General features: G+C 44.0%; 2 protein-coding genes across 10 annotated transcripts; one reads left to right on the top strand and one right to left on the bottom strand.

Annotated features, from left to right (window-relative positions):
• Positions 1-24,566: 24,566 nt before the first annotated feature.
• ZIC1 (Zic family member 1) lies at positions 24,567-30,031 on the bottom strand. The gene is made up of 3 exons (XM_053310448.1): positions 28,109-30,031; positions 26,794-26,957; positions 24,567-25,868 (listed from the first exon to the last, which is right to left on the bottom strand). The coding sequence occupies exons 1-3, from the start codon at positions 29,103-29,105 to the stop codon at positions 25,671-25,673; spliced, it is 1,359 nt and encodes a 452-aa protein (XP_053166423.1). The 5' UTR covers positions 29,106-30,031; the 3' UTR covers positions 24,567-25,670.
• Positions 30,032-30,143: 112 nt separating this feature from the next.
• Positions 30,144-56,288, top strand: ZIC4 (Zic family member 4). 9 transcript variants are annotated; one of them, XR_008319629.1, is made up of 6 exons: positions 32,046-32,725; positions 36,386-36,470; positions 44,642-45,283; positions 49,928-50,249; positions 52,652-52,777; positions 55,579-56,288. XR_008319629.1 is itself a non-coding variant. In XM_053310450.1 (4 exons), exons 2-4 carry the CDS (start codon positions 36,425-36,427, stop codon positions 50,362-50,364), a joined length of 1,125 nt encoding a protein of 374 aa, XP_053166425.1. In that variant the 5' UTR covers positions 30,144-30,256; positions 36,386-36,424; the 3' UTR covers positions 50,365-51,568. The 9 variants fall into 9 exon arrangements, 7 of the variants coding, with proteins under 7 accessions (XP_053166425.1, XP_053166426.1, XP_053166424.1 ...); XR_008319628.1 differs by having other exon boundaries at positions 54,717-56,288; XM_053310450.1 differs by lacking the exons at positions 32,046-32,725; positions 52,652-52,777; positions 55,579-56,288 and adding an exon at positions 30,144-30,256 and having other exon boundaries at positions 49,928-51,568.
• Positions 56,289-71,391: the final 15,103 nt, after the last annotated feature.

The following is a 71,391-nucleotide window of genomic DNA, read 5'->3' as shown; positions in this document are numbered from 1 at the left end:
CTTTGTTCACTGATGTGTTTGGGCCAAACTAGATGTGACATGGGAGATCCCATGTCACTGAATATGAGATCACTGAATATGATCTCCTCTGTTTTTTTGTTTTAAAAAGATCAACATAGCTGTGGAAGGGAGGTCAGCAATTCAAACTGAAACTTCATAACTAGGGGAGGAGAGCTTAACCCCTTTCCCCATGCTGAAATCACTTCTACCCAAAAATTACTATATGCACCATGGAGCACAATGGTGGCCTGAGGAATTGTAGCACCTGAGGTGAGGGGCTAAATGCCCCTTTCCCCTAAATCTTTTCAAATTTTGAAAATGGTATAGAGGAAGAAAGTTTGCCAGCAGCTTTCTGTCCTCTCCTCTCCTCTCCTGGTGTTTCTTGCAAAGCTTGCAAGGGTTGGATTGGTCCTGAAGAACTGCCCCAAAAGAAGCAGCAGGAGCCTTTACTTTAATAAAGAATTAATTCGCTATGGACTAATAGTGCCCCTCCTAGAAAATTACCCTGACTGCCTGGATGAATTCTATGCTAGCTATCTTTTCTCTGAGTTACTTAGTTACTTATGCAGTTGCTAAGTTCTGCCTCATTGCTATTAGAATTTGATGTAAGAGTGTATCTGTATAGCTGAACTCCATAAGGTCTACAAATATCTGGATTTGCTATTGTTATTGTTTGGGTTGTATGTATATATTTCTCTGGTCCGCGACCGTAAATGAACTAAACTGAACTGAACTGAATTAATTTAATAAAGAAGCAGCAGTTACTTTCATTCCTCAAATAAACTGCAAGATATCCTGTTCAAAGATCTCCTGCAATGCATCTAGTTTGGCTCTTAGTTTCCTGTTTTAAGGTTCATTGGGAAATCAGTTGTATGGCTACCACCCACCTTGATAGAATAATTTTATTCTGTTTTAGAATAAATAGAATTTATTTAGAATAAATAGAATTTTATTCTATTTTATTTATTTTAGAATAAATAAAATTCTAGATTTTATTCAAGTTTCAACAATCACATGAATCACAATTCATGTGATTGTTTTCTAAAAAAAAGAATCCAGTATAATGGTTCACTAAACCAAGATGAAGCCCCAAATTTAAGGGGGGGGGATCCAACACGCCTGAATCTAATGGTACTTAAGCCCAGATGGTTGTGTATAGGGTTGCATATTTATTTTGATTCTTTTCCCCATCAAAATCAATAGATCGGCTTTCAAGTAAATATGCTTAAGCTTTAAGTATCAGTTGGTTTATTAAAGATATAATGTAAATACCAGATATATGTGTCTTGTACTGCTTTAAAGAATTGATCTTTTCTAGATTCATGAAGGATTCGTTCAACTGCAAAATGATGAACCAACCCCGGACATGTAAGTGATGCTATTGTATCATAGCCTATCCTGAAATATCAACATAGCTATTTAATTATATTTTACTATAGCAGTAAATAAAAGTTAAATGCCCTTTCACTGAATATCAAGAGGCATGTATATGTCTGCTTAAATAAAATGTCATTTCCAATTTATTTTCATGTAATAGGGTTGCAAGTGTCCAATTTGTAGGCTCAGTGCACAACAGCAATAAGGTCAGAACCTGAAGAATTCTGATCGTATTAGCCCTGTTTCCATACAACCTTGTAAAAATGTCTTTTAACTCAACACATGCTCTATCATGCAAGAAGAATAGCCTGCCAAATGATTTAGCTCTTTTGAGGTTTGTGTAGAAATGATTCACTGGTGGCATCTGAAATGTTAGCAATCATTGTCTTTTCCTCTCTATCTACTATTGCAGTTTAAAAAAAAATCAAGCCATGTTTGTTTATAAAATTATTATTAAAATATACATAGAAAAGTTTTATGCTTTCTGTGGAATGTCTGACCATAGCTGTGTGTGTACCTGCTATAACCAGCCATGGAGAACAGGAATAACTCTTCAAAAGTACAGTATTGTATAATCCTGAGGCATATTAACTGGTAACTTTTTATTGTAGCAACTAAGTTGGAATTTTTATGCAAGTTTTCCAGCCATTCATCAGGCTGAAAATTTGAGCAGCAGCTTAAATACAAATATGAAAAATATAGTATTTGAACACTTGCTAAGTCAGGGGTAAAAAACCTTGGCTCTCTAGATGTTGATGAACTACAACTCCAATAATCATTTTTGCAGCTGGGGATGATGGGAGGTGTAGTTCAGCAACAGCTGGAGAGCCAAGATTGCCTATCCCAGCAGCTAAGTGATAATAGCACTTGAGCCGCCAACATGGAGCTAGGTACGTGGTGCAGTGGGGAAATGACTTGCCTAGCAAGCATGAGGTTGCCGGTTCGAATCCCCACTGGTATGTTTCCTATATCGGGCAGCAGCGATATAGGAAGATGTTCATCTCATACTTCACGGGAGATGGCAATGGTAAACCAGGAGTCGAAACCAACTCAATGGCACACTTTTACTTTATAGATTTAAACACACCTGTTGGATTTTGACTGACATGCTTGGCAATTATCTAGTACTAATCAATACGGTACTTTGGCTAGAATGTTCGGCTTAAAAACATAAGAACAGCCCTACTGGATCAGGCCCAAGGCCCATCTAGTACAGCATCCTGTTTCATACAGTGGCCCACCAAATGCCTCTGAGAAGCCCACAGGCAAGAGGTGAGGGCATGCCCACTCCCCCGCTGCTGCTCCCCTGCAGCTGGTATTGAGCGGCATCTTGTTTCTGAGGCTGGAGGTGGCTTATCACCCTCAGATCCATAGCCATTGATAGACTTGTCCTCCATGAATTTATGGACTTCTGAAAGCCATCCAGGCTGGTGGCTGTCACCACATCTTGTTGCAGAAAATTCCATAGATTAATTATGGAATTAATTAAGCTTCTTCATAAGAAACCAAATTAAAATTCCTACACAGCTATAAAGCTTGCATTGTAGTCTTGGGCAGGGCCAGACTGGGGGCACTGAGAGGGTGGTGGAATGCATGTGGGGAGGGTGCTGGGTTTTGAGCAGAATGAGTAATTAAGGGTGGGAGTCAGGGCGCAGGGGTGCCTCATGGGTGGGGCACTCCGGGAATATGCCCTGTTGCCCTGTGGGCAAGTCCGAGCCTGGTCTTGGGCAAGTCTAGTCTAACCTTCTTCACATGGTTTTTGTGAGATCAAAACATGGCTCTGAGCACCTTGTACAAAAGCGAGGATAAATATACAAGATATACCAGGATGTATTGAAGGACAAGAAATAAGTGTACCAGTAGTGTTCTCAAAGAGCTATAGGATGCAGAGCGAACATCCATCATTTGTACTTTAGTCAACTCAAGAACTAGTTTTATTTTAAAGATTATTGTCACTGACTATTATTTTGTATATTTTAATTAATATCACAACTATAATACTGAATTTGGTGGCCCCATGCCTGTCAGTGAACAAGAAGCTTCCCACAAATAAGATACAGGTTTCTGGGACTTTCCATGAATGCAGAAATATATTTACCAATACTTCCAATAAGAAGAAGCCTGATGGAATATGCTCAGTAGCTTTCTATGAGGTTCACAACTGAGAACCTCATGGAACGTTGAGGTTCTCAGTTGTGAGGGAGGGGAGAAGGAAGATCCAACTGAGGACATATGTGGTTTCTTGAGGTAGGGATTAAAGTCTGGGGAGTGTATATCATGAAGTTAAAAAGCTCACGTCCCTGGAATATACAGAGGAGCTTCAAGAGTGGGGGAAGGGAGTATACCCTTCACCTTTCCCATTTTCTAGAATCCTCCAACCCTCAATGTGTCACAACATCGTCCCCTTTATGTAGTGGAAGGGAGAAGATTTCATGAAGGTGATTAAGAAAAATAGTGTCCTTTCCCCTTTTTCCCTTTTGAAATGTCCCCTAAATAGTGCTCCAGGGCCCTCATTACAGGGCCCTTGTTATATTCCTGAAAAGGAATACTGGCTGTACATTTTAGCATAATTTGTGAGATCCCATATCTGTTCTACCTGTTTAGAAGCTGTTACATAAATTAAGTGCAGGGTAGGGTAAGATACAAATTTAAATAAATAAATGTGACCTTGTAATCTCAAATATATTTGGAAGTATGCCAATGGCTCACATCTTGAATAACATTGCACACATTCAATTATATTTTGTTCAGTCAAAGAGGAAGGGTGATTTTCTCCTATCCCCCTTTCGCCTCTGGTGCTCCCCCAAAAAACCCTGGGGATGGGGAACCTTTCAGGACATATTTTTGGGGCAGAAGAAAAAAGAGGGAATTGGCAAAAACTGCACCCCCTCCCCATTCCTGGGAAGAATGTACTTCTACAAGTACAACATTATTCAAGATGTAAGTCAGTGATTTTAGTGTAAAGTACTTGCAAAAATATTCTTAGATATTCAGTATAAATTAATTGTTTGTCATGAGAAAAGTCAGTATTATTCATCCCCAGTTTTTCCACCCCTGTCCCTAAAACTAGAATAATAATGACCTACTTTACAAGGTTGCTGGAGGATGATTGAGTTAAGGATCATAAAACACTTTTAATATCAAGTAGCACTATAAAATGGATAATAAAACAATACTCCCTCTTCTCCTGCCTGCCTTCCTAAGACTCACATCAGCATAAGATGTTAGGAAAATTTGAAAGGGTTCAGAATCAGCACAAGTTTTAATGCAGAAGCGAATCCTAGGAAAGCATAATGATCCATAGCAACACAGGCTACCAGATCTATTATGGCCAACACATTCTTGCTGGTATGGTTGGAGTAACCTTTAAGACTGTTCTCATATAACTTACTTTATGCCCATGTACAGTCATTTGTGGGATACGTTAAACTGGTTTGCCTTCTTTGATTCTGCCCATACATCCATGCACACATACATACTCAAGTACCTGTTTCAAGTACACAGGAAGTACACATACTTCAAGTACATGATTCAGATATTCAATGTTAAAATAAATGTATCCTAGTAAAAGTAGTTTAATTCCAAACAAACAATTCCCTTTAGATATCCTTTAAACATGCAGCATTACTTAGTTGGAGATTGTTTCATTTAATGCTCCGTTATCAATCTAAAATTAAAAGGACCACATAATCATAGTCTCGAAACTGCTTTTCATTCTAAATATCTCTTAATATCCCCTGGCATATATTTTTTGAAAATTACAGTGTGATTATTTGTTTTATGAAATAAATATAATATGTAAAATAATAATATATAACAATGAAAACACTATGGAATAAAATCCACTAGATTAAGAGCTCAATCATACAATTACTGTGCATACAGAACACTCTGTACGTCATTAGTATTTTCATGTGTGCAGCTGTCAAAAAAAATCAACTATTTGCTTGTTATATGTCTTAAAGAGATCAAACACTTTGTTTTAGTGAGGTGGCTTCATTAATTTCTATGGTGTTTCTATATAATGAGAATTTTATGTAAGCATTCTGATTGTTCATGCTTCATATTTTTATATAAGGTTTAAAAGTTCAGTGGGAGGAACATACATTGTCAGAAATAAAAAGAGAAGTCAAAGGGGAACATACACAGCCTTTGCGATACATTTGCTCAATGCTACCGTTATTCTAATCAACTCGGAGCTGATTCACACACTGCATTATTCTTACACAAAAAGCATTTCCATCTACAAAATCATGTGTGACAATTGTACTTGCATGTATTTCACTGCATGTACATACACAAAAAGCCCTGATTGGTTAAGCTGAGGATTAAACCTGTTCAATGTGGAAAATATGCAGCTGCCACTTTGGACTTATGCAGCAACAGTATATTGTATATCTTTAAACTTAGTAGGGGTGGGGAAGGATAAATCTTTGCGGTTTTTTAACTCAATAGTACAATGCACACATTTATTTAAGAAAACTTCTAGTGTTAAAATTAATTATCCTATAGGATTCAATTCAGGAGAAGCTGAATGGTTAAGAAAGAAGGGATGTTTTAGAACCATGGAAATCAATGAAGATTCAAAACACAAATACAACTGCTTACATCCTAGTAATGGTTGTAGGCTTTAAGGTTCCTTCACTTGCTTGGAAGTGTGTTCGTAGAATTTAGTAAGGCTCAGGTCATTTCCATGGACTTCTGTGGACAAATCTTCCATCACACAATCACTAACTCATTATAGGATCACATTCTTTCTCTTATCTCTGAGGTGAAAGAATAATTTCAGGCACACATGGGCACATTTCCTACTCACTTCAGTGTATCAGTGTTCTATCTTTCCATCTTCAGATTCACAGCACCACCCTGAGTTCATGGGAACAGAGTGGGTTAAAAAGCTTAACAAATTTTAAAATACATATATGACAACCATTTTAAAATGTGATCAGCAACCCTATTAAAATGGTCCTTTTATTTAAGATGAATTGATCTCACTAAAGTAAACTAAATTGTGGCTTGAGCTAGAGCTGTCCATAAATAAGCTGCTTGTACATAAAATTAAACTTAGAATTATTAATTATTAGTATTATTATTACATTTATATCCCACTCTTCCTCCAAGGAGCCCAGAGCAGTGTACTACATACCTGAGTTTCTCTTTCACAACAACCTGTGAAGTAGGTTAGGCTGAGAGAGAAGTGACTGGCCCAGAGTCACCCAGCTAGTTTCATGGCTGAATGGGGATTTGAACTCGGGTCTCCCCAGTCCTAGTCCAGCACTCTAACCACTACACCATGCTGGCTCTCATTGAATTGAATTGAATTGAATTGAATTAAAGCTATCAAATTCCGTACTTGCAAAGGTTTTGTGTATGCTTGTGAATAATTATAACATTTCAGGGTTACCCTGTAGGCCATATCTATACTGCTGGTAATCTCCCCTCTTTACCAAACAGTGCTGGGTTTATAACGTATATTTATAAGGTACTCCGCTCTTCCTATTGCTCCTGAATTAAGGGCATCCTGTGTCTGCATGTAGAACAACTGGACTATCCTTAGACATGTATGGGAGTGGTTTGATCCTCCTAGGTCTTTTGCCAATTTTTATTATGTATTATTATTTGCTACATTTTTATGCTGCCATTCCTCCAAGAAGCTCAAGGTACTAAAACAGAGTTCTCCCCTCCCATTCTATCCTCACAACAACCCTGTGGGGTAGGTTAGGCTGAAAAAGAATGACTGGCCTATGGTCATATACTAGGAAGCTTCATGGTTGAATAGGTAAGGATTGCACAATTGTGCATTCATGTGACAAGATGGCACCTATTTATAAATAAGAATTACTTTTCATATGTTCTATGTTTCCTGTTGCAGAGACAGATGTGGGCATATCTACTGAATTTGAGCAATTGCTCAAAATATTATCATGAAAAAAGCTGAAATCCATGAGGTGTTTGGCCTATAGCCTTCATTTGCCGTGGAGTTGGAGGATCTGAGAAAGCTTGTTGCTGCATAAGGTGTGCCAAGATTAAACTTGGAGAGAATGTCTAGCACCTATCTCTGTAACAGCTCTGGAGTCACAAAGAAGAAAGTCGCCCAGCTTCTCCCCATTCCCTTCTTCCATCCTCTTCTTTCACTCTTCCTCTGTGGGCTAGCAAGTAGCAAGGCAGGGGAGTATAAGACCTCAGAAGGGACAGGGAAAGGAGTGGGGCAGAAGAACACACTCTAAACAGGTGTGTGGAATCCTTGGATTATATCCTAACAACCCTTTGCAAGACCAGTATAATTTCATCAATCAATCAATCAATCCAGTCATTATTTTGCTTACACCAGTTCCCTCTTGTTTTCAGTGCAGAACTTACAGCTGATCAAATACATGTTGTGTATACCTTAGATCATCACTGACCCCATAGTAAACTCTAATGCAGGCAGGCCTAAATCACCTGTTGAGCATGTTGCAGGTGGGATTGGGCGGGGGTCCGTTTCATTGTTTGCTGTAGAAGAAATGCACGTTCTATCACACAGTCCAAAAAGCACTGTCGACTTCTCTTTTAAAACCAGTAGAAACAATGTAGTGTGGAGACACTACAGAGAGCATGCTGCAAAAAGCATTTCAGCCAGCCCCTAGACACAGCTCCCCTTGAAGTCACATGAAATATTGTTTTCAGAGTTCAGAGAAATGCAGGATTGGAGCTTTAGCATTCATTTTAGGGCAAACTAATAATAAGGGTGCTAGAAAAGCTCTATGGGACATTCCCAAACTTGTTTGTGTGCAATCAGTGATTGTCAGTGAGGTGCTGAGAAACTAGTTCATCAAATCAGACCATAAAATGGTGTCACACACGGCTGCGCAACATGTTGTCCCTGCCTCTTTGTAAATCTTCAGAGATTTACAGCACCATACGCTGGAGCAATGGTATCTAATATTTATATTCTTTCATTATTTTGTTTTCCTTGGAACAAAACCTACAGACTTATCTAAAATCCAGCATGGTGTGTTAGAAATAACAGTGCTCACTTGCAGGATTTACAGTCATATACAAAGCATAGACCCAATACCACAGTAATTGCAAACTACCCAACAGCTGCATGCATTTACTTCATGCACTTACTACACTTGTTGGGAGGAATTTCAAACTGCCTAGTTTGAATGGGGATGGCAAAAACAAATGGATCCTGTTTCCCCATAAAATACAAGAATATAAACAAAAACACTTTGTTATCCAGATTGTGATCTTCCCTTTTTCTCTCCAGCATCTCAGCAAAATCTGGTATCTAAATTTGGTGCCTGAATTTGCATTGGTGCATTTAGAACTGGCATTCCAGAGAATCTCTGTTTTCATTTTCTTTTCTTTTTTTAAAAAAAAAAAGTTTCTAGCCCTCATTGTCTATAACGTGATGCTTCAGTGGTTACCTGGCTTTCACTTTCTCCTACACATATACCCCACTTCTCCTACACATATACCCCACATATACTACACATGTATTTCCGCTTTTCTTCACACAACTCTTTGCCAAAAAAATAATAATCCACATTCAAAAACACAACGCTTACAAAAGAAAGCAAACTCAATTGCTGAGTCAAGAATTTAAAAAATGCATAGTACACTTGTACATAATAGATACAGTACATGCATTATGTATACCTTTTTAATAAAGCAGATAGTAAGCATTTTTAACATAAAATTAAGACCCATAGTTATGAAGTGTTTGCTCTCAGGCAAGTATACAATTGACATATAACTATATTACTTAGTCTGAATAAGAATCTTAAAATACCTGTATTTTCTGTGTGCTGAAAACATAATTTTTTAAAACTGTGTATCAATAGATACCCAAAAGAGAATAGGTAATCAAAAACTCCAGTTTCTGTACCCTCCCCTGAAGGGACCCGATCCTCAACACATTTACTCAGAAACAAGTAAATTTGACATTAATGTTGGTGTAACTTCTCCCCCCTCCACTTTTTGTCTTCCAAGAAAACTGTAAATAGGAGTAGGAAGTTTATTAATGTATGGTACCATTTATTTAAAAGAATCTTCTTAGGAAGGTGAAAACTCACTGGTCTGAGGATTGAAGCGTATTCATTTTGCTTTCTGGCATTACCTCTCAACTTTCCAAGGTAATCAGTTTAATTCCTGCATTTATTTTGTACACTATGGTACATTTTGTAATGCTGCATGATAACTTGTTGATCAAAATCCAGCCCAGAGTTACAAATGCTTAAACACACTATGGGTAATAACTGCAACCTAAATCTGTGGCTCCTGTGTGGAAAGTCAATGCCAGTTGCTTATAAAAACATTCAGTAATGACTTTATGTATTTTTTAAGGAGGCTCAGAGGTTGGTGAGTATTTTAAAGGCATCAATATGATTTTGAAATTTTAAAAAGCCCTACAAATATTGACATATATGTAGACAAACCAAAATCAAAACAAGACCTAGCTTTATTGATAAAATAAAAGGATATACAGAAAACAAACACTTCAGATGGTTGCCAGATAGATTTCAGAACTTTCTGAGGGTTGGTTTTTTGTTTTTAATTATTCCTGCACTTCTGGGTTTTCTAGAAAAATAGTCTTGTAATGGTATGTATGTCTTTTGATGAGAAATTCTCTACTTGCAGTTTTGTTCAAAGAAAATATTGTTGATGTCACTGAGAATTTTGTGACAACAAGAAATAATTTGGCCCCGTATGACAACTGAAAGCCCTTTATAATACTGTAGAATGTATTTTGAAATGTTTGACCTTGTAGTACACAAGAGCTCCTACTTAAAAAGAAGCTCACATAATGAAAGTTTTAAATGTGAAAAGGGTTTAATCATAAATGCAGTCATCACGGTTTAGATAAGCCTCTGTTTTTAGAAAACCTTTTTATGTTATAATGTTCGTATTCAAAAGGGAAGAGGGCTAATTAAACTGATTTCATCATATATGTTGAATATTACATCATAGTATTTAAAATGATGCTGTTAGGTAATTTGCCATCTTAAGTGTTGCCTTAACTCTAACAGGAATTATGTTAACCCAATTTTTTACAGTAATCAACCACAAATTTCAAAGTTGCTATGAAAGTGTGTGCTTTGAGAGAACTTTTATAATGCTAAAATTTGGGGCAATTATTAAAGTTCTCCTCTGGTCTATAAAACTCTAAACTCATTAAAGCACCCATATTTAATTTGTTCAAGTTCTGCCTTAAAGCTGCAAAGCTAAATTCAGTGAAAAGGAATTAAGGCAATCTACTGTTCTGTGTATGTTGTACCTTACATTACTCTCACTGCCTTTTGGGGAATCAAATATATTTATTGGGATGGGGGAAAATGTTAGTGACTTCAGGAAAATAACTGGTGTCATAAGGTGCATTAAGTCTCCAATACAAATAATAATCAAAAGCAGTTCTGCACCTGTGAGATCATTTGTACTGGCACCTGCACATTAAGGTCTGATCCAGTTCCCAATAAAGCAACAGGAATCTCCCAACTGATTCAGAAGAAAGATGGATGAATGAGGCCCACGGATCACACCTCATGACTATTAGCATATTAATGCCTTGAAAACATTTTCTGCCTCTTGGTGCTAATGGGCAGCCCAATCCATAAGCCAGCTGAAATGGGATACATGGATAGATTTAAAATGGGGACCTCTTCTTCTAGTCAGTGCAGTGGCATACATTTAATCATTCTGGCTTAAATAACTTGTGGGTTGCAGGCAGGATAGCATTTTAACCATGGACGATAGTGTGTAGTGTGGGAGGGGGTGTAACAATTATATCAGAAAGGTGTGAATTCAGAACGTTGTGGACAGCCTTATCCACCTCGTGGCTATGTATACATCGCAGCAGACTAGTTATGTAATGAAACAACTTATTCCTTTTAGTTTCAAGAGACATTAAATGGAATTATTTAACTTCAGGGCAAGAAGTGACTGCCTCCAGCAAGCTGGCTTCTCCAAAGAAAAAAGGAGGCAGGCGTAGCTAATAAACAGGAAGGTGTCCTGGAGTCTGCCGATAAGCAGACAGCTCTGCGCCCCGATCCTAGTTTAATTATAGGAGAGAAAATCGTATTGAAATCAACGGGACTGACTTACAAGTGCAGGGTCCGGGCGCTGGCTGACAATATTTCCGTCCTCGAAGCGTTCAGCAGAAAAACTTGACTAACTTTAGGGGAAGGGACTGCCCTCTTTCCCTACTTGGCCATCCTTTATTATCCCAGCTCTAAAAGTATATTTTTGATATTAACCGAGACACATAGGTGTGTGTCGTAGTTCTGCCTCGCGACCGGCATGCTAAAACAGAGATAACAGCAGTAGACAGTAAACAGTCGTCAAAAGCTGATGCTTACGCCGAGCCATTTCTCTCTCCCCAAACTGCGGCTTCCAGACAAGAAAAGGAAATGCAAGCATGATTAATTAACTAAATGTTCTGGAGATACAAAGAACGTTCTAAAAATGACAGACTGCAGGATGCAGATAGTATAGAGAGTGTTTGCAAACTGCTTTTATGTGGTGCCTTGCAATAAAAACTGGATTGAAACAGAACTGATAGCAATTCTAATTTATTTTCAGCATACGCCTGGTCGTAGGGTATTGTCAGACGAGCACGCGTTCTGATGAGAAGTTGTTCTGCTACGACTATTTTTAAACCTGCCATGATTTTCCATTCTGAAATTTCAGCGTGTTCCAGCCTTCTTTCTCATCACTGGCACGCTGAGAGATGCTATCCTAAAGTGAGAACTTAACTGCAGTGGTCGTGGATGGGTGTGCGTGTGTGCAATCCATCTAGAATCGAAGCGTCGGATAACACTCACGTTTCTTTTAAAGGTCTCCGAACTGTTCTCCAAGAGTCCAGAACTCGACTTGAAAGGAAATGGGTAAGGGGAATAAACTAAGTAGGGCTGAATTGGCGCGTCTACCTGCTGAAACTGGACTCCCGACGTCCATAACATCAAGAATGTACTCCGATATCTGTGGCTCGTTCCTAATACAGTTGCACTGACTTAAACCGGAATCCTAACCACTGGGCCCAATGCCACCAGCACAAAAGGGCTTCAATGAGAAATCAAGTCTCATTTATTTCAGTAGGATTGAAATGCTTTCGGGCTAGGTGCCCGACTATGGGGCGACGAACTGCAGTCCTCAATGGACTCTTCTGAATCTAAGCCCTCCCCCCACCCTAATCAATAGCAGTCATTCCCAAAAAGACAACGTCGGGCTGCCATTCTCATAGACGTCGCATTTGTTTTAGCCCGTTCGCCTTAACTAGGTTGTGTGAATTGAACTCAACCAGGAAGACTTTTCCACATTGCGATCTGAAGTTCACTCTTCTTCCCCAAACACCTCAATCCTCGACTCATTTACTTAGAAACAAGTCCGTCCGACTGACTGGGGGTCGAAGGGGAAGTGCCATAGCTAGACTTCTCAGCACGAAAGTCTCTCTCCAGACCTGCTCCAGAGACTGCTGCGACTAGAGCGAACCTACAGCGGACAAGACTTACGCCCGTCTCTCATATCCCCTTGGATTTCATTGGGATTTGCTTTCAAGTAAATGCATTTAGCTGGCATGCCGATCTCCCAGACAGCTTGTCCTGACCTTTTAGGTAGAGTTTATAATGGGATAACTGGGAGGCAATAAAGAAGGCGTTTCCGTGCTTTTATAGGACTCATATAATTCATGGTAGATTCTAAGGAAAAGCCAACTTCCTACCCAAGGGCTGAGCCCACTGTCTTAGCAAAATGGGATTGGTCGACTTTTGATTCTGAAATACAGGAGTACGTCGGGGAGTGGGGGAGTGTGGTATCACTTCGGTCATCCATGTAAGTTCGCACTTCCCTACAGCTAATTTTCGATCTTTGAATTTACTAGGAAAAAGTTCTAGTCCTCCAGACATTTAGTTGGTGGAGTTAAGTCCCATTGGTCTCCCGCAACAGTCAAATACTTCTTATTGGGAAATAAAGGGAAGCAGCTCAAAGCAGCTAGGCAAGCCTGAGTGACTTCAGCTGGAGCAAAATCTGCTGGTCATAATTAATTGATGGAGAGGGCTGTTTTTAAAAGAGTCAGCTGTACCATTCAAACCCATCCACCCCCACAGCTATCGTCGGTACACAGTTTGCACGTCCAGGCAAAAGAGAATCGTGTGCTCCATCTTCTTACCTACGCAATGTATTTTGTTCCTAAGTCAAAGAAACAGCAGCTCTGAGCTGCTACGATCTGATGCAAAACTGCCTGGAAATGAATTTCACTGCTTTGTGCTTGGGATGGAAAGTTGAACTCGTCGAAGTGTTTGAAAACACGGAGTTTGGTGATCTTGCCCTTCTGGGTACCAGGTGGGTATCATCCTTGCTAGGTGGGCAAGGCAAGAAAACTATTACGTGATGCTGTTCCCCTTAACATACTGTTTGTTTAAGCACATACACACACACACCCCTTTTGATGCAAGCAAATGACAGAGTAGTCCGTCGCAAAAAGCTGACAGTGCTTCGCAAGACTTCACTGGGTAATCTCTGACAAGTTAACAGAGCAGGGACAGGTGTGCGAAGGGGAAAGAAGGGGCTCTTCTGTAGCTCTGTTGACATATCCCAGTACTACACCCTACCCAGTCTTGGCCCTTCAGACAGTGGGAAGTCTCATATGACTGGATCAAATCAAACAGCTTGCGGCGGCGGCCCCAAACTCTTTTAATACAAGGCTAATATTGCAATATTGCATGCCATCCCCTACAGAAATATAAGAGGATCTTATGCGACAGAGTTTAATCATATGCAAACAGACAGATTTTCAAGGGTCAGGGTATCTCGAGTTACTCTAAATGGGGAAGTTTTATTTTAAGGAGTGAGGGCAGGAGAAAGAGAAGAAGAAAAAAGTTATGAGCTGTTTGTTTGTTTGTTTGTTTGTTTGTTTACGTGTGTGTGCGTCCTGCAAGCAAGCGTCGTCATCGCGGCGATCAATTTTAGCCCACGAACAATCTTCTTGTGTTTTTTTCCAGAGCTCGGTTTTTTTTTTTTTTTAATTATATCCCTTTTTTAAAAAAAGGATGCTGTTTTTCAGGAATGCAAGACGTTCACACTCTTAGAGCTAAGAAAATCACGTTCCTTGGTAGCGCACTCGTTAGTACACGCTTGCACACGCTGGCTCGGTCTGGGTTTTCTAAGAACGGAAACCACCGTGCCACGCCAGCGTTATCGCAACTGGCACAGGAAAGTGAGAACAAAGCCAAAGCTTTCGAGCAGCCGAAAGTGCCGTGAACTTGAAGGTGGCGCCGCCACCGCCGCCGCCGCTGCTACTGGCTGCTTTTAAACCTGAGGGAACCGTCGTCTCTCCATTGTGATTTCCAGGGCGCTCTAGAGAGGGTGCTCCGGCTCCCTTGAACTTTGCTAAACTTTCCGTCCTCCAGGGCTCACTATGACGCTGACTAATTTCAACGGGCTTAGCGCTGGGCATCACCTTAACTCGTCTAACTTTAGCATCTAATTTATCCAGCCCTCATTTGCAAACCGTCTCTTACCACGACGTGTCAAAGAAAGGTCAACTCTACGCAGCGATTATGTTCACTTTCTTCTGTTTTCCCTCTTTTTTTAAAAAAAAAAAAAAAGGAAAAGAGGAAGGACCCAAGGAGGAATCCAAATCCAGCCTAATCTAAATACCTGTGAATTCACTCAGTCACTCAGAGTTGCGATTTAAGATAATGGGTGCATAAGAAGCTATTTGTAACAATAGTTTAAATTCATGTGAAATCATACCTGGGGGGAGGAGGAGCATTGGGGAAACCTGTGGAGATAGTTTTTAGGCTGCAAAACGTTGGCTTGGGTGCAGGTTTCTAACACTACTGTTACTATACTGGTTATACCAGGAAGTAGTGTTGTTGTTGTTGTTGTTGTTGTTGTTGTTAGGAAAATAAATAAATCACCCCAAATCCTAACACCCAAGTCAAACTGTATTTCTATATATAATTATGGTCTGGTACAAGATAAGACGAAACATGGCCTCGCTCTCTCTAAAACAGCAGCAGCAGCAAAAGTTGTTGGGCAGCCTGACCTCATTGTGAGTGCCAGAAAGTCTGTCTGAGCCAACACATAGTTTAAGTCTGTGTTGCTTGATGCGAAACTCCTGGGGTTGGGCAACGCTGCTCGAAAACAAAACACAACAAGAAGGAAGGAAGAAAACACTTGCACGTTTAGCGCGCGCGCGCACACACACACACACACACACACAACCCCCAAGCGATCCGAGGCCGAGCAGTGCCATTTTGCAATGGAGCAACGCATCACTTACCAAGCCTGGAGTGTAGATTTTCGGCCAATGCTACCAGTTCGTCTGAGAAGTGAATAACTGGAGGAAAAGTTGGAAGGTTTTTTTTTGTTTTTTTTTAGGAAGCCAGAGGGAAGCGAGAGCACAGCGCTCTCTTGCTCTTTCTGGCCGCCACCACCGAAACAAAGATCTGGGAATTAAGAGAGCAAGACCGTGCCAGATCTATACAGAAAGAGAGCGAGAGAGAGAGTTGAGCGAGCAAGAGAGAAGAGGGAGAGAGACGGGGGGATTATAGTCAGGGCCAAATCTTAGTTCCTCCAGCAGCTAGCGAAAAGGGTTAACGCTCCGGAGGTAAGACGCAGAGGGGGGAGGACATCCCCTGCCAATAAATATTATTTTGTAAACAAAACAGCTTTCAGACAAAGCTCCAGGCGGGTATTGGGTTTTGGTAGCGGGGGGAGGTGGGTTGGCAAAGAACATTAAAGACACGAATATTAAACTAAATTAGATTGTTGGAGGAATAAAGGTCTAAACAATGCACGAGACATTGCTATTTATCTGCGTTGGGCGTTACTATTACTTCCTGTTCTTCTTTGCCTGTCGCCTTAGCCTTTTATTATTTAGTTCTTAGGCGGAGAAAATGCATCTCTAAGAGTCTTGCGTCCCAAAGAGGAAACTGGGAAGATGGGATATATGTAAGGTCATTTTAGTGTGCTTGGACGAAGTGAATCTGCAAATTTAAAAAAATGTATGAGTCTTGACTAAGAACGAAGAAGAATATGTTCAACAGTTTCTCCACCCACCTTTTGAATGAACGGAACCCATCTGTTTACATTTAGACTGACCGATCACGTGATTAAGGTGCGTGCGTGCATCTTCCTCTGGTTCAATCCTATTTTAACACACACACACACACACACCAAGAAATCCTCTCATCCCTTCTCATGCCAGCTAAAAATGTACGCCATGGCGCTAGGTTGTTGGGCCGTAACAAACTTGCTTTGAGGCATTTGATGCAGGGGGCGGGCGGGGGGATGAAAACATGTTTGATGCTTTTTAAATTCCAGCTTCTTATGCAGACCCGTTTGAGTAAAGATCTTTAGTCTTATTTTCAGACTAAATTTTACCTAAGTTTTAAGTTTTATTCTAAATTGTCGGATAGGTGTTTGAGATCTGAATTTGAATGCTAATTATCTGACGGCTTTTTAAAAAAGTGAAATAATCTATATAATGTTAGATTATTGACCATGGGGCGGGGGGGGGAGTCGAGGAGGAGGAAGGAGGAGGAGGAGGAGGAGGAGGAGGAACTGTCCACAAATTAGATGTGGCCGAATGCTGCTTAAGCAATCTTTTTGCTCCACCCGTAATGGCCCTTGTGCTAACTTTGAAAATGAGTCACTGAGTTGAATCAGATGACCACTGAGCCAGTTTCAGGAAAGCTGGACAAGAGGAAATTGTCATCGAAAATTTAGGAGCGAAAATTAAAGAAAAAAGGAGAGCCGATTCCGAGTACGGTTTCTGCACTGTGTGAAATATTTCCTGTTCACACATCTAGTCCAATCTGCAACTCAGATAAGCTTAAATACTGCTAAGCATGAAGTCCGTGCCCTTTTATTGACTTTAGGGAGACGCTGTAGGCTGAAATCCAAGCGCTTCCTTTGACCGAGTTGTGAGGCTGGCTAAACATAGTTTACCCACTGCTGCTAACCTGATGCGTGATCTCCTCCTTACTAAATAAAAATAAAAATGGCTGGAAAACAATCAATTGTAATCATGATATATAGACCAATTGATAATTGCTATTATAAGGCCCATAGCTCCACAGGACAGCTAGCTAGCTAGCTAGCTAGCTAGCTTCCTTCCTTCCTTCCTTTCTTTCTTTCTTTCTTTCTTTCTTTCTTTCTTTCTTTCTTTCTTTCTTTCTTTCTTTCTTTCTCCTGTCCTCTGAATAATTACTACAACCAAAGTAACGCTGTGATTTTAAGCACGTTTCACTCGAAGTAAATTCCACTGAAATTAATCTGCTTCCAAATTGGAGAGTCTCCTACTCGTATGTCACCAAGTTGTTTATCTTTTGACTCCGCCGAGGAGGGTAAGATCTGCAAATAAATTACGACCTGGTGAGGTGGAGAGAGTAGTATCGAGACACTGCGAACAGAATGGAGCCAAGTCACCCCAGTTACAGCCCGATGTATTTGGTGGCTGGTGCCCCCCCACCCCATTCCCCACCTAATACAGTAGGAAGCAATAAGTGGGCTAAGCGGACATCTTATCTGAAAATTATTAGTAGGGAAAGAGCCGGCTAAAGGCTCCGTCCAAGGGGAGGGTTAGGGCATGAGTGCAGTGTGTGTGTGGCGGGGGGGGGGGTGTATGGGGACAAACCTGGGGGTCCTGACAGCCAAGCCAGGGCGAATCGCTGCAGATAGAGTTGTAGCAGCGAGAAGACATCCAATCCCTCCACTGGGGCCTGAGGAAAGATTTACTCAAGGCACATTACTGGGTCCGCCTAAGCTGGAGTAAAATGAATTCGATAACATGATTAGCAACAAAAGAGGACGTGAATCTTTGGGAGGGGGGCGGGGGGAGAGAAAGAAGCCGTGGGGATCAGCAATTAATATGTAGCCAACTTGCGGGCTTCCGGGCCCAACCGGAGTGGGATGACGGTTCGCCGGCGTGTCTGCACCCACAGAACGCTTCGGGAGAGCCGCGCTCCGCTGCTCGGGCTGTTTGCTCCCTACCCTGCGGAGCGTCTCGCCTCCTTTTGCTACATTGTTTCATGTTGATCCGTCAAGGTTGACGAACCTCCGTCCTGCGCCTTGTTGTATTAAGGGCCTGACTTAAACCGGCGTCTGAAAACAAACACGTGCATATTCCCCTACCAAACTATTTTGGGAGCCAAGCCAGCGGTTTCCAGATTATTTAGGCTCTGTGTGGTTACCTTCTCTAGACAGTTTAGGAAGTGCTGAGAGTTATAAATATTCAACAGCACGTGGAGGCTGTGCCCAACCGCGAGGAAGGCGCATGCGCGGCCAGTGTGCCTCTAACGCCAAGCACTGTGTGTGTGCTTAAAGAGAGCAGCCTGTTTCATGTGTGGCATTGGAAAGTCTTTCAGAGAGCCCTGGCAGTCCTGATGCAGCCAGCAGGCACAGCGAGGCTTCTAAAAATGCGGTCTTTTCTTGTTTTCCAGGAACTCTCCTTACGAAGAACAGGCGGGGAGTAAAGTAACACACGTTACCTATCTCCAAATTCGCAGATTCTGTTTCGTGAAAGAGGCAGTATCGAAAAGAAAACACATGGTCTTGCCGGGTATACACACAGAGAGAGAGAGAGAGAGAGAGGAGATTTATTTATTTATTTATTTTTCTCTCGCTTTCCCTATGCTTGTCTTTTGCCTCGTTGATGTTGTTGTTATTTTTTTAAGCGCACCCACACACAAGGGGATTATTTGTAATACAAATCGTCACGTTTCCCTCCCCAGCCCCAACAAAAAAATAATAGGAGAAAGACATAATGCAAAGAGAAACAAACTCAGATATATGTGTGTGTATTTCTGTGCTGGGTAATATACGCTAAGAAAATTTTTATTACGTTATGACAACATCAAGCACGTGTAAGATCCTTTGATTTCAGAAGAAATGGTGTAAGCTTAACACTCCCATTGTAATAAACGACTTCGAAGTGCTTAACTTTGCTGCATCCTGACCTAGAAATTATCTCTTTCCTGCTTTTTAAAAAAAATACATGTGCACGTTTCAGAAATATAAAGCTACAACATACACACACACACAATTAAAATTTTAACATGATCTTTGGGGCAGTCAGCTTGATTGTATATATGTTTATAGGATAGTTAATCTGATTTATTATTCTTCACAAACTCTGTCTCCAATAGGGACGTCATCTGGAAACTTTTTATATCATCATTCTAAAGCTGAAATAAATGTTACCAATTGATGACAGCTTCCAGCTGCACGGTAAAAATAGCCCTCTGGTTTCACATGATCGTGTTTCTTGTTAATCGGGGATGAAGCAGGCCTGACTTATAGAGCCTAGAAGTGGAGGACGGGACTTAAGTTTAATTTTGTCACGTTTAAAGGTTGCAGTAGGCTATAAACGGAGTTATATAGCACAAAAATATATACATATGCATTCTGGTTTTTGTCCCAAATTAATACAAAGGTAACTATTACATTGTTCTGGTTTATTTATTATCATTTTGTCTCTTCATAATCGTATATGCACCTAAGTTAACAATGGGTTCGACCCAAGCAGAATAGGAGACAAATATCAAAACTGGAGAAATCTGAGGAGTGTGTGTGTGTGTGTGTGTGTGTGTGTGTGTGTGTGTGTGTGAGAGAGAGAGAGAGAGAGAGAGAGAGAGAGAAGGAGGAGGGGGAGGGGGAGGGGAGGGGGAGGGGGAGGGGAGGGGGAGGGGTGACTGATGGGGCAGAGAGGGACAGAGAGACTGTGTACTCAGGTAAGAGCTTGTTTCACAAAAACTACAAAATAAAACCAAGTAAATAAGGCCTTTAAAATCAAGTCGCAGGCAAAATATGTAGCATGGATATGTAATCTGAACCAGCAAATATCTGTCTGGTGTATTTGTATATTATAAATCTAGGTTCAAGTACAGAAGCGCAATTTATACACCGGAAAACAAAAATGTCACCGATTAGAAAATCCATGTCAAGGAATGGATTTCCCGTAGCAGGGACAAAAATGGTATGCCACGATTTCTGAAAGAGGAATAATGCAACTTCTACTTACTGAAACTAACTAACCAACCAACACAAGTCTCTTCCCCATTGCTGAGTAGGTTCTTTGTCTGCAATTGGTCGTCAAAGCCACCTTAGGAAGCCTGTCGGGTTTATCGCTCCATCCCATAGCCTCATGGTCTTATCTTTTTTGCCTTCTTGAACATGCTATAATATTCTCTTTAAGAAGAAGCCTCCTTAACTGTTGGCGATTGGTGAATGGATAGCTCAGGATCTCGAATTCGGACATCACTCGCGCAGCGGATCCTGTCTCCATGTGCGTCTAAAGGCAAGATATACGCGCGACCAGAGACACATATACAAATACAGAGAGAAGAGTACAGTAATGTGGGCATAAGGTGACGATATAGATAGGGGCACACATATAAAAGGTGGAAGTGACGTAGAAGTGTTGTGGTTCTCTCGCTCTGGATTAATCTGTTTCCTTCTTCTGTCAAAAAACACCAAATACCGTTCCACTCCCAGATATCCCATACGGATTTTAGGTTTTTGCCATTCTGGCATCTAAGACATTGATGCTTAAGGTGTATTTCAGCTATTCCTTGCCTTCTTCTACCGTTCTTTTCACTCCTCACACTGCAAACCAGCAGGCCTTCTTATTAGCCCCTTCCTCATTCTTCCCTATACCCCAGGTCTAAACAGTTTCTTGAAAGCAAGCTCTGTTGAATTTCAATGGGAATTTCAGTGGGATTTCCGTGGAAAAAAAATAATTCAGAATGGAATTTCATTTTCTGATCGCTCCAATAGAATGTCAACGGGAAATTAGTAGTTCACATTGTTTACACCTGGGGTATAAATATACACGCAAGCAAAACAAGCTTTTTTAAAACAAAAAACAAAAAACATCATTATAGTAAAAAATTATATATAAAAATTTTAAAAACATGAAGAAGAGGCCTGGACATTCCCAACTGCGAACAACGTCTATGTTTTACGAATATCCAGATAACCTTTGTCACATATACCTCTTTATTTCAAATATGTCTCATATGACTGTGAAAGGCTAAATTTGCATACTGATTCCCAGCCTTGTTTACTCAAAAGTCAGTCCTACGAATTTCAGTGATTCTTATTTCCAAATAAGTAGACTTAAAATTGCATCCTGGGTCTCACAAGTAATGATTCCCCACTTCTTTAAAAAAAAGTGGAGTGGGCGAATTATGCCTTTGGAGGAACTGATGCTTACAATGCAATTGTTTTAAATGAAACCCTCAATATACAGTCCGTTGCTTTAAATATCACAAAAGACCAAGAGAGGTAAGTACGACCTGTGAATGGATGCACAACCCGCAAACACAGCTATTTCCAAATATTTTGGACAGAGTTCCTGAGTGGTCTTCGACGGCTCCATATTGGCCTAAACAAATTTCTGTCCCTTGCAAGATGATGGAATTTCTGGGAATAAAGTAACAGCACCCTGATCTGAGACAGAGGCTACGACATCAGTAATCCAGCCGCACGGCTCTTCTCGCCCTATAACCCCGCTTCGGCATTCTCTCGAGTTTCTGCTAAATAGGCTCTAACCATTCATATTTCTCAGCCAGCGTTTACGTCTTTCCAAACCTAATAGCCCATGAAGAAAAGTATGAAAAATACATCTCACGAAGCAGACATTAAAAGTGCTCACACATTGACAGGGCTCTGCTGAAGTTTAGAAGGCCATTTAATGCAACTTCTTAATAGCCTCCTTGTCGAGATTTGGTTTTTAAAATAATAATGATGATGATCTTTGCCCAGGTATTGATTTTTACAGTAAAGGAAGAGTTAGGGTTAATTAAGCATTCTTGCAAGAAACCACAATCTTTCCCTCTTAAACAAATAATAAAATAAAATAAAATAAAACCTTCATCTACGAATCTAAAAACCAGTCCAGATGTAGACGGACAAAAGAATCGTAATGACATTAACCAATTTTATTTCTTCCGTAGAGATTCCGGTAATCTCTGATGGCGCATGGGCTTATTTTGGTTTTGATCTGTTGTTGTTTTCCCCTCAGGAAGACAATTTTTTGGTGGAAGTTTCTAAACAGCACAACTTCTAACATACATAGAACTTAGTGTTAAAGATGCTGAAACTCGACTCTTCGTAGAAGCTCTCGAAATGTTCTGTAACCAAGTGCTTCTCCAGATACAGATAAAACAGGTTTTCCTCTTAAGCCAACACAAGCGACTTAAAAATGCACAGTCAAAGAAGCGACAACATTTCTCTTCTTAGATACCTCTAGATCTCCGAAAATAAGCCAATGCTTCTTTTAATGTGCTTGGGGGAGGACGAGGGGACGAGGGGATGGAGAGAGAGAAAATACACTCCCTACGATTTCCCCTGCATTGGTCCTTCAGTTTCGGCGCCACTACAAAAGGACTGAGATCGCCCCATTGTACCTAAGGCTAGCGATTGGGAGACTCCTAGACTTTGCCAGGCTCTTGCATTTCTTTCGGATTAAGTTAGTAGCCATTTCCTTCGGCTGCAGGGACTTTTGCTTATAAGGCTCTCCAACTTCTTTCAGTGTCTGCAGACCCTGCAAGGTGGCGCTCTTTGCAATGACGGAGCCGAGAACCGAGCTTCCCAGCAGAACAACATTTTCTCGAAAGTGAAGTTTAAAAAAAAAAAGCAAAAACAGTTCCACCATTTCTTACTAGTCTTTTGCAAAGGAAGAAGTCAATAACCAAGAGTATATATATATATCTATCTCTCTGTCTCAGTCCCCTCTTCTTCAGGTCGAGGCAGACATACGTAGATCAAAACCCACACGCAAAAGATTAAAACACAGCCCCAGCCCCACCCCCGCCAGCATCCCCATCCCCACCAAGCCTCTGTTTACAAAAATCCAACAAATAATAATGGCCATGTATCCGCACAGTAATACACTGTAAGCAGTACGCAGAGAAATGCTTTCAAGAAACGGGCAGTACCGGACCGTTTTCCCATCGCCAAATTGTCATCGCCCTGAATGTGGGGACTGGCTTGCAGAACATTTAAATGTCTGTATATATATCTCTCTTAAAAAAAAAAAAAGGAGCTGTTAAAGTGCTATCTTGGTCTCTGAGAAGGTCAGCAGGTGCAATTCACTCTGTGACATAATATCCCAAACACACAGATCTTTAGCCAAGCTCATGATCTGTGCTGTCTGTTGATATGTTGTCTGCTTAATGGGGCGATCATGCAAGCTACACCAAGGAACAAAGCCGAGCCGTTCCTACAAGCGTCGCTAAGTTAACGGAAGCACCACAGCTTGCAAATCTATCAAACTAAACTGCAAGAAAGACAATCTGATTTAGAGAAAAAGGCGTTCTGCCACAGTCATTAAGCACAAGTAATTTAGATTTTTTAATATATATTGTCTTCTCATTTACAAATTTACTGTATTACTGCCAGCCAATGGAACGAATTTCTTAAGTAAATGGGGCGGGGGGGGAGAGATAATCAAACTACATAAACTCCCACCCACCCTTCTTAGGTTGGCTTCTTGCTGCTGCTGCTGCTGCTGCAGTTGTAGGCAACTATTGACATAGGCAAAATTACAGAAATAATAAAATGTAAGATGGGACCTAACTGAGTTAAACCAACATCGGATCTAGAGAAATAGAATCTAGAACATAATGGTGTGCTTGTAAGACTGAGGGCGGAGAAGGCCTTTAATGGAGAGAGTGAGACGGCCTGCCCTCGCAAATGACATAAAATAAATCGTACCTAAAACTTCTCCAGTTTAAAAATCATATAACTTACCCCAACAATTACTGACTGTAGAAAAGGACAGGTTGGTCTTAAAATATTGTGGCAAGATACGCCCCCCTCCTTTATTATTATTATTTCCTCCCCCCCCCGGAAAAGGACTCGACCATGAATATCCATGGGGCATATGCAATCTCTTGCTGTTTGGGGTTTTTATTGGTGTTATTCTATCTCTGCAAAGGGCCTTTAAATTATATTGCGACCTCAAACTTTTGTTTCCTAGGTTTTGATATCAATACTAATTACACTCCACCCTAATGCCAGGAGGGACACCTTCATTTATCACATTGATACCAACGTCAATGCTTTAGCGATGCCATTATGGGGGGCACAGTGTGGGGAAGGAAGGAAAGTCGCCTTCATGGGCCAATCTGGAGTCTGTCCTACAAACTAGCTAAATGGCATCAGCAGGCTGAGTCAATAAGGATTCCTACCACGGATTATGGGATTTCAGAATCTTTAATAAGGTACGAAATGTTACCAAACAGTTCTGTAAACTAAATTGTACATATCAATTCTTCTAGCCATAAATATTGAATATCTGTAACATGTATAACCGGACCTTTACATGCGGATAAATATGGAAATTAGGAAGTATATACAGTATGTGGTTGTATTTGCCAAAAGCAACGGACAGGTTATAGTTTATAGCTTCTTCTTTTTCTTTTTTTGTTTTTAATATCACTTTACATAAACAAATGTAACAGTTTTGACACGCAGATCCAGGCTTGCACTATACGAATTTCTTGACAGGACGTGTAAACAACATTTTACTGCACTACTTAGACTGGACTTTGGGACGAAATGTTTGCACTTTATACAAAAGAAAAAGCACATTAATACCAATAATATTCTGTTAGATCGACGTTCAGACTGTAATAATACAAAGTAATTCACATTTTGGTACACATTTACTAGAACATCCTTGCCATTCAGTACAAATAGTTGTTTTGCTACCTCCGCCCTCCTTTCCCCACTGCGACCTCCTCCCCTATTCCCCTCCCCCTCCCCTATTCCCCTCCCCCCACATATATGCAAAGACCACAATTCCACGTATTCCCCTTATTCAACTTGTGGTAGAACTATTTACAAAATCAAACAGTACATTGTAAGCTAAGGTTTCTGTATTTACAGAAAACGACAAGGCCGCTGCCGCCAAGAGACCTGCAGTTGGAGAAGTCCAGTCAGTGGTTCCAGCCAAAAGCCCCACACGCTGGCAAAAGAGCCGGGAAACCCTGCTCCTCTCCCGCACGCCATTAAAAAACAAACAAACCAACAACCCTTTCGCTTTCCAAGCCATTGCCCCAGATACGACAAACCAAAAATAAAACAACAGCAACCAAAAGGGGAGGGGAGAGAGAGAGAGAGAGGAAACCCACCTCCCCACCAGAATTCTTGATTGGATTCGGTCCTAGGTCTATCGGCAGCATTGAAAAACAAAACAAAACAAAACACACACCAAAAAAAAAAAAAATCGATCTCAGAGTGTTCATTAATTTTTGGAGTCTTTTAAATAGGTTGGATTTGCGTTTGTTTTTGTTTGTTTAAACGTACCATTCGTTAAAATTTGACGTGAGCGTGCTGTGGCTGGACGTGTGATGGACTGCTGAAGACGAGGGAGATAAGGAGCTTGTGGTCTGGTTTTCTGTCGATGGAGAAACGATGGTTGGGGGGGTTGAAGATTCATAGCCCGAACTGGCCGCGGGAGAAGGCTGGGACCCCTGGGAGGACGATTCATGGACCTGGAAAGCAGAAAAATGAATTGGAGAAAAGAATATGCTTGAAGTGTGGGCTGCAGTGTGGACACACATGTTTATCTCACAAAGTGTGTGTGTACACACACACAGAGAGAGAAAGAATCTTGCTGCATGTATGTGGGTACATTCATGCATACAATACAGGAATGCATGCATGCATACGACGAACCCTATTCATTTGCCCAACGCACTAAACCGCTGAACTCTGTTCACAGATTGAACTCTTAATGCCACGGAGGCGGGGAGGGGGGGAAAGAGTGCAGTAGGAAATACTGCTTTGCTAATCAGGATGTTGGCTGTTCTCACAGAAATGTCCCCTCTCAGGCGAGGAAGCCTGTGCTCAGCTAATTTGCAGTGCACTGCCATGTAAGATAAATACGGCCCTGGGATACACAAAAGAAGAGTGATCTGCTAGCGCTGGCTGGAACAAGAAATTCCGAGTTTCTATGCCTGCCTGTGTCCCTCCAGACTCCCCATCGAGTCTTTTCTTTTAAATTCTTTCCCTGAAGAAATGCACCACCCCAGACTAGCCCAAACCGGGATCCATTGTCAGATAATTTGCAGAGTAAAGGGCTGGGATCTCGGGCATCCATAAAATCAAGCCATTCCGTGCCTTTGAGCAACGTAAACAATTTTTCGTGGGAGTCCTTTCCCAGCGGCAAAACAATACGGGCCCATCTCCCAGTTTTCTGTCTGCAACGCAGAGTCACTTCTGTGTATAAGAAATAATCCCATCTTTCCCCCCTCTCCTCCCCCTCCTGCTCCTCCTCTCTCCCCTCCCCCACCCCACTCCCACGTAAAAAGCGGCGTGTTATCAAAGTCGCCGGTCGAGCAAAAGAGAGAAGGCCAAGCCGGCCAAGAAGATCCCCGGGAAAAGAGAAAGTCTCAGAAAGACCTGCGGCTCATTTACCTTCATGTGTTTTCGGAGGGAACTCGGATGCGTGTAGGATTTATCGCACATTTTGCAGAGATAAGGTTTGTCTGACGTGTGGACGTGCATATGCTTTTTGCGATCACTGCTGTTGGCGAAGCGCCTGTCACAGCCGTCGAATTCACACTTAAAGGGTTTTTCACCTATTACAGAAACAAACAAAGTCGATCCAATGAGGAACCTGGTACAGTGTGTGATGTGTAAAATAGTTTCTCTTAAATCATACCTCCCAACCCACTTCAGTCTGTTCTAACTCCAACTTTACTACATATAAATATAGAAAGCCAGTGCCTAGTGAAATCTTTCCTTTTCTTTCCATTTTTTTCTTTTCTTCAGCAAGCACGGGCATTTTCTCAGAAGACAAATACCTCCATATTATATGCAGCCTCGGAAATTTAGTGGCCGCTTTTTTATAGCTAAATCTGCTGTTATTTTACTTGCCTTCGGCTCCCTATTTAACATGCAGTATTCACACAGCGTTCTACCAATGCACAGTTGTTAAACTTCCAGTGCATTATACCGCTCTGAATAAACTACTCAAATCATAATAGCGCCTGCTTCAGATTCTTTGCTAAACACACGAGAGTTTGAGGAAGGGAGGGCCAGAGAGAAAAGAAAGAAAGAGCACCAGAGAAATGAAAGACACGGAGTTGGTGATTTACAGCAGATTTCAGCAATCCCAGTCCCTACGTTATCCTGTAATAATAGATAAACCCGTATAGCTCAGATTACTTACAATTGTCCCACATAATTAAATATTTACAGAGGGGGGGAAATGATAGCAAGGAAAGCTGGGTTGGGTAGCCATATATTTAGCAGGATTTCTCCCTGCAAGACAGTCAGTACCTTCGACTACCAATTAATTAAAACCAATAAATTTAACAATTCAGATCGCTGCCATCTTTCTCCCTCCACCCCCACCCCCACCCCCAGCTCCCTCCCTTCTAGGCGCTTAGGTTCCTGCCGGCACATTTCTCATTTGTTTACTTCTACTTCTTCCTTATAAATTAAAGAGGAATTCTATTATTTTTTTTAATTACGATGCACGTTTCGTATATTCAGCTTCCCAGAAGAAGAGCTGAATCAGGTTCTTTCTTGGGGGTCTGTCTGGGAAACAAGCCCTCTCCAAGCTCACACACACAACCCCCCCCACACACACACACACTATCATACACTGTTTCTGTAGCTCCCCCGTTCCCACCCCTCAGTTTGTTTTGAGCTGCCTCCTTTTGGGAAGAGCGATCCTCTCTAACGGCCAGGCAGCCAGGGTCGGGCTCTGGGCTGCAGGACGTACCTGTGTGCGTCCGTTTGTGGATTTTGAGGTTTTCGGAGCGAGCAAAGACTTTCCCGCATCCCGGGAAAGGGCACGGAAAGGGTTTCTCGCCCGTGTGGACTCGGATGTGGTTGACCAGTTTGTATTTGGCCTTGAAAGGCTTCCCTTCCCGGGGACACTCTTCCCAGAAGCAGATGTGGTTGGACTGCTCGGGCCCGCCGACGTGCTCCACGGTGACGTGAGTCACCAGCTCGTGCATGGTGCTGAAAGTTTTGTTGCAGGACTTCTTGGGGTTGGCCAGCTGCTCGGGCTCGATCCACTTGCAGATGAGCTCCTGCTTGATGGGCTGGCGCATGTAGCGGAAGAAGGCCCCCGCCCCGTGGTGGGCTGCCATGTTCATATTCATGTGGCCGTAGCCGTGGAGCTGGGGCGAGGCGTAGTGCTCAGAGCGCGGGCTGGTCACCTGGCCGTACTGTTCCGGCCGGCCGTACATGTCTCCGGAGAAGCCCAGGCGCATCTGCCCGTTGACCACGTTGGGCGAGGCGTGGCTGGTGGCTTGCTCGTGGAGGCCCGGGAAGAGGAGGTGGCCCGCCGCCTCGCCGTGCCCGTGGGGGCCGCCGAAGCTGCCGGCCGCCGCCGCCGAGGCGAAGAGGCTGTGCTGGGCGCTGGCCGCCGCCGCCGCCTCGCCGAAGCCCCGGTTGCGGAAGAGAAAGTCCCGCGTGGAGTTGAAGGCGGCCGCGCTGGAGTAGGAGCCGACGTGGCCCGGGTGGTGGTGGTGGTGGCCCAGCGCCGCGGCGGCCGCGTAGCCGGGGGCCTGCGAGGTGAAGGCGGTCTGGCCGGCCGAGGCCAGCTCGTGGCTGCTGGGGTTGAGCTTGAAGGCGCCCATGCCGGCGTCGGCGAAGGGGTTGATGCCCAGCCCCACCTCGCGCTCCGTCACATCGCCCGTGGAGTGGTGGCGAGAGGAGCCGAAGGTGGTCACGCCGATGGCCGGGTACTGCGGGCCGGCATCCAGTAGCATCTTCGCCGCCTCTCAGGCAGCGGCCGCAGCAGCAACCGCCGGGCACAAGCGAGCCTTCAGAAAGGTGGCGGACGGCCACGCGGGGAAAGCGAAGAAGCAGCAGCAACAGCAGCCGAAGCCGGAGCCGAGGAAGGAGCAGAAGCGGCAGGAGCAGCAGCCCACAAAGTGCGGGAGCCACCGACGAGGAAGAGCAGCCGCCGCCTCCGCCGCGGATCCAAGCAGCCTCTCTCTCTTTCTCTCTCTCTCTCTCTCTCGCAAAAGTCCGCCCAACGAGCACCACTAAAGCGACCACATCAGGAACAACCCCCTCGGCATCCGTGCTCCAAAAAAAAAAAAAAAAGAAAGAAAAAGAAAAAGGAAAAGGAAGGAGGAAAAAAGAAAACCCACCACCGAGAGGGTGGGTGAGGGTTGGGGGGAGGCCGGCGAGAATGGGGGCAGAAAGCTAGAAGCTGCAAAAAGGGGCGAATTCGAAGAAAAGCGGCGTCGGCGCGCGCGCACACCAACCGATTGCCCCCCTCGCTTGCCTCTCGGACTGCACTTTTCGGGGGTTTCGAGGGGGGAGGAGGGAGGGAATTTGGAAGACCCCGCTTGCAAGTAACAATAGTGAAGAGAGAGAGGGAAAGAGGCACAGACGGGGAAGGGAAAAAATCAAAACAAAAATTAAACTTCCTTGAGTCCTTTTTTAAAAGAGGCTAGAGGAATGTAGCGAGCTAGCGAGCTATTTTTCTCTTCTCTTCCAGCTCTTGCACTCTTTTTCCCCCTTCCGTTTCTTTTCCCCGTCCTTTAGCTTTTTCCCCCTTCACTTTCCTTTTTCCCCTTGCTTTGTTTAAAAAAAAAAACGGCGCAAATCATGCACAATATTGTCTTTTGCGGTTTATCTTCCTGGGGAGAAACTTTCACCTCCTCAGCCAGGCGGTGAACGCGAGACTGATAGCGGCAATCATTCCTGCAGATAAATGAATTGAAAAGACGACACCGTCCCCCCCTTGATGAATGGGAGAAGTGGGAGGAGCTACGTGGAGGCCGACGTCGCCGATCATTGGTGCCTCGCGGCTCCCACTTTCGCTTGCAACTCCCTCCTTCCTCTCTAACTAAGGGTGCGCAAAACCTCTCTTCTCTTCTGATTGGCCAGCCCCGCTCATCAATCCCAGGTATTGTGAAGCGCATTGACATCGCTTTTGACAAACAGGGCTTGTACGGGAGTAGCAACTTTTTCTATACATAAACATATACAATATATCTATTTTTTTAGGCTTGAAAATATGCCAAAGTGATCTTGTCTAGAACTCTTTTAAGGAGATAGAGAAAGATGTAGGTGTTATTCCTGTGCCTCTGTTTTACTTCTTTCTTATAATGATGGTGGTGGTGGTGGTGGGTTCCTGGCGATCAAGACCTTTGAACAACACTGAACAAGTTTTCAGGGGTTTGACTGAGAAAGTCCTTTGGGTGACTTGCTCCTTTTCAAGTTGCGCTTCCTCCTTATGTTGCCTCTGAAGCTCTCCAAAACGCATGTGCAGATTACATTAGATTTTTCTTTAAAACAACAGGCGTGATTTCTGTGGGAAAGCGACTGTAAGGTTCCATCATTTTCTTTTTTTCTGAAAAAAAAAAATGTAACACCCATCAAAAGGCAGGTGGGTGAGAGCGCTTAACTTTCTGCTTTTTTAAATATATTGCTGTTGTTGTTGTCTCTCCTTCCTCTTTCCCTCACTTTGTTTCTGATTTCCTTTTCCTCCCCCCCCCCTTTTCTTTAGAAGACCTCTTTAATTCAGGTTGGTTTTTTTAAAACCCTGTAAATTTTCCCCAAGTTGCTTTTGTCTCTTCTCTGCTGCATGGAGTTCTCGGATCCTGGGGTTTTATAATGTATTTGAAATCCTCGCTAGATAGGAGCAATATAAATTTTCTGACGCTCAAACCTTTTCTAGTTCACAAATCAGTCACCCTTGTCACATTTATTGAAATTCCTCAACTTGCCACACCAGGACGGTGGAAAAAGCAGGCGGCGCCTTTGTTACTGACCAAGCTTGTGATCGCCAGAGAAAATTTACTTACCTTCAGATGAGTGAGCAGAAAAAGAAATAACACTCCCTTTGATTTAGTTAGGAAAATGCAGACATTTGGATTCAGTGCAAACATACAACACTTGCTTGTTTTCTAGATGCAACCCCTCGATTAACCTGCCTTTCCCTAACTCAAGTCTATTGAAAAACTGCGGATAGTTCCTCTTTGTTCCCGTTACAAAGAGCCATTGACTATATATTAAAATGATTGTCGAGATGTAGAAGTATGGTATTTAAAAAGAGACCATCTTAGTGACTCAATCAATTAAGCAAAGCAACGTTGGGACATTATTCCCAATGATGCCGGGTTGTTGTTTTTGTCTCGAGGTTGTTGGGGGGTTTTTTGGTGGGATGTGGTGGTTTTTTGTTTTTGTTTTATTTATTTAAGGGGTTGTCTTTTTACTGAGAATATAGTTTGGAAATCGGGTATGTTAACCCCAACCTGTCGTTCTGTGGTATGGAGAAAATGGGGGAGGGGAAGAAAGAAAAGAGAATCTAACCAGAAGTCAGAATCCTTTGGGTTTCGAACCTTTGTCAAGTCCTAATGTGACTTCACTACGGCTTCCCCGCAATCCGGATTCCTCCTGTTGCCTATGTAAAGACGATAGGAAACAATTCGCTTGGCAGTTACCGGTGCCGCGAAATAATATTTCATATTTTGAACTGGCATATTTTAAGGAGGAGCGGGGAGAGAGAGGCAAGCTGGCAGTCCGGTTTGATTCCCCCACCCCTCCTTTCGGATTCATTCAGCGTCGCAAGGCTGTGCATCAGTTTTCCGTGAGGACTATATACAGAGTTGGTTTTTATTAAATTATTTTTATTTATTTATTTATGTATTTATTTAGAGACAGTAAGCTCGAACTGAGTTCAGCAGAGGAGGTGGTGCTTGGGTGAACTGAGGCTTTTAGGCATTTAAAACTCCATGGTCCTAAAGCAACAGGTCTGAACTGTCGCCTCTGGATAAGAAATAGGTCTGGGCGGGTTTGTGGGAGATTTGGCGTCGGAGCTGCAGGTGTTGCCCATTCGCTTTCGTGTGTTTAATACCAGAGAGAAGGGCAAGGACCTCAGGGACCTTTTGTCGCCGAAAAATCGACAGAGGTACTTGGACCTAGCAAAAGGCAGTATCACCTCTCCAAGATTCAGAACAAGATCCCCACCCTACCCTATCCCACCTCATCCCATCCCATCCTATCTCATCCCATCCCATGCATGCATCCCACCCCTCCACATTTTGGAAAGGGACAGCCAAAGGGAATTTTCTGCCTCTTTGGGAGCACATTCAAATAAGTCCATCTCTGTCTGTGCGTGCGTTCGTGTGAGTATGTGTGATGTGTGCAAGTGTTGTGGGTTGTAGAAGTTATCAAGTGGGATTTGCGGCATGCTCTCTGCAGGAAACGAAAGCTGCTCCAGTTCAAAACCACATGCACCAATGTGACATATAAGCCATTAAAATATCATCCTGTCGGTTCATTTGTGCTTCATCATACATTCCCAAACTGCTCCCAGAAAGCAAGAAAAGAACAAATGAAAGATGACCGCCTCGATGGAGTCGCCAAAGAGGTGTTTTGATTTTGTTTGATCCAACCACTGGCTACCTTATCCACCACCACCACCACCCCATTTCCCAGCCTCTCCTCCTCTCCTCTCCTCTTTCTATGTATTTTTTTCCCCAGTTCTGGCATGCTAGGCAGGAATGAGGGGATCTCAGCTGCAACAGGTGGAGTGGGGTAAGTGACTGAAGTGGGGGACAGGGGTAGGATGGTGGGGTGGGGGGAGCGACTGGAAATAGGGCTTCTTTGCAGCCGCAGCCAGGCCAAGCAACGGAACAACCTCTCACCTCCAGGGGGCTTGGCATATGGAAGTATAAACCTAAGGAATACCCCCCCGCGCCGCCGCCGCACACACACACTCTGCGGAAGTGGCTTGGCACCTTTTCAGACACGTGGATAAGGGCTTGGCACCCTTTCCTCCAGGGAAGACTGTTGGGAGGTAAGGCTGCCCAGTGCCCACACACCTGCCGCCAGAAGCGGGCAGGATTTTCCTTCCCCAACCAGAGCATCAGGGGGTTTTAATGGAGGTGTTTCATTGCAGCCTTCAGGCGCCCGATTTCTGACCCCCAAAGGAGCCCAGCTACAGGAGGATAGGCGGAGAGACAAGACGGGAGATGGAGAAGGTGCAGTGGCCATGGACTAGTGGAAAAACCGAAAGAGCTTGGATGTCACATCCCAAGCAGACAACACTCGGGGCTGCCCCCTTGTGCGCCCTAAAGGAGTGCGGTCGTCTCTCTCTATCCCTACCACCACCCAGCTTTAGGAGCTGAGTTTCGCCTTGGACTTGAGGTGCAGGGAACTCCGGAAGCCGATGATTGGCCAGACCAGGACTTGCCCCCTAGAGAATTCGGCACCAGCTTCTCTCAGTCTTTCCCAAGCGGCGACGAAGGAGTTAACCCCGCCTGCGGGTAAGGTCTGGTGGCCGAGACTTCGTAGCTTTTCACAATGGAAGCTTCCACTCTCACCTCGACCGGGAGCCTTTCTTGAGCCAAGATGTCCCCCACCCCAGCGCCCACCACCATCCAACTTCTTGCTCCTTGGACTCGTTTAAACAGGACCGAGGAGCCTGCACCATTTCCCTTCCGAAAAGGACACCACCATCCCCTCTAAATCCCCAGACGATTTCTTCTTCTTTTGAAGTCTTTATTGGAAGGAGGAGGGCGACAGAGCTTTGGACCATCCAGGTCTTAAAGGGGACCGATAATTATTTCCTTAAAGCAAGCCCCCCACCCCCCACCCCCCCACACACTTTCCACCCCCTGCCCCTTGGGGTTTGGCTATTCCTCCTTGTAGCGAGAGGCGAGGTGAAGACCGCTTCATTTCCTTGGCTACTGTTGACCATGTAGTTAATCAGTTTGGATAAGTGTTGAAGGCTTGAGCTCTTGAAGTGGCCGGCTTTGGAAACACCCTGGAGGTTGACCTCTGACCTTCGACCGAGAGCATGTGCCAGGCCCACAGTATCTGCCACAATGACTCGAGTGTGCAACCTTGGGGGGGGGCATTAGTTTGCCCTCCCCTTTCAAAGGACTAGTCTTACCTGATTTCCTAATCTCCATCCCAGAAAACAGCTGCTTCGAGTCTGCCTACAAAGAGATTGCAAAAACCTTGAAATATAGGTCTGGCTAGGCTGCCTTCTTTCCCCGACAGAAAAAGAGATTTGGGATGACCCTGAATCCTGTAAACTCAATCTCTGAGAGCTTTTAGGAAGGCACTGTTTATACTTTTTTTTAAAAAAGCAGCACACATACTGCTCCATAGGGACTGAGTTCCTTGCAGCTCCCCTGAACGGAACCTGGCCTTTGGGGCTGAAATATCCCATCCCAACCCCTCACATTTCACCTGGCATTTCATAGAATCTGCTGAGTCTGTAATAGATTTGCCAGAAGTTTATTAGAATGGCCCGCTGCATCAGGGTCGAGTTACAAGCACGATTTGCTTACTGCCAAACTATTTTTAGTATGGAAATAGAGGCTGTGAAGTATCTGACCGGGAGCAGAAGTCAAACGTTTTTTGAATGTGAACTCTCTCTCTCTCTCTCTCTCTCAAGTTTATCTTATTTTATCTCATAATGTTTAACATAAATAGTAATAAAATAATTGTTGTTGTAGCTGGTTGTTGGTTGCTGCTGTTGTTATTTTAAAATTCTTATAAATGTTATACATAAGATATTTGGGCTTTTAAAAAATACAACTCCTGAAAATTAAAGCATAGGCACTTCAAGAAACAGTAAGTATTCACGATGTGCCTTAATTTTAAGTCCTCTTGAAAGTCGTTCATTTTGGGGAAAGTGTGTTTTAATTTCAAAAGAGAATACGTGTTAATCAGTGCGATGATGACATATTTTGCAGGTTTTCATTCAGGGACTGGTGCATGGGGGGTGGGATCGTCCCGTTTCCCCTTTGAGCCAAAAACACACGATTGAAAAATGCATTATTTCCCTCCTGTTCGCACCATAACACTATTCAAAGTGCTAAATATAATCCTGAGTTTTACCTGATACTTGGACAAGTTGAACTTTATTCTTACAGTGTTTGAATCTATTCTTATTTTTTCCCCTTTCCTTCCTCCCCTAAAAGTCAATTTTGGAATAAAATAAAATAATTAAAAATCGATTCCAGAAGCCTAGTGACTGATAGCATTTGATTCTGACATCAAGTTTTGAAGCTAGAGTTTGGAAGAGGCACCCTCTTGCCTCAGTAACTTCCTTGAGAATTTAAATCATGCCCTTAATAATTTTATTTATTTGTTTGTTTATTGCTACTGTTGTTATTTCTCATTGATAATACGTCATGCTTTTGTTGTTTTAACTCCAGTCCAACCCGCCCCCCTCCACAAACCACTCTATATGACTTCATACATATGTTTCTTATGGAATATCATGATATATAAACTTCTTGCCTCCCTTTCCCCCTTTTACCTACATCTTCCATACCTAGAAAGAGCTTCTACCTATGATAGCCAGATATGTATTTCCTCTTGCTGTTATTCCTACAAGAACTGTTTTCACAACTGCTTCTGACTTGAGCACTAATGGCAAAAGGCATGGGCTGCACGTCTTTTTTTTAAGGCAACCCTTAAGTCTGAGGCTCTGCAGTTAGAGCAGCTCAGTCTGCTCCGGACAGGCCGTTGGCTCCCCCTTAGAAAAGCAGAGACCGGCAGGGCAAAAGCGGCAGCTTTGAACCGTTCCATCCCTGGCAATGCCATTTGACTTAAACCTGAGAGAGCATCCTGGCTTGGAGAAGTCTTGCGACCCTGACCAAGTTTCATATTCTCGCGGAAAAGTCCATCCCACAATGCAACCAGGTCGGTGGTAACTCTTCTCCATACTGTCAGGAGGTGAGGTGGGTGTACGATGGCAGAGTCGGGGGAAACTCTTTTCCTATTTCTTCCTCCAAATCAACCCTGGGGTTGTGCCGGTAAATTATGTGCAAAGTTTTAAAATGGTTGCTTTTAAGCAGGTTCCCTCTCTTCCCTCCCCTCCCCTCCCCCCTCCTTTACTCCTGCCATATTTTGGAGACACAAAGACGGTGAGGCTTTTATTCTGGGGAGGGGGTGATTACACGCCATGCCCCAATTATTTATCACATGCCTCTAAACTAGACCCAGCTCCCCACCCCCACACCCCCACACGCACCCTTTTAAAAGACTGCTATTCCTCTTTCTTCAACAGGAACCAGCTCAGGAAATAAGGCACACAATTCCCCTTGTAATGAGGAAAAGAAAACGACTTTACAGAAACCTCCTGGAACAGTCAAGTAAGTTCAAGACTTTTTGAAAAGTCCAGAGACAGTATGTATGTGTATATATATTTAGTCCTTAACTTGTTTGCATAAACACTAAGTAGTCACACAGGATCCAACCAGCCAGCAACTGCTTAATCTTGCCCTCATGCCTACTCATTTGGAGGCTCTAGAATTAATATTTGACGACACCCTCATTGAAATAACAACCCCCTGACCCTCTATGATTGCATTGTCACGTTCTTCTATGACATATTCATCTTGCATTCATTTATGGATGATTTGATTGGAATGAGGTTTGACATGTATTGGATTCTATTAAAGAAAAAGACTTTGATCTTGGGGATGGGGTTTACATGATATGTATCATCGTTACCCGGTATATCAGCCCTTTGCAATGTGGTAACTACCCAGCTTCCGCCATGAGCGAATTTAAGTAGGCAGTGATTGACATTTTATCTGACAGGAATACCCTAATCTGAAGGCAGTGGATTAAGTATTCTATTTGAAATAAGCATTTGATTGGATTGATCTCGGGTACTTCAGGTTGGAAACTGGTGGAAGAAAGTGGACTAGAACCTTAAAAACGGGCAATATCCTCGCCTCTTACTGGGTTTGTTATCCTGCCATGCGCTCTAGCCCACTCAGATGCTGCATCAGGTGCCCGTGATAAAAAGGAGGCAACGTGAAAGAAAGGTTGAGGGAGGGATGCAGAGACTCTTCTCTTTCACTAAAAACATTTTCCTAACCAACATCTTCCTCAGTCATTTAGGAGATTCACATTAAATTATCATATCTTGGGTCTGATTCGTGATAACCCCGCCCATGTGGGTATTCCAATTTGGATAAATGTAGAATCCGTCTGTTCCCTTTGCTCTCGTCACGTTTTCTGATTGCGTAAATGTGCAATCGGTGATCAAGAAAGACATATTTCCCTCCTGTATCATACTTGCAGTCCATCAACAACACAGTTAATCCCCCCCCCCCGAAAACTTGGATTTTAAATGGGTTGTTTTCTTTGAAATCAAAGGCACCACGCAGTCTTGAAACCAAATCTTCCAGTTTAACAAAGTTTCTGATTAGGCTGCTTCTTTCTGGCGCTTCCAACATTACTACCTCCAGGCCAAGGTTAGCACTGCAGTTCTGGACCTTGAAGATTTGCTTTTAAAAGCGGTTTTGAAAGGTGGTGGGAAATTACATGGAAATTCCTTCTTCACAAGACCTTCCTTCTTCCTAAGCAGTGCAGAACTTCTTCCAAAAGGTCACCACTGCTCTACACTGGTTCAATGACCCGTCAGCGAGACGGACACAGAACCCCGGAAAAGTTTCTGCGGATCTGATCTAAGGAAAAGTTAAAGGTCAGATTCTGCTAGCACGTACAGATTAACCCTCTATTTAAAAGAGAGGAGGAAAGAAAACATAGACGGCTAATAAGACCAGGTGACTGCTCTGCATTGGGAAGATTTCTTAAAAATAAATAAATCACTGTGTATTTTTATCTTTGGAAGCGTAGTGTCGAGAATAAATCATTGATTTGTATTGGACCCCTCATTTTGCGCACGAGAATTCAGACAGCGATCCTAAATGGGTGAAAGTTCTACAGCTGGCCTTAAGAAGAACGGTAATATAAAATAGTAATAGAGAAAAATAGCACTATAAGGACCCCAGTTTTATTGCCGGTAGGAGTACCACAAAGTTAAGATCGTCGGAATTTTCAGAAGGTCGGTTTTTCGGTTCAGAGTATTAAAGAAAATAAGACTTTTTGGAAAGAAGGCATGAACTTCCAAAGACTTTAAAGACTGACTTATATTGTAGCATAACCTATCTGGACTCGAGGCCACTTCAGCAGGCGCCTGAAGCATGATCCTCAGTGGGCAGGTATGCATGACCACCGCCCTCCAGAAGATTTCTGCACACCCAGCTGAATCCCGAACCCACATAAGGAACAAAATCCTAACTCTTAATCACATCTTAGTCAGTTTTAGTGACCAAGTAGAGGTAGCTGAAAGCAACAGAACACGCCCTTAGGTTGTAATTCTGCAGCTACTGAAGCAGACAGAATTGCCTCTCGTGTCAATGGGACAGGGGTACTCAGCCCAACGCAGGATAGTGGTCTACCTGCATTTGTGGGAGCATTTTCTGTTGTGCATTTATTTTCTAAGCACAAACTGCCAGGAAAGAAGGCCCACTCTCAATTCGACTTTCTAAGGACGGGTTAAACTGCGCTTCGGGTTGAGGAGGAGGCCTTTTCATTCCAGGCTCCTTTTCTCTCTCCTGCTCCCTTTCTGGCAGGGCTGGCCTTTCCACAGGCCCGTGGAGTGAGTGTGTCTCAAATGATTAGCAAAACACAGATCCACAGTGCAGTTAAGCCGAAGCTTCCTGGCTCCTATAGCCCTGTTGGTTTCAAATGGGCTGACTTAACTGGGCTGTGAATCGGGCCCCAAATGGGCACGCCGCCCCTCCGATGGTCTCGCAGCAGAAAAGGTGCGGAGCCATTCCTGAAGCGTCTTGCCATCTCTTGGGGCCCCTGGGCAACGGCGAGGTGCACATCGGCGCCCGAGAGAAATTCTGGATGGGCAAAGGGAGGGGGAGCTGGTGGACTTTCTCTCGCCCCTTCCACGCCTTCCTTGGCTTCGGCCCTCGGGTGGGAGGGGATGGAATCCGAGTCCAATGGAAGTGGCGGGGCAAAAACCAAAAGCCGAAAAGCATTGCCTCTGGGGAGCTAAGATTCTGCTTCTGGCTAATGGAGGCGTTAAGGCAATTGCACGTTATTCTTGGAAAGAGCCACTCTCCTTGTCATCAAGTTCCTCAGCGGCAGTATTTATCTTAGAAGCGGAATCCCTTGGTGTGGGCCATGACAGTTTTTAAATATAAGGCGGATAGTGTCCCTGCCATCCCGATTGGTTTATAGGTGGCCTTGTGAGTTATCCTTCTCCCTCGGTCGTTTAGATCCCCCCACCCCCGCTTCAGCATAGAACCAGTTGCTCAGGTAAAAAGGAAGGAAGGAAGGAAGGAAAACACGCAGGGCATCAAAGGAAAGTGCACATCGGACAGGTACCAGAATCTTTCCAAGCTAGAGAACTGTATAACTTCTGCTTCAGGTCCTTCTCTCTCTCTCTCTCTCTCTCTCTCTCTCTCTCTCTCTCTCTCTCTCTCTCTCTCCCCCCCCTCCGCCTTCTGGTCATGTGCACTGCTCCATCCACCACCACCTCCCTCTCTCGCCTTCTCCTTTACGCACACACACACGCAGATATGTCTCCCAAGGTACACAACAAATGCTAGGAGTGAGAGTACTAACTTCACCTAATATAATGAGAGAGACACCATGGGCCATTTCTTTTCCATTGGATTCATGCAAGGAGAGGGGGGAGGGATGTGGGGGGAAAAACCCCTGTGAGGAACCTCGGGGTTTTAAGTAAGAGCGGATAAAGCCATTAGCGTTTGACAAGAAGCCATGCCAATATTTTAGAATGGCCCAAGCCAACCGATGGTAACACTTTTTTTTTTAAATTGATAAACTCTTCCAGATGTTTTCTCCCTTGACAGAGGACTGTCAGGATTGAAGGATGTCAAGTGTGTAGAGATGGAGTGGTTGTAAGGAGGGATGAGGAAAACAGCTTTATTTGGAAGCCACACTCTCTCTGTATCTTTGTAAGTAAAAGCCTGCCAGAGTCCTGCTTCCTATAACGTTTGTTGCTTTCTGTGATCTCCTTCTGAGATGGTCAGGGATGGGGAAGGAGAAGGCGAACTGGGTTTTTGGCTTAGGACAAAGAGGCTGGCAAGGGAAGGCTGGCTGAACTGCTGGGGGTTTAAGTTGTCTACGTAAACATGTTATGTAAGGAGGGTTAGCTAATTACAGCTTGTGCAACTTTGCAGGTCCTCCGGGCATAAAAGTGTGTCTGCATGTGTGTTGCATTCATAGAATAATAAATACCACTAGAGCTGCCTTTTATTTTTTCCTTAGTGTTACAAACCTGTGCAAAAATGGTTAAATGCCGGCACTTAACTCCTCCTGCTATGCTTATAAAGTTTGATAAAATGCCCAGGAGGTCATTATATATGTCCATCCTGTCTTTTAAACTCACATGTCGAAGTCCTGGCTTCTGATCCGTTAGGAGAATTCAGCAGTTTAAAGATCTTTCAGAATGCCAGGCTTTTAGTGTTTTAATGCTTCACCTCAAGTTGATGGATACAAGCTTTAGTCAGGAATTCTTAATGTCTCGTGCAAACAAAACAAATGACCTATCCGGCTCTGAAATAACCCCGGAAATTGTAAGAGAGATGCTTACCTCTATCTTTGGGGTGACTTTTATAAAATGTTACTAGATCACAGACTGGGAACTGTTTCAACAGTCTCTTTCAATGTTGCTTTACAAATGAAATGAAATGAAATGAAATGAAATAATTAAGTACGATTTCATTTACATGAGCAATGAAAATGTTTCAAGTGCTCTGCTTGTTTGGGATAGGGCGCTCATTGTACAACAAGATTTACATGTTGTAATACCCAAAGAAATGTTTATGTTTGAACCTGATGTCCTGTTTCCCGAGGGATCCCCCCTTCCCCTTTTGCTTTAGTTCAAATTCTTCTTCTTCTTCTTCTTCTTCTTCAACTCTTACGGGCTTGATTCCACAATCCAGTTAAGTCGAAGTATTTCCATTTGAGGTCATTTCAGGCCCATCCGATGCATATTTCCTCGGACGTGAGTCCTACTTAAATCAGTGAAGCTTACTTTCTTTGCAGCTTGAATAACACTGACTTCAGGGCATTCTCACAAGCGTCATTTATGAGCATTAACAACATGGAACAGAAATAGGAAGAGTGTCGGCCTGAAAAGTGTATGGGGTTTTTAAATTTTTGATTTTGAAATGCGATTTTACGAAACAACTCGTATTTCTTTCTTTTAAAAAAATCTCCCCTCCCCCTCCCTCAATGCTCGATTTACAGCCTTATTTAAAATATTATACCCAGAAGTTCAATGAGATTCGCTTGTTAGTAAATATACCCAGAACTGCAGTCCCTTAACTGGCTTTTCAATAAAACTGTAAATCCGTCCTTCAGCCGGATCCAAAGCATAGTTACTCTAAAGTAGTTTCCACGTCACTTTACTTCAAATCGTCCAGGATCTGGGGTTATGAAGAGTTGGGTTTTGATGCCATCATTGTAAAAGGAGAAAGGAACCAGAGATATCCCTCGGAATTCAGTAATAGCAGGAACCAGCCTTCAAATATTTTTTTTTTAAAGGAGGCATTCTGAACTTTCGATTAATAATGTTTACGGAAAACCTGATAGCAATTTCCCTTTTACTCACAAATATTAAAGAATTTTATGTGTAGTAATCTACAGGTTGCTTAAAACAAAACAAAACAGACATGCATGTATTATTTCACCAAAATGAAATTGGGCGATCCCCTTTGATACTACGAATTTTAATTGGAGTGTGTGTGTGTGTGTGTGTGTGTGTGTGTGTGTGTGTGTGTGTGTGTGTGTGTGTAGGGAAGGGGAAGAGTCCCATCGACTGAAACTCAATACGATGTTTCAGATCCGACCCGTACAAGGCTAAACAACCTTTTCGGGTGTAGTGGTTTTCCTGCAATGATCTCCTGCAAGAATTGGTTTGAGTTAAGAGCGCAGTTAATTGCAAGTGTTAGCCCCCCGCCCCCGGGAAAAAAGCATGCGATCGTGGGAAATGGAGGACGTGGTAGAATTCTAGCCTTTGTTTTTCCGGGGGTTTTGTTGTTGTTGTTTTAAAGACCCGGTTCTCTGGGCCGCCAACAAGTGTCAGAAATCTAAAGACTACGTTGCCCGGCTCTGCTTCTCAGGACGACTTCTGTATGCAAAGCCTGTCTCTTCTTCATTGTACCCATTTCTGTTGGGAACGGGGGCCCGGGAGATTTGTGTGTGCAATAAATAATCAGCAGTCAAACTGATGGCGGGGTTGGGCTGAGGGTTAGGAAGCGCGGGTGGTAGTGGTGGTGGAGGGGGGACCGATGTCTGTTTGCAGGGGTGGACCCTTCGGGAGCATCCTGTTTGAAATGCCGGGGCTTGGAGCTATAAAACTTTGTTCTTGATCAGCACTACCACTACCACCACCACCATCCTCCTCCTCCTCCTTTTAAACAAAAATGAGTCAGGCGCACTGCAGCAGCCAACGCGCCTGTTTCCCTGCTTCTTACAACGGAGACTTGCAGACAGAGGCTTTTGGAGAGGATTTGGAAGTCTTCGAGAACCCGGCGTGGCGCCTTGTCTTCCGAATTTCCATCCCTAAGCTAGGTGACTGTAGGATGTGGAGGGAGGGGAGCCTGCAGCGTCTCGAGAGTCCTTCCCTGGGCAGCGTCTCTCCTCGCTGCCGCCTTCCCAGCGGATCTCTGCGCGGCGGCTTGGCCTGGGCATAATTTTTCCCAGGAGCGGAAGTTTTGAGAAAGTCCCTGAGTGACGTGGCCCCTCCCCCTCCCCGCGCGTTCTCCATCTTTGTTGTTGCTGTTGCAGGAAGGAAACTGGAAGGAGTTGCGAACTGCACTTTGTTAGCCCTACAATGAGCTCTTCGGTGGCCAATCAGGCAGCCCGCCCCTGACTCAGACACCGATCTTAGCTCTCCATTAAACCGTCTGCTCATTATGCGGCTCAGAGAAGGCCAAGTGGGGAAAGACCGAGTGTGTGCGTGTGCGTGCGCGCAGGGCATGGGGAGACAAGAATGCAGACGGCGGTCTGCGCCTCGGTCCAAGCCACGCGGGGTGAGGCCTTCGAAGCAGCCGGTGGGGGCCAGGTGGGCAGCCAAAGCGGCTCAGGATGGGGGTGGAGGAAAGCAATCGCCACCCGCCCGCCAGCCCGCCTCGCTTTCCTGGCGCTCCGGGAGCTGCCGCCGCCTCTTCCTCCTGGCCTCGTTCTTCCTCTGCCAACAACCGCTCATTAGCGCTTAAACGGCACCGAGGACCTCTTGTCAATGTCTTGTACCAGGAAGACTTTCAGGCTGCCCTTAATCTGTCAGTTAAACGCAGATAAAAACAAAATGCGGGGAGTCAATGCAAACAGCAGACGAGCAGAGAGTACTGCTTAGGTTAGGGCTGGGGTGGAGGAAAGGAAAGGAAAAGGAAGCCTCTTTTGGAAGAGGAAGGGGGGAAGTTGCCCACAAGCGCTGCGCACGCGCAAATCTCTCGGTGTCCTCTTCCTACCTCCCCGCCCCTTTCCCCCTTCCTAAATCTTTTCAGACTTCAGCGGGGCCTGTCATCGCTGACGTCGGACAGGCGGCTACAGCCAATCTGTGGCCGTTCTGATTGTTTAGCTCTCTGGGTTGGAGCCGAGTCTAAGAAGCTCTATTCAGTAGCCTCCCAGCGTCCTGCTGCTGCTTCTCAAAGCGTATGGGATTCCACGTAGGCATTAAAAAAAATTTTTTTTTAAAGGAAGGAAAAAAGGAAAAGGGAGGGGGAAGAAGGGGGAAGAAGCAAAAACAAAACAAAGCCAAATAGTCCAGACCAAGGGGGGGATCTTTGAGGGGGGGTGTAAACTTTTAAAAAAGTTTTTCCACCTCTCTCTCTCTCTCTCTCCCTCCCCCACCCGCTTCCCTCCCCCCATCAGGTGACTTTTTAGAATTGTAGAAGCAAGTCAGCTTGGAGGCTTTGGGGGAGCCCAGCAATGGACTCTGCTGCACTCTCCAAACGGAACACGGCGCTGAAATTAGTAGGCTTGGCAGGGGCTCCCCCACCTCCTCCTCCTCCTCCTCATCACCACCATCACCACCATCACCACTCCCCTCAGAGCATGACAGGCTTCGCCGGGCATCCCCACTCCATGGTTCCCACGCACCCTGGGGAGTACGCTGCAGGATCCCGCCTCGGGCTGAGTCCATTCCGGCCAGAACACCTGGGGCACCACCATCATCTCCATCATCACCACCACCACCCTCATCCTCCTTATCACTCCGCGGCCCTTAAGCTCAGCCCTGACCCTCATCCCCACCATCTTCCTGTGGCAAGCCCAGCCCAGGGGCTTCCCGCTCCAACAGGCGCCTTTGGCCCGGCGCAGTCAACAGCAGTCCCTTATGCAGTCCCTCACCCAAGCCAGACTCTTCCAGCCGGCAGGGACTTTTTCCTGCACAGAGATCTGACGGCCCCAGTCATGCCAGGGCTCCCTTATCAACACTCTGCCGCTCCAAGTTCTCACCACGGCATGTTTGTCTCAACAACAGGTAGCTACACGGGACACCATGCTCCTCACCACCACCACCACCTTCACCACCACCACCACTCAGAAGCCGGGACTCACTCGCTTTATACTGGACTCCACCATGAGCAGCCTCCCCATGCAACTGCAGGTGGCCATCTAAACGGACAGATAAGACTGGGGCTACCTGGAGACATGTACGCCAGGGCTGAGCCTTTCACTCCAGTGCCAGCCTCCAGGACAGATCCTTTCGCTGCTTCCTCCTTCCACGGCTACAGTGGCATGAACCTGAACGTGAATTTAGCTCCACACCACGGCCCTGGGGCTTTCTTTCGCTACATGCGACAACCCATCAAGCAGGAACTCATCTGCAAGTGGATCGAACTGGATCAAACTCCCAAAAAATTATGCTCGAAAACTTTCAGCACCATGCACGAGCTGGTGACTCACGTCACCGTGGAGCACGTCGGCGGGCCCGAGCAGTCCAACCACATCTGTTTCTGGGAAGAGTGTCCCCGGGAAGGGAAGCCTTTCAAGGCCAAATACAAACTGGTCAACCACATCCGAGTCCACACGGGCGAGAAACCCTTTCCGTGCCCTTTCCCGGGATGCGGGAAAGTCTTTGCTCGCTCCGAAAACCTCAAAATCCACAAACGGACGCACACAGGTCAGTATGGGAAGGTCTTTCTTCATTTCTGCTGGGTTCCATGGTCTGCGGCACGCTATATTTATTATATATCACACACACACACACACACACACACACACATACTATGCTCATAGAATTAATACGAGTCCATGAGGAACAACTGCTTTTGAGTTTTGTCTTTCATTAGAGGAAATGCTGCATATTATTTTCTAAATCGATACATTCCGACATAATGCTTGCTGTGGGGGGGGAGGTGTGTGTGTGTGCAAAAAGTGTTTCCCACAAGTTAAGAAGCACTTTCTTGGAGAGGAGAGAGTTAAGAGCCCTTTGCAGTAGGGAAATACATCAAATCTTGGCGCTAACTCGCAAATTAGGAGAGGACAATGGAAGTTGCACTTGTCTCGGCAGTTTTGAATGATGCCGCCGGGATGCTGCTTCTGCTGTCTTCGTGTGAGAAAAGCACAGCTGCGAGGTCCCCCCCCCCACTCCACTTTTTCCCCAAGCGGAATCCTGCGATGTTGCATCCCATCCCAGGTCCTCAGATAGTTCCAAGAGGCTCTTTCCTTCATAAGCTATTGCCTGCGTGGAAATATGGGAAGGTGTACCTTTGGAAGCCAGGGAGAAAAATAAGGATTTTGTGTCCCTAGCCTGTCCATTATGAAAGGTCCTTGCACAGAAGACTGGAGGGAGTATCTGCCAGAAACATTTGTTAGTTCTAGTTAACACAGAAAGGCAAGGAATTCTGAGGGGAAGACCTTGCAAGAGCTCTGCTTGACCTCATCCACAAAAGCATCTGTAATGAATGAAACTGTGTGTAGAAAGTTTTCACACTTCCAGAATCAGCACTATGAATTCGTTTAACAGCCGACTGCAGTAGCTCCTTCTCTCTCTCTCCCTCTCCCTCCCTCCCTCCTTCTTTCATGAGATAAGAAATAAGCCCTTTTGGAAAATTAAATCCGTTCCAGTGTACAGTTTTTCACACACACACACACACACACACACACACACACACACACACCCTTCCCGCCTAGTCTTGCACAGAGTTAAGGAAACGACATAATCCTATTGTAAGGTCTTCTTACCACACAATGATTTTTTTCCCCCATTCTGCCCTTCTAAAATGTCCAGGTCCTTGGACATGGTCTTTACTTAGGCCATAGTCTGGTTAGTTCCCTTCTCCCTTAAATAATGCTTGGAAAATAATACTGTTAATTTGATGGGATGATTTTTGATACATATTTTATTCAGAAGAATAATTGATAACACAAGTGAGCTCCAAAACATCTTCGTGTTAGGTAGGGACCGATAAAGAGAATAGTCCATCCCTTAATTACAGTGTTTTTCTTAAGTAAACAAACTTTTATTGCCCTTTTGTTGCCTTCTCCTTTGAAGTCTATGAAGCAGAAAATAATCAGATTCTTGGTAAATTTGACCTACATCAGCGCAGCCAGTTGAGTGCAGGAGAAAGGTGCTAGCTTAGGGTTTATTAGACAAAATGTTCCACATTGTGTACTCTTTCACTTGAGCATCCGGTTAATTAATTTCTTGCTGTTGTGGGTGGTGTGGGAGGGTGGGGTGGAAGTGGAATCCTGTAGGCCTTATTACAGTTTTCTATTAACTACCCCCACTCTAACTTCTCCAACCCAAATGTTTCTGAAATAGCAATAGAACTTCCTACAAATTATTCATGAAGACAGTTCTAGATTCAAACGAGAAAATAATTGCCTTCTCAAATATTAATGACGTTGCGTTTTCCTGGGTTTCTAGAGATGGGGAGGGCGGGAGGGAGGGAGGGAGAGAGAGAGAATAAAATATTATTTCTCAATAACACGTAACAGATACAGACTGGGAAAGCAAAACTACTTTCTTACCATTCGAGATGGTCATGGACAATAGTGACCAAGGTGGCGGTTAGGCCGCAGTGAAAGAGGCCTGGTTTAACTTGTAATTTATAGTGCTTGTGCTGGCAAGCTAAATCTTCCTCCTCCCCCCCTCGAGAATTTTGCAAATACTTTAATCCAGTCCCAGAGTTGGGAGGATTATGCTAAAATCTCCAAGCTGTACGTATTGCGCTCAACAGTGAGTCCTAAGAGAGCTACAAGTGTGGGTAGAAAATGGCGGTGCACATTCTGCCTTGTGTGAGTGTGTGGTGTGTATGCGTGTGAGCATCCCCTTCAACCCGCCCCCCCCCGTTCAAAAACGAAATCTGTCAGAGAAAGGCATTTAAATGCATTTTCTTTTGAATAATACATATTTACAAGCAGGAAATCCTTCCCTTTATCGGGGAACTCTTAAATTAGCTGCAGTCCTGGAGGCGTTCAAAGAATGCGAGGCAGACAACAATAAGGAGCCGCTTTCTCAATTCCTTCCTTGTGCTCAGGGCCCTTTTTGCCCCGAGTAATGTGCGAGAGGGACGTTCACCATGTTTTGTCATTCTGAGTAAAGAGGAGCCGCCGCAGACGGCCAGTGGTACCTGAACGTAACTCACTCCGCACAATCGCTTGGTTTCTGACGGCGCCTTTCCCAAGGGCCTCCTAACTTACTGCTGGCTTCTGCTACACCAATCCACTTGATTTGTTATTTCAGCTGAGTAGCGGAAGGTCAAACTGTGTCTTTACAAGGAACTATAATTAAAATGCTTAAAGAGGCATCGAGATACAGAGGTGATCTTATCCCCCCTCCCCATACAAATGAGTAAATGCGCTTCTATGTAGGTACACATACCTCGTTGTCTCTCAGGGCCTGCAAACGCTTCGTTTTGCAACCAATATTCTTTAAAAGAGCTCTCTCCGATGTAACAGTCAGGGTTGCGCGGCAGTCGGAATATATAACCTGGCATCATTAAGGAAGTCACGTTTAAGAAACGCTGCAAATGCACACACTCACTCACAGATATGTACACTTACCTAGCTATTTTGGATAAATATGCCTTTGAAAAAACACACACACAGGAGCCTGGCTTGCAATTTCCATCCCAGTCATATTTGGACTTAGATAATTTCTGGGCTTCTTTTGTACACTAGCATCACCCTCTGTTGACTTTTCAATATAATACACCCGTGCCGTAGAGGCTTCAAAGCACGTGGCTTCAACGTGTTTTGCTTTACCAGTGAAAAACCTAGCATTCAGTATTGGGTATACAGACCGTCTCCAGTAACTTGCCTGGAAATCATGTTTCCTTCTCTCTTTCTCTTTCTCCTCCCCCAATCCCCGCTGTTTCCTGTACTACAGCCGGCAGATGGTGTTTAACATGGTCCCACCACAGAGCTATGCAAGTCCATGAGACTTCTACCATTGACCTCAGTGCTCTGTGGACTTCATAGCTGCTTATTCCCAACCTCAATACATTCTTGTCCGTTATTTACAGGATCCTTGAAAGCAACATGAAATCTGGGCCTAGTCCCTTTTACAGTGAAATGTACAGATGCTGGATTTCGCGGGCAGAATTCTAGTGATTCAACCAAATTTTAATCAATATGGGTATTACACAAGAAGAAGGGGAAGATACCCATCACGTATTATTCCTATGATACCAAAGGCAGAAAAATACTGCATTACATACCTTTAAGAAATGCTATGAATTAAAATATTGCATCCATATGAGGTGTGAGAAACGTATTCAAGAGAGATGTATGTATGTATATATATATACACACACACATACATATAGATAGATATTGATCAGTTGTAGATAAAGATATATAGATAAATATATAGTTACAGATTTAGAAGTCTGCACATCAGTGATTCTTCAGAAATGGCATATATAGGCTTGTTGAGGTGAATCCACTCCTTGTAGGAAAGAATGGCAAAAACAAAGGCTGCGTTTGCGAGGAAGGGGGAGGATATAAGGCCAAGGTCAGCGTTTGTGTGACTGAACACGGTTGTGTAGGGAAAGTGACTGGAAGCATTGGGGTCGTTAAATGGGACTGCCAAGGCAAGCAAGAAATGGGACACCAGAATTCCAGAATCCTGTGAGGTTTGTGCTTTGCTGCTCCTCTAACACCATTTAGCCGTCTCTGAAGTAAAGGCTGGCAGGGGGCATTTTTGAGAGGGGAGAACTTATCCTTATGGGAATGAGGACCAAGGAAAAGAGAGTCAAGCAGGAAAGGTTTGAAGCCAGGGAGGTGGGCAAAGTGGCAGGGGAGAAGAAGTGTTGGGCACTACCAAGGCCCTCTTCTCTACCTCAGGCCTTGCATCCAAGGCCTTTCTGTGAAAGGAGCAACATATTTCCCACTGAAGCAGATCTTCCCTCCCACCGCACTTGCTGCCTCCTTTGCCCTCTCAGAAGCCTTGGAGTCACACACACACACACAGAGAGAGAGAGAGAGAGAGAGAGAGAGAGAGAGAGAGAGAGAGAGAGAGAGAGAGAGAGAGAGAGACCCCTGCGGTCTTGCTCAGATACATTTCCACCAGGAACTGTTCTCTCTCTGCCTAGGAGAATAGGCAGGCCCTCTACCAGGCAAATGAAGAAAGCTGTCCTCAGGGATGGGTGCTGGAAGGAAGCGGCGGGGGGGGGTAGGGTCGGTTTCCCTGGTGGCCAGCATTTAAAGGGCTTGTGCCCTACAGAGACCTCTCCCCCCCCCCCCGCCATTAAACGCACACCCTTTCCCACCCCGCTCAGTAACACAACCTCTCCCTGGCTTGCATGTTTCCTTGCAGGAGAGAAGCCCTTCAAATGCGAGTTCGAAGGCTGCGAGCGGCGCTTCGCCAACAGCAGCGACAGGAAGAAGCATTCCCACGTGCACACGAGCGACAAGCCCTACAACTGCAAAGTGCGAGGCTGCGACAAGTCCTACACGCACCCCAGCTCCTTGCGGAAGCACATGAAAGTCCACTGCAAGTCCCCTCCTCCCAGCTCCGGCTACGAGTCGTCCACCCCGTCGCTGGTGTCGCCCTCGTCGGACTGCGGCCGGGAGCCGCCTCAGCCGCCGCCGCCTCCTGCAGCCGCCTCCACACAGGCGGCGGCTAACCTGAGCGAATGGTACGTGTGTCAGAGCTCAGGGGCCAGCGGCATCCCGACTCCACCCAGTAACTCTCCGTCACCTCACCCGGGAGAGGCCGCTTACACGAACTGTGAGCCCCGGCCCAATTATTAAGGTCAATACGGTAGGACTCCTGCCCTGCCGGCCGCCGGCGAGACTGCATTGTTCTGTTCCGGGGCTGCTGCGGAACCTTGGCGCACATTGGAGACACGACGGGTCGGCAGACCCAGTTTTGCGGGGAGGGGCTGTGTGTTGTGTGTGTGCGTGTGCGTGTGCGTGTGTGTGGTGGAGGGGAATCGATCCTTCGATCTAGGGAACAAACCCTCCTCCCGATCCCCTCCCCCAGCCCTCAGTCACCTTTTCTTAGAAATGCTGCACAGGCCATCGGAGAGAAGAGATACTGTAAAATAAGCCACCTTCCCCAGCGTCTCTCCGGTCCCCCATTTTGTATTTATTACAGTGCCGAGCACACAGGAGAGCGACTCTTCCTTCCCCCAGTCTCGAACCCCCCCATTCCATGACCTCTTCCTTTCCTTCCTCGGATCATCTCCTTCCTATACGTTTACAAAGGCCTTGATTTGAATTGCAACATCTTTTTGTATCAATGAACCAAAGTGTTTTAATACGGATTTCTAGACGTACAGCTGCGATCGTCGGTGCTGGTACCTCGTGACGGTGTTTTCCTGGACTATTTTATTAGCCCAGTGGGTTTTTTATTTTGTTTTGGACGATTGCTTTTTCTTCTTCTTCCCCCTGTGTGGGTGTGCTTATACACCAAGGGACATCAGTATCTATAAATATGTTATTTGTTACCGAATTGTACACGAACCGATCAATTAAATACCTTGATTAATTTGCCAGCTAAATTGACGTTTTTGGAAATAATCTCTTTACTGTCCCTATTTCTCCAATATATACTTCCCACTTGCCACCAACAAAACAGGCCCAAGGGTGGCTTCATGATTTATGGTACATTTTAATTTACACTAGTAATGGCTTTAAATACATAAACATATTCTCGCTTTCTCTCCCCACCCCGTGTTATTTCTGTTGAATTGTGAGTTCTTGTGATTCCTAAATGGGTGGAAGGTGAGAACCATGTTAATTGGAGGGGGGGGTGTAATGAGTGACGTCATTGTGCTGAGTTGCTGGGGTTGTCCAAAAAGATTCACAACTTGTCGATTTATCTGAACGGATGTTGTAAACCCAGTGATGGTCTTGTTTTCAAGCGCAAATCTTTGTTATGTAAAATAATAATTGGAAATAATAAATTTTTTTGTAACGGTAAAAATAAAATGGTTTTAAAATCTTGAACATATCTAGATGTCTCTAAAGTCATGATTCTCACATTTAGTCTGTGATGCCCCCCCCATCTCCCCACAAATTCCTGGGATTGAAAAACACGTTCCAATTGGGACAACTGGAAATCTAAAACTGTTGTACCGATTTGGTGATTTATGCCAGATCTTGAACACAGTACTCGGTAGTTGACCCCTATACTTCAATGGAATTTAACCTATAGGTAGCTTAAAGCTGGTGCCTGTAAGTATTATCAAGACAACAGCAGCAAACAGGCTCATTTGTCTGATTACATACTAAGTTCTTGCCCAAATAGATTTTACAAGGAAGGTCCTTCCATGTAGTGACGAGTGATGCTAAACCCCCAGTGCCAGAAACAGATTTATCTGGACATTTGTACACAACATCACCAACCGAAATCTCTTTCTTCTGAACTCTTTTCTTGTGCCTCAAGACCCTGAATATTCATTCAGAAGTTATATTGACATTCCCTAATCCCTAGTGAGGGTGAACTTCGTGACTATTTTGAAGGATTTGTCAGTGTCGATCAGTCTTTCACATTCCTATTAAAGGAGAAGGTCTGTTTGTCTGTCTCTGTCCACAGTATCTATCTATCTATCTATCTATCTATCTATCTATCTATCTATCTATCTATCTATCTATCTATCTATCTATCTCTGTCTACCTTTCTATTATCTATCTGTCTGTCTATCTATCCAATCGTTCGCATGGCCACAGAGGGAATGGTCTCCGTCTCATCTCTGATGATTAACCTAAGATATAAGTGAATTGCCTAAGGAAATAAAAGTAATAAATATCCAGTCCTAATACTCACAATTATAGACTATAAAGAGAACATGGCTGTTGCTTTTGTTGTTGTCCAACGCGTCTGAATGAGTGAAAGAGAGCTCGTGGAAATGCCAAGGTATGGAGGCCATCTGGAAGAAGAGAACATCTTTCTACCTTGTCCCAGGAGTTGGGCATCCCTCCCCCGTCCCCTCCCCCCCCACCCCGCTCCTTTTCTTCTTGATTTCTTTCTTTGCCGAAGCGGTTTTTGGATGTGTAGGCTAATCACCTTTAATTTTTCATTTGCTTGTTACAGATGTCTATCCCGTTGCTCTCAAGGTAATCTAGACAGAGGCAGCTGAAAAGCCCCGCATCTTATGCCTTAGACATCAAAGCAGGCTCTCACAAAGAAAGTATTTCTTCGCAACGGTGAATCTTCATGGTGAGTTAAGATTTCTATAGCAATAGGCAAGTCATACTTAAAAAGAGTGAAAAGCGAAGTCTGGAGCCCGTCCAGTCTTTTCATGAAGGACATAATATTTACGTCTAACAGATCTTCCCCCACCTCCAACCCCTCCCAGCTTGGTCTCCCCACTCCTTTTCTTTTTACTCTTCTCCCCAGCATATGTGTGTGTGTGCGAGCGCGCGCGCGCACACACACACAATTATTTATTTGTTTGTATTTATGTATGTGTGTGTATGTGGTGTTTGTGATGGACATCCTGCCTGCCTCGTTTTCCTTCGAATATCCGGGGCAAGGGCGGGTGGGGGGAGCAAACCTCACGAACGAGGGCCCTTGTTCCAGCCCATCATCAGAATGGATAAGAATGTCAGGAAGAAAAAGGGGCCGCTTCAACCGCTGCCTTCAGCGCACTTTTGTTTTCTCTTCTGGGCGGTGATCAGAGACGGCCTTTGGGATTTGATGGCGACTTTTCTAAAGGCGAGGAAATGGGTTTGAAGGAGGGAAAAGAAAAGCAGCGAAGTCTAATCAAGCCCGGCCTTGTTCAAAGGCTCTGATTTGGGGGGAGTTGGACGTGTGAGCTTTATGGCGCATCAACATGCCACGTTAGGATCGCTATGGTAATGAGCGGAGCAATAGCAAGCGCCCTTGAAAAGGAGGCACACTCCATTCGAGACAGTCTATTAAGATACATTTGCGCTGACCTTGGGTTTCATGCTAGCTTAATACATTCAAGCTGCTCTTCCGCAGAGGTGGACTCCATCTCGTCCCCTTTGGCTTGCCTAGCTTGGCTGGCCCTCTAAGGAGGGCTTTTGTTACAGCATCTTGGTTGGGCCGCTGCGATTAAGAGACACAAGCGCCGAGGGTGGGGTTGGGCGTGGGTCACCCGCGTTGGGTGGAAGTTTTACGTCCAACATGGATTGTTTTCAAGCCGATGTGTTTGAGATGGGGGGGGGGCTGCTTGCTCGCAAGTGGCCAAACTGACTCCTCCCGAGCAAGTCAATCCTGGCTTGCAGACTCCTGTTTGTTTATTAATGCTTCACAGGACACTTTTCTCTCCCCTCCTCATCCTTTTTGCCCACACATCCTCTAGGAATCCTCCAATCAGTAGCTGTGTAGAATATTTTAATTCATGTATATGTACCACTACGCTGATCTCTGTTTTGTCAAGTCATATTGAGACATTTCTGTGACAGACTCCATCCATCCTTAGGGACTAGAACCTTACTAAATGAAGAATTGTTTGGTTGTTTTTCACACCGTGTATTCCTGGTATATGAAGATACATACGCAAAGGTGTCACATTGTTCTGACGGACTTCAAGAAGAAAGCCTTTTGAATGCCTTCAACCTTTCACTGAAACAAACAAAAAGTGGGGGAGGGATCAGAAATGTGTGGTTAAAATTGTGTTCCAAGGAATCCGGGTTAAGTGTCTCCCAGGGCTGCAAAACTTGACACTCGAAAGTCTGAGGCCACGGGCGATGGGCCACGCCACGGTCCCGTCCATGTTCCAGTAATTGTCTCCTTGTTTATTTTATCCAAGTACCCCGGTGAATAGGGGAAAAATAAACACGCCGAACAAAAAAATTCAAACAGTCGAGTCGTCTTTAGTGCTAGCCCTTGTGGCTGAATAAAAAAGGATGGTCCCGTTTCTATTGAGCTGAGAAATCTTTGAAGTGGGGAGTTATTATCTGAGAAATTCCTCCTCGTCGCCCTAACAACGCTGATGAAACGTACATAGGTTCTTTGTCAGCGATTTGTTCTCCCCTCTGTCAAACTCCCTCTGCCCTGTTAGCTGGGACCGTTTCTAAAGAGATGGAACCAAACTCCTTAAAAGGTAACGGAGACAGCCAAGGACCCAATAATCAGATACATACGTCTACCTATGCCCCTCTGTCCGTCTCTGTCTCTCTCTCTATAGGTGGACTGGGAAATGGGGATAGAGGAAAGAGAGGGCAGGAGGAGAGAGAGAGAGAGAACGCTCTTCCCTGTTTCTCAGCTCTAGAGGACGTGCCTTCTGGATCTTCTTTTCTGCTTTCTGGATCTTCTTTTCTGAATGTCTTGGGTTTCCATTGTTCTCTGCACAGAACCCAAATGTTTGTAAGCACCACCGTAATTATCCTATGTTTGAAAATGTTGAACCTCCCCATCCTACCATTACTCGACTGTAATGAGTATAATAATGGACACAGGCACACAAACTCGCAGACACGTGTCTGAAAACAGCCTTGGCTTATGTTAATACGTGAACTACCTATTAAAAGCATGCTTCTCTGCTGCAAAGCACTAAAATGGTTATGCCTTCAAAGCGATGGCTTCCATATGTTGCAATGTTTTATTGTCAGCGAGTGGAAAGAAAAGTCACACACGGCCCCCCTCTATTGAGAAATGGCTGCAATTAAAGGACGTCCTTAGGTGGCAGGGACTGGGAGACAAACGTTCAGAACCAGTGTTGCTTTTCTACCACTCTTATGGCTTTGGGTTCCTCAGAGGGGGTACCATCGCTGGGTTTTATTCGTTGTGTCAAGTGCTGTAAACTAACTTTATGACCAATAGCCCAACAGATTTCTGCAAGTAAGAGAGAGTTAACTGATACGTGTGTATGCAAAGGTACTGGGCCTGACCTATGGGGGCACTCGGATAATGTATAGAGGCAGCCCGATCCATAACTCAGTTAAGCAGAAGGGCTTCTAATGTAAGCCAATTACACCTACAGCATAAACCGTATGTGGGAGCAATTTCTACCGAATACAGTAGTAATGAGTTCTATGTATAATGTTCAGTTTCAGAGTGCTTCTATGGGGCGCTAGTCTGCAAATTCTGCCCAGCGAAGAAATAGGTTAAGAACATAAGAACATTCCACTGAAACCTATGAGAGCTCCTTGTCACTAAATATTACTAAGATGTGGGAATGTAAATCGAACTTCGCTGTAATCAGAATGAAACATCTCCACTACAGAACAGGTGCATCTCACCAGAAAGTCTTTTAAGCTAACAAAACGGGTTATAAGCCCAACATAGTATTCAACCTACTTTCAGTTACAGAATTCGTTTATTTCAAAGATGTAGAGTTTCTTGATTTGAACATACTCTTTGTACAATTTCTGTGTGATGTTACTGGGTTTGGGGCGATTTTCTTGTAAATATTTACAAACGGTCCTTGAATTAAAAATATAAATGTCAATATTATGCCTGTTTTCAATTTCTGAAAGTTCCATATCATTTCCCTCCCAGTCACCAATAAGGAGTATGTAGCAAAAGGGAAAAGAAATTCTAAGCAGCGATCATGTTGACTTGTTATGTACCAAATGTAATTTGGGTCGGTTTCTAACGTGATGTAATGGCAATTATTGTAGTCGGGTTGTTATGGATATGTTATGGATTTTTAAAAAATAAAAAATAAATAAAAGCAATATTGGGCCAAAACATCATTAATATCCATGGAGACAATCATACTTGTGAAGCATTTGTACTTTTAAAATAAAGCCCCGCATGAGAAATATTAAACTGGTTTACTTTACGTTTTCTCTTTCTAGATAATGATTTGGAAATCATATATTCGTTGGGGTTTCAACAATACCAACAACAACAAAAACAAAGATACGGGTTAGGGTTGGGAAGGTTATTGCCGATCAAGGAAGTCCTTTGACAAAGAAATAATCTTCTTCTTTTTTTTCCCCAGAACTGTGACTTTTAAGAAATGCGTGGAAATTAACCCATTGGCTAAAACCAGATAGTAACCAACCGGTTTCCATGAGAATCCCTAATGAGCCCCCTTACATCCTACCCCCGCCCTGCACAACGGTATATTTATCCACCCAACACTTCTAACTGTCTATCCCTACTGTGTTTCGGCACACACGCGCATTGGCTGAGCAGAACCTTGGGGGGGGGGCGGGAAACATTGCCTAGCACGAAAAGCCCCTTGGCTATTTTCTGCTTCGAAACGTTAAGAGTACAAGGCTGCAATCCTATGCACACATACTGAGGACTGAGACCTACTGAAATCAGAGGGGTTTACTTGGGGGCAAGCTTTAATTGTTTGTTGCATGGTTTGTTTGTTTATTTAAAATATTTATACCTCGCCCCTCCCGTGCACTATTGCTTGGTTTGGCAGTAGTGCTCTGGAGGTTGTGGCAGCCCTACGAGGGACACTCTCACCCACGGAAGTACCATGGAGGTCAATGATCTTCCAAGTAAATGTGTGGACGGGATAGGCTGAGAATGGAAGCGGAAGGCAGAGAGGATCTAAACGGATTTGGCAGTACATCTGGATTGGACCCCATGTAATGAGCTTAGCTGCCTTCCTCACAGCCCTTGTCTGTGTTCTTCCCAACTGCAGAGGGAACCAGTTATTTTTATTTTTATTTTTATTTATGTATTTATTTACACAGTCAGACAGGTGTTATTATTGACTGGTTTGTTTTATCCAGACATCGAGTCCTTCCCAAGGGATGGCTGAATTTTATTATCCATATTGTTGTTATTATTGTAGATATAATAATATCTATATTATTAGGGACAAGGACCTGGGATGGCTGAATTTTATTATCAATGTTGTTCCCAGTAAAGTTGCTTTTTGTAATTGGCTGGTGGTGATTTCTGTGGCCCCTATGGTGGCCCTTATGGTGGTGGTGTTGTTATTTCTTGTTTACACAGTCAGACAGGTGTTATTATTGACTGGTTTGTTTTATCTAGACATCGAGTCCTTCCCAAGGGTTGGCTGAATTTTATTATCCATATTGTTATTATTATAGATATTATTATAGATATCGTCGCAAAATATAGGCTGTCGCCTGTTTCCAGTAAAGCTGCCTTTTGTAATTGGCTGGTGGTGATTTCTGTGGCATCATCATTCATCATCAACAACATTTCTGTACTGCCCCATCCAAAGGCTCAGGATCTCAGGACTGGTCAGCGGCGAGCCAGAGGACAGGAGTGGGGGGGGGGGAAGAGAGGACGTGGGCTGACTGGGGGTTACTAGGACGTTTCACCGACAGCGTGACTGGCAGAAAGGAGGAAGGGAGACAGGAAGTGGACAAGGCCACTGTGGTAATTTTAAACCAAATTTGGGGTTACAGCCCATTTGACCCATTTGACCCCCTTAGGTTCTGGCAGCACTGGATAATGGCAGAGGGAAGCTCAGTCATCAGCAGGCCGCTCGGCTGTAGTCAACTGGCAAGGGAAGGTCTCTTCGGGCAACCCAGGGAAGAGACGTGTGGGCGTCCTTCGCTCGGCGGCCTTTCTATAGGCGCTGCTGCTGCCTTTTTCTTCCTGACTGCTGACAACCCCATTTTGGAGGGATTCCTCCCCTGTTGCTTGCTAGCATCGATCCCCATGCAAGCCCCTGCATTGTGCGAAGGCATTAATTAAAGGCCATTCATTTCACAAAAGGCCGTTTGTATCTTTAGGAAATGAAGATTAGAAATATGAATCAGGACGGCCGAGCCCCGTTTCCGCCCAGGCACACTAGCAAAAAGGAGGCCAGCAAGAAGAAAGGGTCCTCAGGCGCTTTGCACCTCCTTTTAATTGAATGCCCATCAAAACGACCCTGCGCTCTTCTCTAGAAGGAAATGACCCCAGTGGAAATGCCGTGCCCGCACCCTACCCCTCAAAGCCATTCCTTCTTGTATGGACAAGGTTGGATTCAAACGTGGAGACAAGGAATGTGTGCAACGACTTAGCCCCCACCCCGCTTCCGAGAAGACCTTGCCGTATCGAGGGCCAGCTGTTTGTGAGGAATAAACACAGGTTTGTCCTGAGAAAAGTAGACTATTGTTTTTTTAAAAGAGATTTTCCCCAACATGGCAAAGGAGTTTACCTAATCTGAAACGTTCTCTAGGGCCTCTGGAGTTAAGGATGTATAGACAGGTAAGCGCATAGACATGTACTATGGCTCCAGGCACTTATGATATCAGACTGGTCTCAAGGAAATGGCCACTGAAATCCACAAGAATAGTCCAAAGGTTGCTTCGGAGTAATGGTTTGTGGGGAAGAGCTGACCTTGTGGGAGCAAACATGAATTGTCCCATTTGCTAAGCAGGGTGTGCCCTGGCTTGCATTTGAATGGGAGACTACATTCGTGAGCCCTGTAAGATATTCTCTCTCAGCCTATCTTGGAGATGCCAGGGAGGGAACTTGGAACCCTCTGCATGCAAGCAAGCAGATGCTCTTCCCAGAGTTGCCCCATCCTCTAAGGGGGCAATTCTGGGAAGAGCATCTGCTTGCTTGCATGCAGAGGGTTCCAAGTTCCCTCCCTGGCATCTCCAAGATAGGCTGAGAGAGACTCCTGCCTGCAACCTTGGAGAACCCACTGTCAGTCTGTGTAGACAATACTGAGCTAGATGGACCAATGGTCTGACTCGCTATAAGTCAGCTTCCTATGTTCCTATGGGTCACAGCCTATGGCGGCGTGAGTTTCTGTATAGCTTCCATTAAAGTTAATGGAGCCGGGCAGGAGAACTCCCAGGTGGATTGTGTCTCACATGGTTTCAAGGCAGATGTTTTAAACAACTGGTACTTTAAATTAAATGATTGGTACCATCAGCTAAGGACATATATAAGGTTGCAATGAAAACAGTGAATCTTTCTCCCGAGTAAATATGCCTAAGGTGCCAGTTGATTTTCTGTCTTCATGGCCACGGGATGCGATTGCTTCCGCACAAGGATACCAGGATGTCAATGCACTCAAAAAGAATGAATATTTCCGGTGATGTTAGTTTAAAGTACTGATAGCAGTATAATGGGAAGGATACAGACTATTTAGTCATGACTAAGTACCACTGAAGTCAATGAGACAAGTTAGTCATGACTAACTTAAGTTCTATTAATTTCTATAGAAGGTTAGTCATGACTAGCTTAGTCTGGATGTGTGTGTATGTGTGCATTTTTGCACACAATGTCATGGTGGAAGGATAGAACATTCTGTCACATTTTTACTACTGCTACTGCCGCTCGGATCTTTGTCCTGACCAAATGAAGGAGTAATACAAAATGAATCAGACTCAAGTGAGGAAATTAAAAGAAGTTTTAAAAGTCCTTCTCCAAAGTCACAAACAGAAACGCAAGAAATGCCTGCAGTTTCACTTAAAGCTCCGCACATTATCTCGACCATATGTTCAGTTACTTACACTCAAAGCGTTTTATGTTGCTTTCTGTGAATTATGTTCCTCAAATTTAAACGGAAGTGTATTAAGGTAGATTAAGAAGAGGAGAACACACACACACACACTGGGAGGGAGAGATTTAAAGAACATAGCATCTCCCCCCCCCACCACCATTTTGAGCCTCCTACATCCTCTCAAACAACTGGTAAGTCTTTTAAAGTTTTTTCTTTTTAAAAAGAAAAATGTGAACCACTTTAACCACCTTGGTGCATTTCGTTAGAATATGGTTATACACAATAGGAGAAATACCTTCCCCATTCAGTTTAAAACTCCTCACCCATATTGCTTATTCCTAAGGACAATTTGTTGCCATCTCTGGAGTGATAAAGAATGTTCCAGGTGTTCCCATGGAGTAAAACTAAAGAAAATCAGTTTGTGATAGCAGTAAATTTAAAAAAGTAATACAAATACCAACACAAAAAACAGGCATCAGTGTTATAATTTTTTGTTGTTGTTATTTTCTGTGATGAATCCCCAAAGACGTTGTTAAAGTGCAGTCCTTCGTTTGCAAATTAACCTTTGAACTTTGGCTGAATCCTCGCAAAAATGTGACATCAGTAGCATCCAAAATGTAGTTGGAAATCCTTAAAACCCGCTCTATTTCTGGTTATATCCGGCAGACTTTTCTTTCCCAAAGCAGGCAATCAACCCTTGACGCAAAAATTTAACAGTAAACAAAGCAAAACTTCAGAGATCTTTGGAGGGCTCTTTCTAAGTGAAGTTCAGCACACATTTTGATCGAAATGCACAAGTGACTCTTTAAAAATCCAGAAAAAAAAACCCGATCATTTGTAGAGACTTGGAAACTAATTGACAAATTATCCACCATCATCTCCACAAAGTTCAGACTTTGAGAAAGAAATAGATTCTCATTCTGATTACAAAAATACGTACTTCACTCTAGGGATGTTCTTTATTCAGCCCTGTGCTGTGCTGTTTATCTCGGTCATTTTTGTCCTGTCCTGTCCTGTCCTGTCCTGTTGGGCAACTCGATCCATAACTCAGTTAAGTGAGGGATTTAACCTAATTGGTTCATTCCTTTCTTTGGAACTCAGCTGGCTGAATTCAAGTACTTTGGTTTGACTGAATTCTGGGCAGAATTCTTAAATACTGTAACGTAAGCCAACTATTAATTCCGCCCCCCCCCCCCCCGCTCTTTTTGGCCATGTTAAAATGTTGCTTATGGAAACATAGAAAACAACTCCACACAGTCACCTTTTTTGGAGCAATCTCAGATCATTATTTTATTTTATTTACTTTTACCATAGTCCTACAGTAAGGAGCTCCTGAGCACATTTCCTTTTTGATACAGAAGTTGTAAACATCGTGTGTGTGTACACACATACAACTTTCAACAATTAGATTCTCTCCCTTTGATGATGTTTTATTATAAAGAGCGACAGTTTTGCTAAGGTGCTAATAACCACCCAGACAAATCTGATCTCTAAGGAAAACAACTGTGCTTTTCCTACACCTGAAGATGCTGTGTGCTATATTTATTTGTGATTGGAAATTGCTATAGAAGAAAATGCAACTGCAACATTTGATGGAGCAGGATGGAATTAAGAATGAACTGGATTTTATTGTTCAGGAAATGGGCTAACGTAAGAGGAATTATAAAATTTCAGAGACTCCTTTAAGTGTGAAATATCATTTCATTGTACATAGTTAAAAAGGGAGTCGATAATCCAACTTCCGGAAAGTGTTCTGAATTATTTCAGCAGACTCTTTTAAAGGGGATTAGCAGGGCTTTAGGGGCACAATCCTTCTGTTTTATTCAATCTCTGATTTTATGTTATAATTACGAGATGTAAAGCCTCTTGAATTAGTATGCAGCCACAGTCCAGACATTATGCAGGTGCTATTCTAATCATTCAGCTTTTTAATTAAGGGACGAGTTAAGAAAACAGAATCATAAAAACACTTTTGTGAGAGCTGAGAAAATTGTGAGCGACTGCATGAATGAAGCCTTTATACCTTCTCCTGACAGGTCAGACACCAATTGCCTGACTTACGACCTTTTCTTGGTGAAACAAGGCTGAACAGCTTTCTCACCTTGTTCCCATTATATGGCTTTTATCCTCGTGAAGAACTTATGGAAATGCCCATAAGATTCTTACTTAAATTGAGGTAAGGGGGAGAGAAAGAGTAGATATTTCCATTAGAATGGATAGGTAGTTTATAAGAAATTACTTCCTCTCTGAATTTTCTCAAATGGGTGGCCAGCTTGTGTATGTCTTACATAGTTGATGGCTAAAGTCAGTAATTTTTCCATAGGAATTATGTGGGTAGGTCTGGCATCTCTCTCTCTCTCTGTACATAACAAGCATTGGTAGTTCAGGAAGATATAAAGTTTATAAGGTAGGCCCTTAACAGACCTAACAGGCTTTAAAATCTTAGGTAAAGAAAGCCCTATCTACAAACCAGTTAACCTAAAATAATAAGCCAATCTGCAGTCCTAAGCATTCTTACTCAGAAGTAAGTACCTTTGTAAGCAATAGCTGCACCCAGACTAAGTTACTCAATAGTATTATGGAGTTATTCAAAAGCTCTACTTAATTTAAACAGGGCTTCCGTCAAGTAATTTAGTTAGGATGTTGGCCACTGGGTCTCATTTTTTCAATCATGACTGAAACGATGAGAAAAATTTCTCAAAGTACTCCTACTGAAATTAAAAGGACATGTGTTTACTACACAGGAATACTAAATTTGTTATGTGCATGATCCTAAGCACGATTTACACAAAAGCCATTCCCACTGAGCTCAGCAACATATGCTGAAGACTGCAATCTTCAGCTAGGAAGGAGTAAGTCTTGTGGTTGAACCCAGTTTGTCTTACTTCTGAGTAAAGGTGAATATGTACTTTGGAGTAAACACGCTGCTTGGACTGTACCAATGTATAAATCCGGCCTCTTGTAAGTGTTGCATTATCACCCAGCCATGCCCACACGATGCAACAAACAGGAGTGTCCAACCATCACTCTGAAGCGTTCAAATCCCTCACTGGCTTAATTTGTTTAGAAGACGTTTAATAATCAGGATTCAGGACTGATATTTATTTAATTTATAGCCCTCTTTCCTTCCATGGATTGTCTATGTGGCCTTCTAAAGGGAGTCTCCCATGTTGGCACTGACTAATCCCAGAACAGCTTAGTTTCAGCAGAGTTGTTGTATGATGTCCTTCCATCCAGGCCGTCTCCTTGAACCTGGCTTTAACCTTTGACCCGGACACCCTTCCCTCTAGTTCTTCCAGACAGAGTTAGTTGCCTTGGTGGACACAGGGAAATGTGGCCCACGTTCAGAGATCCTGCCATCTTCACTTCACCTCTTCCTCGGGCCTGAACGTTGAGCCCCATCCTAGATAGGACACAAGACTGAAATGGAAGCCGTCATTCCTGCGATTGAACTTTGTCGTGGCAATGCTAAACACACCTACATCTCAATCCTCATCATGTTTACATGAAAGTCAGTCTTAAGTAAACCCAGTAAATGTCCATATGCCTAGACTGCAGTCTTCCTTGGAAACAAGGGAACAAGGAAGAACTGAAATCAAGGGGCACTACTTCCGCTTAAACCTGCTATAGAATTGAGCTGTCAGCCGCCTAAATTAATCCAAGTACTTCAGCTTGTGAATTGGGCTGTCAGTAGGAGGCTTTTTCTTTTTCTTGCTTTTCCACCACTAAATGGTTCCAAGACCCAAATACCAAACCGACTTACATCCATCCCGGCCAATGGGGCTTGGGCCACTGACTTCAACGGTATTTGTGTTCCTCCCCTAAAACGATTTTGTAGCGCATCCCTTGCCCCCTAAAGCCAACTTGATTACAGCAGCAGCATGTGCGTGGGTTGGGGGGTGGGGGGTGGCAGGAGGGAAATACGACTCGTGCTCTTCAGGTCAAGACGAACAAATGTTAAGTTCTTTGCTCCGAGTTTCTGTCCGCCCTTTTTCTACACACCGAATTGGGGGCGGGGAGGAAGGAAGGAAGGAAAATAAAGAAGGTGTGTTTTGCTCGCTGGAAGGAACCTTAAAGTGGGGAGGAAGAAGGGGACTGTGTGGGGAGAGCGGCTCGGCTGGACCCTGATGCACTGTATGCAAATACAGTTGGGGGAGGGGGTCTTTTGGGGATGGCTTTCTTTATTCAAATGGGAAACGTCTCTCTTGTGTGTTTCTTTCATCTCCCGCTCCTGATCCATCTCCCCCTTTCTCCCCCCAGTTCGGAGCAGAGTTCAGTAGCTGTAAATGAATCAATCCGAACTGCTCTGGGACTTTTTCTTTCTTTTTTAAAAAAGAGAACAATGCCAAGTATTAGGATATCAGGAGCACTCGAAATGATCGCGCGTTCAGTGAGTTTGCTTTCACGGATGAGGAGTCTCTCTCTTTCTCTCCCCCCTCGCCACCCCCCCCCCTCCATCCAATGTAAATCAAGCGCTTTAGTTATTAAGGCTGAGCACTAATCTCCAACAACCTCCACATAATGTGGCCGAATGCACAGCACCACTTCGCACCTGCATCCTGAATAGAGGCGCCTTTTCAATGGAAGACACGCTTGTTGGCCCTGCTCTCCAAAGAAGTTGTCTGAATAAGTCAAGCTCGCTGAATGCCCAGACTCGCTTTCTCTTGCTTCCCTTTGATCAAGGAAAAATGACTCCTAATTTGTCCCTTTTTCTCCTCATTGTAACATCGTTTTCAAGTCTCCCTTTTAAAAAAGATGTTTCCAAACCAGATATTTATTAAAAGAGAATCTATTGCTCTAACCCTGTTAAAACAAAAACAAAACCTAAACAAAAGTATCTTGCTTAGCCCACCCCAAGATGGCTTTGATCTTTTGGAGGAAAGAAAGTTGTTAGCAAAGACTCCTCCTTGCTTGGTTTGTTTTTGACAGATGATTCGAGAGGAAATAGAGTTGCTACCTGGAGTCATAGACCTCAGATGGACACTTGGAAGGTTCCCAGCTATTTTTCCTGGACAAGGTGGATTTTGGGGGGCGGGGGTGTTGGTTTTTGCTTGTTTGTAAGGGAAGGAAATCTATTTTCCCCTCGGTTCCCTTTCAATATCAATAGAAAGCCATCAAAAATATAAGATAAAAAGAAGAAAAAGAAGTACCAGCACAGTCTAAACATCCGTCTCCTTGTCAGTCAGTCAGTCAGTCAAGTTTTATTTACGGTCCTAGACCAAACAATCCATCTCCTTGTATTCTGAGCACTACTGGGCTACTTAAGAAAAGATTAGGGCTCCAAGAGTTGAACATTTAGTATGTGTGTACGTGTATCTCTCTCTCTCTCTCTCTCTCTCTCTCTCTCTCACACACACACACACACACACACACACACACAACATGTCTCCTAAAAGCAGTCAATTATGTGGACCGGTTTTGTTTTTAAATCCGAACAATATACCCGAAACAGAATCCTGTGTAACCCTAAACCTCGCTTTTTAAAAGCACAACCCAAATGGTTATACTTTCACTTGGGTTGTAAAAATATGCTCGCTTCTGGGCATAAGCCTCTGGGCATAACACAAGAGAAATGACTTCTGAGTAAACGTGGAAACGATTCAATTCAATCTGTTGTGGTAGTGATTTGAAGAACAGGTGAAAAGAAATTAGACGGAGGTTTATGTATGGGTTTGATTATGTGTGTGTATCTGCGCAGGCAACACTGATGTAGTGGATAAGGCTCTGATTTTTCATACAAATTTAGTTTTGTTAAAGTGAATGAGGCCACGCGATCACTATACTAGTTCGTTAACATGTCAGGAGTATGCAACACCTAGATTTAAAAAATAACAAACCCTCCGAATTTCTGCACCTAAAGATTTATATGGAGATCAAACCCCATGTTTTAACGGACTAACTGCTCCCCAAAAAGCTAGCCTCTCACATGTGCCTAGGCCCTGCATACATATCCTCGCCTCCTGTTTGCAAATACAGGGAAGCTAAAGAAACCTCCTTCCTCATTATGTGCTCCAAGTCTGACCAGATGAACCTGTTTATGGAAAGATAGTTTTTATGACCTCACAACCGCCCTTTCCCTTTCCTTTCAGTTCTTGGGCAAATACACTCAAAGCTCCAGTACTAAGTTCTTCTCTGGGAAGCGAAGCGAAATTCCAAGAAAATAAATGACATAAGCTGGGGAGTCCCAGACAAGGCATGGTCTGAAGGAAGAACATATGGAGTCACCTTGCTGAAGCAGGTCTACGTCCGGTCAGTGCCTGGATGTCTAACCACCTGAGAACCCCATGTATTGCACGTACCAGAGCTCCATGCTGGAAGTGAGATATATATGTAATAAAGGAATAAAAATAAACAAACAGATGTTTCTAGGCCAACGGGTGCAGTTGTGAGAGCACCAGCGCTAGCTGCAGCTCCCTATTGCGTGTGCACTGGTGGCACTCCTGGGGGGGGGGGCTTACATTACATGATTTGTGGCCATGCAACGTGTGAAAAGGCCTGTACCATTACTCGTGTGATACACGTGTCTTCTAACAGCGGCATTCACACTCTACAGCTAAGAAGAAGATTTATGTGAAAGCTCTACAGCTTATTCGTTTCGATGGGACTTCCTTCCACCTAAAAGTTGTGGGTCCGAGGTGCCTTCTGTACTGGACATAGCTATTCCCAGTCTACGAGCGTCCTAGGAGCAGGAACGAAGGGCAATTCTCACCCTTTCCCTGTGTTTCAGACTTTCAGACATGAGATGACTAGGTCTTCAGCTCTTCCTTTATCTCTCGCTGTTAGAAGGTAGGAAAAAGTAACCACAACAAATGCTCTTCAAAAACATTTCCTTTTTAAAATTAAGTTTTAATATACCGAGCAGCAGTCATTTGAAGTTTGCTACACTTCTTGACTTCCCCCCTCGCTCCAAACCTATAAAAGCGCCCCTGGCCAGACTGCGTCCAAGGTCTGATCAGCGGCGGCGCGATCCAATCCTGTTAAGGACTTCCAAAGCCTCACTGATGTCAGAGGAATAGAGTTAAGCCCATTGACATCAATGGGACTTCAAGGTGTTGCCTGGATTTCGCCACCCTTTTGGTTTGGCTTGGGGGTTTTTTGTGGGGGGGGGGAGCAGTGGCGGGGGGTTGTCAGACTCTTTCAGGCCTGGCTCTATTTCCATTTCCGGTAAGTGTCTGTTTCACCGCAAACTTCTTAGAATTAAACCACATACTTGGATCTGCTTGCTAGTATTCATTAAATTAGGGCTTTTAGGAGGTTTAAAATTCCACACACCCCCCCACTACATTGGGATGACCTAAAACAACTCGAACCTCCTAAGTAAATGCGGGTCCATTGGTAACCAGCCCTCAAGTCAGCTTGCTCCCCTCTCTCCACCTTTTCCTCCTCTGGATTCTCTCTGTGAGCACCAAGCGGTTCTTTTCTGCCATTACCGTAGGCTGGGGCGAATAGAGAATTAAGATCTCGCCCGCCCGCCCGCCCCCCTTTCCCGCCCCCGCCAATATAGTTTAAAACACTTTGATGTCTTGCCAAGAAATACACTTCCTTCAAAGAGGCATGTCAACATTTGTTTTTCACATTAAATGGCGTTTAGTTGCCACTGGAAAAAAATATATGCGAAAGGACCACTTTTTAATTCGATGTATAACAACCGCGGGGGTCTAAGAGAAAATAACGGCGAAAGCGATAGACACAAATAACTAAATTACCAAAACGTTAGTATATCTGCGAGCTTCATTAATATGTAACAGACTCCCCAGTTAATCTCCAAAAGCCAGTGTTCCCCCTCTAAAATAGCACTCTGGGACGAATTGTACAGGAGATCAATCACTGCTAATGCAGGAAGGTTTACTGCAAGGGAAAAAAAGCTATTTACACCTTCAAATAGAAGCTTTTGAGATTTAAGAGTAAGGGTCATATATCACCAAGAATAAATGATTATGAATTGGTAAACGCGCCCTCCAGCCATTAGCTTTGCCACGCGATTTATCATTTCGGGGTGTTCTCTCCCGCCCCCCTCCTTTTCTTTTTTAAAATCATCGGTCTGTTTGGGAAAGGGAAGCATGACGGATTTTTTTTTTAAAGGCCACCGCGGGAAAGTTTGTTTTTGCATATACTATAAGTCATCAAAACACGGCCATTCAGAAAGAAGCGGGACCACTTATGGATTGCTGCGCTCAAGAGACAATGTGGTCCTTTCATGGGGTCATTTGTTACCAAGCGATTGGCCGGTCGGGCGGAGCTGACACGCTGCAGCTTCCAAAGCATTCCCTCCTCAGGAGTGGCGAACTTGGACTTTGGGGATGGAGGAGTATGTATGATCCAGTGGGAAGTTCTGCGGCTCAAGTCTGGCAGAAAGGAAAGCCTGGGAGATGCGCACGTGAAGGGGACCTGCGTGATTGCGCAACTCCCACACACTAGGTGTTTCCCACCCATCTATCTATCACCTTCTACCTTATTCTACATTCTGAACATAAACAACAGCTCTCATTTACTGCCACGGAGTTCTGATCTCCTTCCTGATGCAAATTATATAGGCTTTCTCTCTTCTTCTCCTTCTCCTTCTCCTTCTCCTTCTCCTTCTCCTTCTCCTTCTCCTTCTCCTTCTTCTTCTTCTTCTTCTTCATAGTCTGTTTGCTGACTCAGACTAGCGTGTGAATCAGGCTAGGGCAGCCACAACCGCTCTTGTCTTGACCTAAAGTGAGACATGCTTGAGCCTGAAAAAATACAGTGGACTAGGAAAGGGACAGTACGCTAGGGAGAAGATGAGAAAAAGGAACCTCTAGGGACATTACAAAGAGCAAACTTCACAAGCTAGTGCCACTACATCTCTTCAGCTTGAATAGGCCTTCTCTAGAGAAAACGAAGGTTGGATACTGCCTGGGAGTCTGTGTGGTTGCACTGGAAGAAGTAGAGTGGGTTCCCAAAACAGGTTTCCACTTGCTGCAGTGATTTGTGATCTCATCAACAAATGCAAAATAAGGAAAGAAACAAGAATAATATGAGATTTAATGGAGGACCTCAATTTAAGGGAAGTCAAAATATCTTGGTCAAATGCCTTCAGGTCTTACCTCTACACGTCAGGAATCACCATCTCTGAGAAACAGAACAGAGAAAAGTCACTAAGGCCACAGTATGCAATTCACACATTAGGCAAAAGCAAACCTGGATTTGCCCTCCAGTAAAATTCAGAGAGAACTTCAATGGATCATGATTCTTTGTGCACCTGTGTTCATACAGGTGTTTGCAAACACATGGTTGCCACATTCACATTTTCAGGTGTACACTTTAAACACCTTAGGTGCTGGACATCTAAATTCAGAAAGTGTGAATGAGCCTTAAGTCCATCCCTACCTACTAACCCCCACCTGCTTAAGTTCTGGTTGCCTAAGGCTGCCAACCTATGTACTTCTGCTGGGAAGCAGCATCAACTGGAATCACAGGGCTTGACTCAGATCAGGGACCCAGTTGTTCTCTAAGAAAACACTAGAACTGGGGAACTGTTTAGGGCAGATGTTCTCAAAGTTGGGTGCCCAAATGTAGCTGGGTTACAATTCCGATCATCCATTGTTTCTGGGGATTATGGGAGTTGTAGTCCAATAGCTGGGAACCCAGATTTGAGAACCTCTGCCATAGGCATCAAGTCCTGTTTTCTCCAGCCTCATTTGCCATGACAAATTATTCGAGAGATCAGTTTCCAGAGAAAGAATCCAGGTCTTGCTATAGACTTTCCCTAGACTTTCTCTACACTCAGTATTGGGTGTCAAGTCAGCCGTGTTAATATGCACACAAGCCTCTCTGGAAGGAAACCCTTATAAACTTGGACATATTTCAATGGAGTTTATTTTGATAAGGCCTTTCTTTGTGGAAAAAGAAGCTCTTGCTGCTACCTTCCTTTCTGAGGCTGAATCTGAGGTTCAGAACGGACTGTCCTCTCTCCCCCATCCCAATAAATTGGATTCCAATTGGGACAAGACCCTCAGTTGAGGGGAAGAGAAGGATTTAATAGGTGTGATGAAAGGGGGCTTCTGGCACTCTGCCTCTTCCTAGGTAACCAGATTGCTGAAAGCTTCAAGTAAATGTTCCTCCACTTACTTTTAAATCATGCACAACTGAAAGAGCTTGAGGATTCTGTTTGTACAGCCACTTCCTTGTGGACTAGCTGAGTCCTTGCCATATATTCAGATCAAAGACCCTTCAGCAGAAATACTGGGAAGAGAATATTATGAAGTTTTAACTCTTTGAGGAGCATGGCTGGCTTGGATTGGGCCCTGGGGAAAGAACTGCCGATGGGCCCCTGACCCCTGAGTCCTCCATTTTCTCCTCCTCCGCCCATGTTACCCCCACCAAGATCCTTGCACATGGTAAAAACCCAATCATCCTCTGCATGCTTTTTCTCATGATCCTGTGCAAATAACACCGCACACGCACAGACTTTCATGCATGCTTGTGCGCATCCCTCTGGCTCAGAAGCAGTCTTTAAGCATATATACCTACTACAATCACCTCATACAACATCAAGAAGGCTTCTGTCTTTCTCAATGAGAGAAGGAGGCAGGAGGGCAAAGACCCAACAGTAGTCAGTGGGCTCCCCTCTCTCAGGGGCCCAGGGACAGTTGTCTCCTCTTGCTTAATTATAGCTACCTCCCTGATATGTTGAATGCTTTTACCAATGCCCTAGACTTCAATAGTTAATGCTAACTCAACTCAAGGAACTCTAGCAATTGAGGGCTGATATCCTATGAACACTTACTTGGGAGTATGTTTTATTGAACACAATGGAACTTACTTCTGAATAACCATATTTTTGGGATCAGAACACCCTATTGTAAGACACACACATCAAACCACAGCAGGCAAATATCACAGAGAGCCCCAATGTGTGATGAGTGGGGTGTTCTTGCTCAGCAGCAAGGTCACTCATAGTATCAGCCACAGTACTGCTTTCTCCAGTGTTTCCATCCTCTTGTGGTCTCTGAGGCACTATCCCACGTGTCAGTTAACCTAAGTAGTAAGGTCAACATGCATAGAACCACCTCAGCATCCTTAATGCAAGGATCCTCTGTATTGATTTACCACTACTTCCATGGGGTGAGAGAGAATTCAAGGGGCAAAGAGAGATCTTGACTATTCTGCTCCATGACGCTCAAATACAGGTTGTGAAGTGTCCAACAATTGACCAAGTTGGAAAACAAAGGCGTGCACAATAACCCTCACCTTCAAATTTCCTGGAACCTAGGCTTTAAGGCTAGATGCTACAGTGGATGGTACCCATCTAAATTAGTTTCTTAAGGATCTGGAGTACTCTTGGTTTCTTCTGAATGGTATTAAGATGTTCTATATGGTCTATGAGTTAACATTTGGTGCTGTTCCTGTTGAACTGCATTCCCCTACACACACCAATCCAGGGTATATGAAAAATCTCTGAAGATCCATAATATTATTCTTTCTCTGACTTTTCTGGGCTTCTCGGTGTTGT

This window comes from Hemicordylus capensis, chromosome 3, assembly GCF_027244095.1.
Source record: "Hemicordylus capensis ecotype Gifberg chromosome 3, rHemCap1.1.pri, whole genome shotgun sequence".
NCBI classification, from domain to species: Eukaryota; Metazoa; Chordata; class Lepidosauria; order Squamata; family Cordylidae; genus Hemicordylus; species Hemicordylus capensis.
The sequence above is the reverse complement of the archived record's forward strand: the minus strand, read 5'-3'. Positions and strand labels throughout refer to the sequence as shown.

What these genes read in the sequence shown, in the direction of transcription:
- ZIC1 (XM_053310448.1), bottom strand. Translation starts at nt 29,105, where the DNA reads ATGCTACTGGATGCCGGCCCGCAGTACCCGGCCATCGGCGTGACCACC. An exon ending in CCACAAACGGACGCACACAG is followed by an intron (nt 26,958 to 28,108) that starts GTACGTCCTGCA and finishes TTTCTGTAATAG; the next exon opens with GTGAAAAACCCTTTAAGTGT. An exon ending in CCCTCCGAAAACACATGAAG is followed by an intron (nt 25,869 to 26,793) that starts GTAAATGAGCCG and finishes TCTGCTTTCCAG; the next exon opens with GTCCATGAATCGTCCTCCCA.
- ZIC4 (XM_053310456.1), top strand. Translation starts at nt 44,089, where the DNA reads ATGGACTCTGCTGCACTCTCCAAACGGAACACGGCGCTGAAATTAGTA. An exon ending in CCACAAACGGACGCACACAG is followed by an intron (nt 45,284 to 49,927) that starts GTCAGTATGGGA and finishes GTTTCCTTGCAG; the next exon opens with GAGAGAAGCCCTTCAAATGC.